This window comes from Trachemys scripta, chromosome 4 (assembly GCF_013100865.1).
Source record: "Trachemys scripta elegans isolate TJP31775 chromosome 4, CAS_Tse_1.0, whole genome shotgun sequence".
Lineage (NCBI taxonomy): Eukaryota > Metazoa > Chordata > Testudines > Emydidae > Trachemys > Trachemys scripta.
This window is the reverse complement of record NC_048301.1, coordinates 46839678-46911766: the sequence shown is the minus strand read 5'-3', so window position 1 is coordinate 46911766 and position 72089 is coordinate 46839678. Positions and strand designations below refer to the sequence as shown.

General features: G+C 43.4%; 1 long non-coding RNA gene across 3 annotated transcripts; it reads right to left on the bottom strand.

Moving 5' to 3' along the window:
* Nucleotides 1–27702: 27702 nt before the first annotated feature.
* On the bottom strand, nt 27703–43095 carry LOC117876683. Of its 3 annotated transcripts, XR_004645520.1 has the most exons (4): nt 42880–43095; nt 30783–30880; nt 29964–30086; nt 27703–29226 (listed from the first exon to the last, which is right to left on the bottom strand). It is a non-coding gene; the product is annotated as an uncharacterized LOC117876683 (long non-coding RNA). The 3 variants fall into 3 exon arrangements; XR_004645521.1 differs by lacking the exon at nt 29964–30086; XR_004645519.1 differs by lacking the exon at nt 42880–43095 and having other exon boundaries at nt 30783–31679.
* Nucleotides 43096–72089: the final 28994 nt, after the last annotated feature.

Sequence of the window (72089 nt, the reverse complement as noted above, 5' to 3'; positions counted from 1 at the left end):
TCCCCTACACTTTCCAAAAACTTCCTGGATTGTCTGTGCACCGCTGTATTGCTGTCCCAGCAGATATCAGGGTGATTAAAGTCTCCCATGAGAACCAGGGCCTGCAATCTAGCAACTTCTGCTAGTTGCCAGAAGAAAGCCTCGTCCACCTCATCCCCCTGGTCTGGTGGTCTATAGCAGACTCCAACCACGACATCACCCTTGTTGCTCACACTTCTCAACTTTATCCAGAGACTCTCAGGTTTTTCTGCAGTTTCATACCGGAGCTCTGAGCAGTCATACTCCTCTCTTACATACAACGCAACTCCCCCACCTTTTCTGCCCTGCCTGTCCTTCCTGAACAGTTTATATCCATCCATGACAGTACTCCAGTCATGTGAGTTATCCCACCAAGTCTCTGTTATTCCAATCGCATCATAGTTCCCTGACTGTGCCAGGACTTCCAGTTCTCCCTGCTTGTTTCCCAGGCTTCTTGCATTTGTGTATAGGCACTTAAGATAACTCATCGATCGTCCCTCTTTCTCAGCATGAGACAGGAGTCCTCCCCTCTTGCGCTCTCCTGCTTGTGCTTCCTCCCAGGATCCCATTTTCCCACTTACCTCAGGGATTTGGTCTCCTTCCCCCAGTGAACCTAGTTTAAAGCCCTCCTCACTAGGTTAGGCAGCCTGCTGGCGAAGATGCTCTTCCCTCTCTTCGTTAGGTGGAGCCCATCTCTGCCTAGCACTCCTCCTTCTTGGAACACCATCCCATGGTCAAAGAATCCAAAGCCTTCTCTCCAACACCACCTGCGTAGCCATTCGTTGACTTCCACGATTCAACGGTCTCTACCCAGGCCTTTTCCTTGCACAGGGAGGATGGATGAAAACACCACTTGCGCCTCAAACTCCTTTATCCTTCTTCCCAGAGCCACGTAGTCTGCAGTGATCCGCTCAAGGTCATTCTTGGCAGTATCATTGGTGCCCACGTGGAGAAGCAGGAAGGGGTAGCGATCCGAGGGCTTGATGAGCCTCGGCAGTCTCTCCGTCACATCGTGTATCCTAGCTCCTGGCAAGCAGCAGACCTCTCCGTTTTCCCAGTCGGGGCAGCAGATAGATGACTCAATCCCCCTGAGGAGGGAGTCCCTGACCACCAGCACCACCCTTCTCCTCCTCTTGGGAGTGGTGGTCGTGGAACCCCCATCCCTAGGACAGTGCATCTTTTGCCTTCCAATCGGTGGAGTCTCCTTCTGCTCCCTTCCCTCAGATGGGTCATCTAGTCCACTAGATGTGTACTAACACTGTATTGTAATATACACATTCTACAGCATGTGGTCAGCCTAGCAGGTGTTTATCTGTAGGAAATCTAATCCTATCATGTGTCTCACTACAGGAGAAAATGTCAACATGTTTACATTGGATTGGTGATTTTAAAAGCATGTTCTGCAAACAGTGCTCTTGCTAGAGTGCTGCAGTGTGTGTTAGGCAAGTTCTGAGGACAGCTGAGTATAGACATGTTCAGATTAGCTCCTGTGTTTGTCGCTATTTAATTGCACTAGACTTCCATATTAATAAACTAATTTCCTGGTGATGCAGCCTACTAACTGCAAAAAATGCTTATAATTAAACACTGGACGTAGATAGCATTCTTTTATTGGGACCAGAGTAATCTCTATCACCAGTCCATCACTAATTCATTAGATGTTGGAAGATCCATGCCTCTTATGTGCTTCCTGGCCATGTTCTCTAATGACATAAAGCCCTTTAATTGCAACTATTCAAGGATTGGTCTGCAGAGCTCTGAAAATGCAACATTTTGGATGCATGAGCTGTCTCCAGGATCAGCTATCAATGGAGAGGTAGTGGGAGAATTTTGCAGCTGGGTGGCGGTTTGTATTTGGGATGGGAAGGGATTACAGTTTAGGAGAGGGTGTGTGCTGGCCTGTTTGACATGGGTGGAATTCAGAGGATTTAGCAGATGGGATGGATGAGATCATTGCCAAGAAAAGGGTTTGACAAATGCAGAGAAAGGCATAGATGAGGAAACCAAGGTCTCTTCCAGGCCAACACAGTTTGCCACCCATGCTGACCTCAGTCCATCACTTGTACTCTGGGGTGGATCTTCAGACACTGGGAATCTTGTCGGCTGGCTGCTTTGTGACAGCCAGACCTCTGCTTCCCTGCCCAGATCACAGATCATTGATTGCATTGTAGGTCATACACTCAAGACTGAAAGCAATCAGTTAAAGCAAAGGCATGGAGAAGACACAATGATGTTCTGAATCAGTTTGCCCAGTTGAATCGCTGATATAGTCTTTAAAATTCCCAGTTTGAAATCTTATTCATTACTGAGAACATTACCAAGGCATGTGGTTGGGGCACAATAACTGCAGATAGTCTAGAATCGGCTGGATAAGATAGGGGCTGAGGCAGTTAGTACAATATAGCTGCAAAATGCATTTGATCAGACTGGATGATACGAGCACTGTATTCTGTCTCTGTTACAAATGAATCCATGAGCCCCCTGGCAGAGCTGACGCCTATGTCTGTCTTGTAGATTTTCAGCTCTGTCTATAGGGACACTATCAATCAACTGGATTTTCTGCTTCTGGACTCCATGCCAGGGAATTTTATATGAAATCAGATATTTGGATATGAAATAACCCTGACACTAAAATGTTTCAAACTTTTTTTTTGCCCCCTTGACTAATTTTGTATTTTAGATTATCCCTATCCATACTGTCTCCTATAGATGTGCCACACAGCTCTATCCTTTGCCTCCTGTCCTTCCTCCCTCTGCAAACTATCTCTAGGGGCTTGTCTACACTGCGACATTGTTGCCAAAACTTTTGTCCTTCGTGGGTACTTAAAGTAGCCCCCCCTCCCAAGACAATTTTTGCCAACGCAAGCGGCAGTGTGAATACTGCTTTGTCGCCAGGAGCACTCTCCTGCTGACAAAGCTTATGCTGCTCGTGGGGCTGGAAGTATTTTGTCGGCAAAAGTGCCGACAAAATACCGATAGAGCACGTTCACACATGCTGACTTTTAGTGACAAGGCTAAAAGCTGCATAGTCTAGGGTCTACATCTAGGTCTGCTCCTTAGCCGGTCTCTCCAATATCTCTTCATGGATGTCCGGTGGCAATTGAAAGTAAATGGATCCTTACATCCAGATTGTATCCAAATCCTGTTTTTTCCTTCTCAAATATCTCAAAGATTTTCTTTTTTTTTTTGTCTAGATTCCCATAGCTATTATCTTGACTGCTGTAATCTCCTCCTCTCTGGCCTGGACTACTGCAACATGGCCACACCCTGACAACTATTCAAGATGCTTGCTGCCAAAGTCATCTTCCTTGATCATTGCTTCAATTATCCCACCCTACCTCTGAGTCTCTCCTCTGGCTCTGCATTTTCCACCAGATTAAAGATAAACTTCTTGTTCTCATCTTTGAGGCACTTCGTGACTCAGTCTTATCCTACATACCAAATCTGTTATCTTATTCCATCACTGAGCACTGCCTTTGCTACACCTTGTTCCCAGCCTTCACTGTTTATCACTCCCACAGGCTCCTCTCTGCATTCTCCCATGCTAACCCTTATGCGTGTGTGGCACAAAAAGCTTCCTCAAGTGTGTAAAGCCACCAGCTTATCCTCCTTCAGATCCCTCCTCACTTTTGCCATGATGCCTGTGTCACATGCCAGCTGATGGCTGCTAGGTGGCTACCCTGCATACATAGCTAATCCACATGAAAACATGCTCAAAGGTTACTACATAGCCCCCCTCCACCTCCCAAACCCCATGTTGTTAGTTCCACCCATCTGTTGCATCTCTGTCATTACCCTTGATTGTATACTCTTTAGGGCAGGACCTTTAGCTTTATTACAAATTTGTACAACAGCTATGAGGCCCTGATCTGATGGAAACCTCTTGGTACTACTGTGAGGCTGACAACGGCTATCATATATTTCTCTCCCTCTTTTAATGTCCACATCTCTCAAATTACTCATTTCATACTATTCACCATTTCAGTTTGCTACAAGAACATGAGCCTACCTCACACTTTTTTAAGTTCTTCCTTGAGGTTAGAAGGCAACCACTTTAGTATAAAAAAACAAAAAACAAAAATTAAAAATGCTCCAAACAGTGGTCAGTCAAACTGATACTTAAGGGGAAGTATGGGAACAAAACAGTGGGGTAAGGGTCTTCCCAGTAGGTAGGATAGGGGATGTAGAGGACAACCCATAGACTGCAATCCCTGTTCCAGACCTACTCGCTTGTGAGGGGAGGATTCCATCTCTTTCAAATCCTACAGGATTGTCCTGCACAAAACCCATTTATCTGGGTTTTATTCAGGGTGAAAAGATTTAGCTTTAAGAATTTAGGGAGCTTAACTAGGCTTAATTCTAGTTATAGCTTTGCTTCTCGCCAGAAGAGCATGATAAATGTACCACCTCTCCTCTTACCAAAATGTTTTCTATTATGAATGATTAAAGACCTGGTCTTTACATTTACAAAGAAAAAATCCAGGGTGCTGACTGCTAAGAAAAAGAGTCAGGTCTGTTTTCTCAATCATGTACTAATATGACAGACTACTGTGAGCTGTCTTTTCATGAATGCAAGTGAGTTTCATGTTTCCACTGTGCATAATAAAAGTAGTTACCCTCTGGCCAGTTCCAATTGTTGTTTCCGATAATCGTTTTCTCTCTCTGGTTTTATTGTGCAATGTAATTATTTGAATTGCAGGAACACGGTCAAAACAAAAAGTGGGAAATAATGTGTGGTTGAAACCTACATTAGCCTCATTCAAATCACTGGGTTTCCTAGAAAGCCGGGGTGTGTAATGAAAGCTTTCCATCCTTTTATTGGCATGGCAAGCTGATAAAAGTGCAGATCTCACTAAAAGAGCTGGTATGTGCTGACAAGGGGTGTTTTAAGCATAGTAGTCCACCAGTTCTGTGAAACCTTGATGTTTAATCTGCAGATTAAGTGCATTTTTAAAACTATGACTTGTACAAGCAACAAGGGGAGGGATAGCTCAGTGGTTTGAGCATTGGCCTGCTAAACCCAGGGTTGTGGAGCTCAATCCTTGAGGGGGCCACTTAGGGATCTGGGGCAAAATCAGTACTTGGTCCTGCTAGAGAAGGCAGGGGACTGGACTTGATGATCTTTCAAGGTCCCTTCCCGTTCTAGGAGATGGAATATCTCCCTTAATTTATTTTATTTAAAATCTGTTTTTATACAACACTAGGTTCCTGTCCTATCAAGAGGATGATGGGGGAAGTGGGTGCGTGGGAAACAGCATTGTTTAGCCAATTTCTATCACTGCAACCACAGAGGGGATACTGGACTCTTTACTTGGCGGAAAAGTTAGTCTTATCACCTGCTTCTAGATAACACTGTCCACTGACCAAGAGAAAAAACTATATGCAGAGCACGCACTCCAGAGGATGAAAGTACCTGATTCAAATGATTAAGTGCCACCAATATCATCCTCTATGCTACGCAAAATGCAAAAATAAAGACAGGGCCTGCTCCAAAAGATTAAACAGACAGACCAAGAAGCCAGACGGCAATGGGAAATAAAGAGGAAATAGATTGCAATAATTGCATTATTTAGAAATCGGTGTTAAATTTATCACTAAAATTACTGCCATGGAGTCACATCTTGCAGTCTTTACTCATGCACAATTCCAGTGGAGATCAATAGGAGCTTTGACTGAATAAGGGCTGCAGGATTTGGTCATTAGGGTTTTTTTTTCACCTCTAGGGCTCAGCTATGGGACTGTGGGAGCCAGAAGAGTCCAGTTTCCTCTGCACTTTATACCCACTTACCAATCCTTTTCATACGTGCTATTCTTTGAGCCAAACAGGAGGACTAGACTATTTGCTCAGATTTTGTCAATACCGCCCTCTTACTGGCCAGCTCTTGAGCCAAAAATGATGAGTCTCCTCCAGCAAAGACATCTTAGTCTCCTGAAACTTCTGGCTCATAGAAAGGCAAATCAAAACAGAACCTGGAATTAAGAAGTCTTCAATAAGACCTTTTGATTCAATTTTATTCTTACCATTTCATAGGCTACCACCATAGCTTTTCAGTGAGTCATTTCCATTCATCCAGTTATTTTCCTACTGTTTTTATGCCTCCTTATTGAAGTGTGGACCTAATCTCTTCTGTAATTCAAATTTCCTTTGGCTTTTGTTACACTTTTTTCAAGTTCTCTATCTTTTCATTGCAGGGAACTTTTTAAAAAGTAGCATCCTGATCCTAGTCTTCTTGGCTGCATGGCAAACTAAAACCTTGATCCCCAGTAATAAAGGCAAATGTTTCCTAAGTAAGTTTTGTTAGAAAGTAAAAACAACAAAACAAATACTATTATAAGTTGTTCCCTTTTTTTTTTTTAAACCACTGGTTAAAAATAACCAGGGAAAATTTTTAAGAATCCCACTTTCTGTTCTGAAAAACATGCAATTTTTATAAGTATTTTAATAAAGTGTTTGAGGTGAAAAAATCCACTGTGTTTAGATTAAAAGAAAATACCTGTTGAACCATGTTCCTAACAGTAAAATTTGTTACTTTACAAATTGTACTATAATTCAACATCATATGCTCAGCATGTATAGAACAAGTGTTTCATATTAATGTTGCATTTGTAATGGTATATACAAGCTGCAGAAACAGCAATTGATTCAAACAGTGAAACAAAATAAACTCCCCAGTGGAGTGCATATTCTAAACACTAGTATTAAAAGTTGGGTGAACTTAGTTTCCATGATGCTTACTTTGCAAAATTATTATGCTGATTGCTCCTTGGGCCAGATCCACAGTTGATGTGAACCAGTGTATTGCCATGGACTTTAAGAATTACCAATTTACACCAGCAAAGGATTGAGTCTATTACTTACATTGTAATACCACACAAAGGCCCCAGGTCAGGATCTGGATCCCTTTATGCTTGGTGCTGTGAGATCACATAGATGGTTACTAAACCAAAGAACAATTTTTTTTTAAGACCAGGTGTAATTAATGAGTGTAACAAAGACTGGGAGGGATGAAGAGAGGGTTTCTTGAAGTGGCGAGAGATAGACTCAGAGAAATGTAAGATTGGAAGGGAGCTTGAGAGGTAATCTAATCCATCTTCCTGTGCTGAGGCAGAACCAAATATGTCTAGACCACATAGGCGCCAGCTTCCTCCGGGCCTGGGGGATGCTCAAACCCCAACTCTGGCCCTGGCCCTGGCCCAGGCCCCGCACCCACCCCCACCCAATCCCTTCCCCTAAGTCCCCACCCCGTCCCACCTCTTCCCAACCCTACTCTGCCCCAGGCTCTGCCCTCACCCCACCCCTCTCCCAAGCCCCTGCCCCTTTCTGCCCAGTTCTGCCCCCTGCCCCCCAGTGTGCCCCATCCCCACTCCTCCCTCTCCCTCCCAGAGCCTCCTGCATGCTGCGAAACAGCTGATTGTGGCAGGCTGTAGGCACTGGGAAGGAGGAGGAGGTGCTGATCGACAGGGCAACAGGTGGGTGGGAGGTTCTGAGGAGGGAGCGGGGAGCTGGCTGCCAGTGGGTGCTAAGCACCCACTAATTTTTTTTCTGTGGGTGCTCCAGGGCTGGAGCTCCCACAGAGTCAGAGCCTATGCTAGACCATACCAAACTGGTGTTTGTCTAACCTGTTCTTGAAAACCTCCCATGATGGGGATTCCAAAACCACCCTTGGAGGCCTTTTCCAGAGCTTAACTATCCTTATAATTAGGGAAAACTTTTAAGATCTAACAAATCTCTCTTGCTGCAGATTTTATAAGCATATTCTCCACTCCATTATCCAAGTCATTAATGAAAATGACTGACTGAAAATTCTTTCCTTAGAAGAATCATGAACTCTATCTATTGAAAAAAGAGGAGACTTTTTAGGAGTGGCATGAGATGGGAGGGTAGAGAGAGACCACCTGTGGGGATGGGTTGAAGTCAGTGGGAGGAATTAAACTGAATACGTGCAACCCTTTGAAAGAACTATCCTTAATATGGGTTGAGGAGCTTAGGTGCAATTTTGGCCTAAGAGTCGATGGTGGGGAAAACCACCAAGCTGGAAAACAGTTTGTCTCCTTTAAATATTAGAACTTTAGAAGGAGAAATTACAGAGTTCTCAGATCAAAATTGTGACACCCCAGAAGCTGCATTTTCCTAGAGATGCAGAAAAACCCTTCAACCATATTGAATGGCAATATCAATTTTATATGCTTCAATGATGCAGCTTCATTTCTCATTTTATCAAGCTGGTTTCCCCTTCTTTGCAAATACCCCTCTGTCCGAATCCTTAGAAATGGTATTTTAACACCTTTTCTCTCTTCTGAGATGCACACTAGATTTGCCCTTTTCTTCCCAGATATTCATTTTAGCTATTGAACCTTTAGCTAAAGCTATCCAAAGTCATTCAGGGAACAGCTTTCCACACAGCTGACTTTCACCATATACTTGTGTTCTATGTAAATGACTTACTTCTGTACTTAACCAATCTTCTCTCTTCTGTCAAAAAGATTTTTACTTTAATCCAGTCATTTTCACAGCTCACTGGGTAATCGGGCTAAAATGATTCTCTTGGAGGTATTCAGTCTTTCCTCTTGCTTTACCAGCTAATACCTCATAAGGAACAGGCTTCCAATATCTGGGTATTATATTCCTTACAAATCTTCTATGAACCATATTTATTAAAAATGCATCCATTACTCTATTCTCTGGTCACAAATTCTGCACTTGATATTTACTATATTATAAAAAGCTAACTAAAATGTAGCCAATTTCACCTCCTATTCAACATAAAGGAAAACAAACCCAAATGAACTCAGACCAGCCTGGTTTGTGCTAAGTAGTATTAATAATTCTATTGGACTTTATTTATACTTTTAGTAGGCTACCTACTCTTTTCCCTGGTATGCTATGTTTCATGACAGAATGATGTATTTCTTGTGTTCTAACACGCTCAGAATTAACCTGGATAAATGGGTTAAACACAAAGTGTACAGAAGAGTTGTTGATTTCTCAGATGTCCAACAATATATTACATATATAATGGACACAAGGGACTACATTCGCCTCTGGAAGAGATTAGCAACTACTGATTTATCTCAAGGAGTGGGACTCCACCAGCCAAATGGAAGGTTGTGGGTTTGAAATGAGTTCATAACTTACATTTTGCATTAGGGCTTGGAGCAGGCTAGTACAGTCCATATAGTGATCAGCCATGACCACAGAGAAGGCCTGGCCAAAAACCTTAAGAGATTACTAATTCAGCATAGCCAATATATGCTAATCTCTGCAATTCGCCTGTATGTGTGTTATAGAACTCTCACATGGCTGGAACAGAACACATGATCCATTAATCAATGCTGACTTTCACCCATAGCAACGGGGGAGAGAGTGGTGAACGGATACCCATTAAAAGCAACTCGTCTAGAGGAAACTCCTCAATTCTCAATACAGCTGGTAGAAACCAGTTCACGGACAATGGAGAAGGGGACCCAGAGATGAGTCACTTAGGATGACTTCAAAAATCTACCCCATGGACCCTCCTCCCCCCAAAAATACCTTTTTGAATCTGAGTGTCCTGGGGTCAGAACAGTCACATGTCAGCGGTTTTGGATAACGGCTGCCTAGTGGAAGATTCTTTTTACCAGACTGAATCTTAAGAGGCAAGGACTTTGTCTGCCTGGTAAAGGACCCTCACTGCCACAGCTGGGATAAGCCTCAGAAGCAAAACCTACATGACTGTCACTTTGAACAGAAGTTTTATAAGAAAATAACCTAAGTTTGTCTTTGTCTGTCAGTCTGTCTTTATTCTTAGCACTGTGCAACTATATCTTGCTTCATTTTTATTAACTTAATAAAGCCTAAATAAATGTATGATGGTATCAGACTGACCATTGCCTTCTTGGGTAAAGGAGGGAGACCTAAGGAGGAACTAATCTGTCATGTGTGTCTGGGCCTTCAGAAAGAGATGAACTTGGATTGTGTGTAAATATTACAGTCATATCACAGGGGTCTGCTTACTTGCTGTCAAGAGTGACTGAGGTTTCCAATGGGACTGCATAAATTCTGTATTAAGGTGGCAAAAGCCTATGGAGTCAATAAGCAACGTGTCTGGCTGGTGAGGTCTAAGGAGTTAGAATCACAGTTGGCATTGGGTTAACTGCCCTGTTATTGAACAGTCTTCTCTGAAGTGAGCCCGTGGTCTTGAGATACCAAGGGGCACGACAAATGGGGCAAATCACAAGTTCCTTCCTCCTCCTATTGATCAGAGACATCTATCCCTTATTCCTTCAACTTCCTCCACAAACACATACAACATTTCTGGATGCAAGATCTACTTCCTCTCCATAACCCACTTCCCCGTATGGTGTGATCCAAAGGCGGCTGAATACTGAATCTTGAACCTTGCAGCAAAAGCACCTGAATCAAATGGCTTTGCAAGCTCCCCAGATTTGCTTGAACTGGCCCTATTTTTCATGCCAAGCACAGACTGTACTCATTCTAAGGAACTACCATTAAAATGAAAGGAATTCAAATCCAAGTCACATTTGTTACCCTTCATGTCCAATCACATGGCTGTCCTCATACAGCACCAAAGTCGCACCACATATACAGTGTGTCATTTTAACAGGCAGGCAACGTGGCTAATGCATTGTCCTTTTACTGAACAGTGCTCTTCTCTCCCTTCCTTCTTCACTGCTTCAAAATTAAACTTGAAGATGATAAAAGTACATTGGTGAGTTGGTTGAGTTCAGGTTTTCTCTTCAGTCCTTAGCATTCAAGTCACTCTAGCTTGACAGAAATAACTTTTCTACTTCCTCCTATTGCAGTGCTAGGGTTTAGCCTTAGGCACAGGGTTTCTGTTAAGCACCTAAATTCCATTCCTTCTTTTGCTTTGGGGAGCTTTTTGGTGGAACAGTTACTATTTGGAGGTCAAATCTATTAACAGTCAAGGATGCCTTTTCTGGACTGAAGCAAGGGCACTTACAGCTTAACAGGGCTTAATAGCAGTTGTTAGGGGTGAGAGACATTTCTTGACCTTTGTTCTACCTTGGAGTCTGAATCGGTCTGATTTAATTAAGCAGAAATAGTATAAAAATGGATGCCAGTGCAGTGGTGCAGACGACTAAATCTGTAGTTTAAAAAGGGGGTAGGGAGGGAAGGAGGAAAGAGAGAACTGCCTCAAAAAGAATTTCCCAGTAACAGTGAGTAACCTCATTACCTCCCACACTTCCTTCCAGCAATTCACCTTACAAGAGACCAAGTGTGAATAAGAACCCCAAATTTTGGCTTCATGTATTTATTTTGAAAGTTTCATACAGGTCTCACAATATTGTTTATTGCTGCAATGCCAGATTCTCTCTGTGTTAAGATATTGTTTTCCTTTCAAGGAGATACCCTGACACTGGAAAGAGGAAGGGCAGATGAGTTCAAATCATGGAAATTCCCTGTTTAGCAGGAAACATTGGGGTCCCGAATGTGATGCATTTCAAACTCGGCTATGATCCTGAGAAAGAGAGACACTGACATCAGTGAGACCTGTTGTCCAAAGCTGATGATTTGTGTAACCTCACAAGAGCTGCTGAAAAACCAGAACAAAACAAGTCCTTTTCGCACTGGGCTCATTGTTCTTGATTGGAATGTCAAGTAGCTGGTTTACTCAAGAAAGTCAGGCTTAGCTTCCTCTGGAAACTGACGCACTCTAACATGACCTCACCCTTTATTATTTTCATTTAGAAGTGACCTGGCCTTCCTCCACTCTTTATTACTTTTCCTATTGTCTCATCTCAAAAATAAAAGGAGGCTGCCGTATAGTCCCTAGTTCAATCCCAAAAAGAAATGTATCAAAGAGAAATGCTGGGGCCTCAGACTGTTAAAGTCTGTGGTAAGAAAGTTATGCTATACCATAGACATGAGAAGAATATTCTAACAGGAGATGTAAACAGAACAGAACATTGTAACCTAATGTAAAGTAAATTGCATGGTAATCTATACTTCTCCTGGTATAAGATCTCTTAAACAAGACACTGTATAGCATTTTCAAGTATCAAAGTCAATGGTCTTGGCGGGAAATAAAAAAAAACAGAGAGGACCAATTTCTGCTATCTTTGCCAGCAACATCCTGGTAGTGATTGCATCACACAAGGCCGTAGGCTTGAATTTTCTAGCCTAATGACACACCAGTCTTTCAGTCCTAAGCACGTAGCTGTGATGATTTATAGCATGATTCATTGGGCAGAGAGTATTTCAGCAAACATGTGGGTGGGGATAGTTGCACGTAGAGGACTGTAGAGCTGGAATTGGTGTAATCAATAGTCATGGGAAAATAGATGCCAGCAGATCTCACTTGATAAAAAAAAAAAGTATCCAACACTTTGTAATGTTACTTTAAAATATCTTGGAAACATAAGCATGGTTAGACATTTATAGAAAAAAAATTGCTAAACAATGAGCCTGAAAAATATGATTTGTCACTACACCAAAGCTCTTTAATTTAGGGGGATGGAGAAGAGGTTAGTTATTTAGAAGAGGAACAGATAACAGCATGAAACTAAAGTTTGTACTCAAGGATGCAAACTTACAATTAATGCAGTATACTTCACAGAACATAGTGGATGAGAACTCCATTGCAATTGTGTCCTAAATGATACAGTCTACAACATGTTGGAAATGTCCAAAACAAACTAAAGAATTACATTTACCAACAGGGAAATAACCAGGCACAACAACAGTTCATTGGAACTGGAAATTCAGAATTAAGATATTGGCTAGTAGGGAAAATTTTTCTTATAATAAAGATCATATTTGCCTGCAAATTATAACTCCTTGCATGTGTAAAATGAACAGTCATCTTCTTGGCTCTCTGTTTCCGAGATTCTTTTTTATTTATTTTGCAGCTCTGTTTGGCTGGAATTAATGTAACTAGTGACAAAAGGGATAGACAAGGAATTTTGGATTTGATAATTTCACACCAATAAATCTCCTATGCTAGCTAGTGAGGTTTCTGAACCCCAATCATGTGTAGTCAAAAGTGGGTATTTCAATGTGAGTCACCACCATTGTGAATGCCTTGGGCTAAGAGACTGGACTTTCATATTGACTAGTAAACTGTGATGCACAGATTAAACAAACAGCATTAAAAGATAGCCTATTTATAGAAAACGATTATTGCCACAGAGAAGAGGACACACTTTCAGAGACAAAAAGCTAAAAGTCAAACTGCAAATTTCATGGCCAGCACAGGATGGGATGTTTACTTTGTTGCTTAAAGAGACAAATTGAGGAGTCTGACAACAAATTATGGATTAGAAATCTAAGAATGATAGGCTTTTGCATGATAAACTTCCAGTTTCAATGTTATCTTGTGCAATGACTTGGAATCAGAGTAAGTGAATTGATAGGAAGAGTGGGGCATTGTTTGCATTGATTTGTGCAAGACAAACAAATAGTGAAAATTCTTCTGATTCAAAAATTCCTGAACTCTTCTTATAGAGGCAAATACTGGCCCAATTATTTACTTCAATGGAATCAGAATTCTACCCATACGTTGTGGAAGTAGATTAAATAATGAAAGAGTCTCTGATGTCAGTCAACAGTAAAACCAATTTAGCTTCATGTATAAAGGTTCTGTGGTTACTGTACAGAACAGGTACAATATGTCTGTGTAAGGTAAACTTGGGTATAATAACCACAGAAGTCAAATGTAGAAAACATGAAAATGTTCAGACAAACAATCAGAAAAACAGAATCACTCTGGTCTCAGACTTGGGTTGCAGAAGTTAGACATTTAAGATAAATATTCAGGCATGTCAGTCTGAATCCTCCGCAGTCATTGAGGATCAGCAATATTGAATCCTCAAATGCTAGTTCTGAAGCTACATTTGAGGTCTGCAACTTCCTTAGCTGAATAAGAGCCTCAGCTTCCCCTGGATTCTGGAAAACAAATATTTGGCTTCTGCAGCTTAGTTTTGCCAACTACAACAAAGGAAATTTAAGTCCCAGTATCAGATCTGTGGTTTGCCAGAAGCAAAACCTTGATGTTTCTTTCAAGAACAAGCAAAATTTCCAAACTTAAAAACTGAAAACTTAAAATTTTTGGCTATTCGTAATGCTACATGATGCACAAGAGCAAAACAGAAGAGAAGCAGGACTTTTTCCCCCCACTCTGGGTCCTCTATAATGCAGTGAGGTTGGTTGGTTTTCACCTTTTGAAGCCACTTTAAGAATCAGAGGCATGGGAGATAAAAATCTCAGGTTCATCAAACAAAAACAAAAGGCATCTGTAGTCCATACTATGTTGTAGAAGGGGAACAGAGTATCATTTGAAAAGTGTATTGTGAGGCAAAATGGTCAGTCTCCAGTCTCCCCCAGTGGTCTTATATTGTCAAATATCTGTGGAAACAGCCTCTAAATTTCTGGATAGTCTGCATCATGGCTTAGCCACATAACCTTCCAGGATCTCTGAATGCACAAGCTAACTAGTCTGACAATTATGGAATGTTTTTCTAGCCACATAGATAGAAAAGGCCTCCACTCAAAGATTCTACCACTAGTCTTTTTGTTCAGGCTTGAGACCACCGCATGATTAAAGTAGTCCAAAGTGGTAGTGGAGGGGTAGGGGGATGAAATGAAAGTGAGATCATATCTGCCTGTCCTCCCACCCCCTATCAGTTCTGCCTCTTGCAGACATCCATCAATTCTATCCCTACACTCCTCTAATCAGTTCCGCCCCCATATCAGTCCTGTCCCCATCACATCAATTCTGTTCCTCCTACAGCTCAAGGGCTGCCCATGCCTTTCCCAGGCCTACGGGGCTACAGTGGGCTCCTCTATTCCCCTTCCCAGTCTGGGTGATGTAGGGTGGCAGAGAAGCCATTCTGTTATTCACAGAAAGGGATGAGGGAGGAAAGAGCAGAACTGCCCTGAGTTGCTGGACTCTTTCTGCTCCCTCCTTTGCCCTCTCTCCTCTGAGAATGGGGTCAGTCAGCTCTTGAGGGGATGCAGTAGAGCAGGGGTTGGCAACCTTTCAGAAGCGGTGAACCGAGTCTTCATTTATTCACTCTAATTTATGGTTTCGCGTGCCAGTAATACATTTTAACGGTTTTAGAAGGTCTCTTTCTATAAGTCTATAATACATAACTAAACTATTGTATGGTTAAGAAGCTTCATTTAAAATTAAATTAAAATGCAGAGCCCCCTGGAGCGGTGGCCAGGACTCAGGCAGTGTGAGTGCCACTGAAAGTCAACTCGCATGCTGCCTTCGGCACACGTGCCATAGGTTGCCTACCCCTGCAGTCGAGCATGCTGCCTGCCTGCTGCAGCAGCTCTGATTGGCTGCCCTTCTCCAGGAGGCAGAAAAGTGGGGTAAGCAGCCAATCACAGGGAATTCCCCCCCCCCCCAGCAGGGCTGAACTGTGGCCCCTCGGCCACTGGGATTGAGTTGTAGAGATTGTATTCACTGGGTTGCGACCCCTTTCGACCTGACACACTAAGCACCGAAACCACCAAAACATTATTGGACCTTATTAAGATGGGATTGTGGTAGTGCCTGGAGGCCCCAATACAAAGATATATTCTGCACCACTACAGGATTCCAAAACATTACAAGTTAGCTTTTGTGCTACTTAAAATCATTTCTGATTAGCTTATAGATGAGGTTTAACTCATGCCATCCTTTAGGCTCCTGCAGAATTTTGCCCATTTTATGGTATCCTATATACACTGTATTAGAGGAAGCCAGTAAGCACTGAAGATACAGGCAAGCTCCCTGTTTGTTTTAGTCTTGTATTAGGTATCATTAGGGGGTCTACCCAGTCATCACAGGCTTCTGAACGTCCCTGGATACAAAACATTTGGGCTACTCCATTTGATGCTACACTCCTTTTTTGAGTCTCTAAAGCTAGATGAATATTTACACCAACATTTTCCTCTCACAAAAATAAAGCTATCCAATGGACTTTGATCTATACCTAATCTGACTTCATTCTCACTCTTCCTGAGAAGCTCGACTGCCTCCTCCAAGCTGCACAAATAGTAATCATAGCATGAACTTACAACACACCCACAAATGCAGCACTGAAGGAATTAAATATGTTGAAACGCTTGGTCAATTTTAGTGACAACATAATCCTTAAGAAACTTCCTCCCTTCTCATGAGAAAAATAAACATCTGAAGGAAAACATATCAAGTCTGTTTCAGAGATGATCATAATCACTGCAAGTGATTTTGGATGAGAGAGGTTTGAATATCGGACTGTACCCAGTAGCTTTTGGCCTGGGTATAAAGAAACTGGTTTCATGTGTGCTCTTTCCTCTTCCCCCACCCCTCAATCCTGCTGTTGTCCGGACTTGCAGAACACCTTCTCTGTCTGCACTAATCTTGTCCTACATGTGCTACATAATACCCACCTGAGGATTTTAATAAACTTCCATTTCCAGCTGTTTTCCACCCCATCTCAATGTAGACAACACATGCCAGATTCTCATGTACACTAAGGGCTGGTCTACACTAGAAAATTAGACAGACCCAGCTACATCACTCAGGGATGTGAAAAATCCACACCCATGAGCAATGTAGCTAAGCAAACCTAAGTCCCCGTGTAGACAGTGCTAGGTTGACTGAAGACTTCTTCTGTTGAACTAGCTACTGCAACTCAGGGAGGTTGCTTACTTATGCTGATGGGAAAATCACTCCTGTCGACATAGGTAGTGTCTACACTGAAGCACTACAGCAGTGAGCTGCAGTTTTCCAAGTTGAGACAAGCCCTAGGGCTCCTTGACAGATCTCTGAAAGCATCAGAACAGTGGAAAGGGGACAAAGTGTAAATGGGAATTAGATCCTACAAGTTTCAATTGCCTATTGCCAAGCAATCAGTTCCCATAGCAAGAGTCAGTTTAATAATGGATATGGAGCCCTGATTGCTAGTATGGAGGTAGCCCTGGTGTGTTGCTTTCATCTGATGGATCTTTGTTGACCTATGTAAAACGTGTTGGTGTGTCTGAGGCCTTGTCTACACTGGCAAGTTTCTGCACAGTAAAGCAGCTTTCTGCGTTGCAACTCCTGAGATGTACACACTGCCGAGCCACTTAGTGCGCAGAAACTGCGCAGTTGCAGCACTGTAAAAGCACCCCGATGAGAGGTCTGGAGCTTTCTGAGCCAGGACTACAGTGCTATGGTGCCAGTGAAGACACCCTCGTCAATTACAGTGCTGTGATTGGCCTCTAGGAGGTGTCCCACAATGCCAGTTCTCACCTCTGGTCATCGGTTTGAACTCTACTGCCTTGCCCTCAGGTAACCAACCATGAGCCCCACACCTTAAATTCCTTGGGAAGTTTGAAAGTCCCTTTCCTGTTTGTTCCGTGACGCATGCAGTGGTCTCAGTGCAATTTTCCAGGTGACCATGCCTGATCCCCCGCTTGGAGCAATGCCGAACTGCTGGATCTCATCAGCATTTGGGGAGAGGAGGCTGTCCAGTCCCAGCTGCACTCCAGCCTAGGAATTATGACACCTACGGACAGATTTCACGATGCATGACAGAAAGGGGCCATGACCAGGACACACTGTAGTGCAGGGTCAAAGTGAAGGAGCTGCGGAACGCCTACCACAAAGCACGGGTGGCAAACCGCCGCTCCGGTGCTTCGCCCACGAGCTGCCGGTTCTACAAAGAGCTGGATGTAATACTCGGTGGTGACCCCACCTCCACTGCGAAGGCCACTGTGGATACTTCAGTGGCTTGTGTGCCAGTCGAGAGTGGACTGAGCCAGGAGGAGGAGGAAATCTTGGACGAGGATGTGGAGGGAGAGGGGGACCCAGAGGCAGAGGACGACTTGGAGATCAGAGATGCATGCAGCCAGGAGCTCTTCTCTACCCCAGAGAAGGCTAACCAGTCACAGCAGTCAGATCTTGGCAAAGCGCAAACAGGAGAGGAGGCCCCTGGTAAGTGTCTTTGATTTTGGGAATCGCTGAAGTGAGTTGTTGAGGGCAGGAGGGTTGCATAAAGCAGGCCTGTGTCTGTATGATGCGTGTACCACCACATGCCTTGTCTGAGCGGTAGAACAGGGTGTCTGTTGACTCCCTCACTTCACAGGAATCTGCCTCAGAGATCTCCATGAAACTCATGGAGATATTGGGCAATCCGCTGCCACAGATTCTTTGGCAGAGCTACTTTGTTTCTTTCCCCATTAAGGGTAAATTTCCCATGCCACTCTGCTGTCACGGTCTGGGGGGGAGGAGGCGAGGAAAAGACCATTGCTGTACACAGGTGAGTTGAATAAGGGCCAGGGCAGAAGCCAGTGTCTTGGAGAAGACCCTCCCTTGATTCCCTGCTCACCCTCAGCAGCGAGATATCTTCCATAATGATCACAGCCTGTGGAAAATGTGGGGACAGTAATGATTATAAGGACCCCCCCCCTCCTTTATGTGCTGGTTCTCCCCAAGAGCCACATGCCCAGTGTACAGCAGGGTCTGGAAAGAGTGATTTACCCTGCTCCTTCAGTTACTCATCATTTTGAGGGTCTTGTGGCTCACGTGTGCTTGCCTGGGGTCAGTCAGTTAGTGACAGGTATGTGAATAGCGACTGTTTTAAATCACTGAATCAGAGGTCTCTGTGTTGCAAACAATACTGCTTCTGTAAAATGTTGCATTTTGGCTTCACAGATATGACCTTGGGAGCCCAGCCTCCCTCTTTGTTGTCACTGGCTGAACGTCTGTGCAGATTTAGAAAGTGACCACGAAGAGCTAAAGAGGACTTTCTACGCGATGTCATGATGCACTCCACGGTCTCCCAGGATCACAATGGGCATTTCAACTTCCCCTACAGTGATCTTCTGGTCCAGGAAGAAAGTCCCTGCTTGCAGATTCCTGAACAGGCCAGTGTTCTGAAAGGTGCATGCGTCATGCACCTTTCCAGACCAGCCTGCATTAATTTCTGTGAAATACCCACAGTGATCCACAAGCGCCTGGAGAACCATAGCAAAATACCCCTTCTAATTAATGTACTTGGTGGCTAGGTGATCTGGTGCCTGAATTGGAATATGCAGGTCATCTATTGCTCCTCTGCAGTTAGGGAATCCCATTTGTGCAAAGCCATCCACAATGTCATGCACATTGCCCAGAGTCATGGGTCTTTCAGAGCAGGATGTGATTATTGCCCCTCGACTTGTATTGACGGAAGTGTGCAACGGTTGACTTTCCCACTCCGAACTGGTTAGTGACCGATTGGTAGCAGTCTGGAGTAGCCAGCTTCCACAATGCAATCACCATGCGCTTCTCCAACGGCAGGGCAGCTCTCGTTCTCATGTCCTTGCACCGCAGGGCTAGGGCAAGCTTATCACACAGTCCCACGAACGTGAACTTTTGGATGAGGAAAGCCAGCAGCCACTGCTCGTCATCCCAGATGTGCATGACGATGTGATCCCACCACTCAGTGCTTGTTTCCTGAGCCCAAAAGATGCGTTCCACTGTGGTCAGCACCTCTGTGAATGCTACAAGCAGTCTCATGTCATAGTTACTACATGTGGCAAGATCAATGTCGAACTGCTCTTGCCTTTGTAGTTTAAGGAATAACTCTACTGCCAGTCATGACGTGTTAGTGAGAGCAATCAGCTTACTGGTCAACAGTGTGGGATCCATTCCTGCAGACCGAAGAGGCAGAGCGCACAGTACACAAACCGTTGAAAGATGGCGCCAAATGCAGATGGAAACAATTGCTGGGATGCAAAGCAATGCATCACAGGGCATTGGGACAGGACTCAGGAGGCCCTGCAACCCCCTCTGCCTTCCCACAACTCTTAGCGGCAGAAGAGGAAGAGATGCTCTGTGGGACAGCTGCCCAGAGTGCACTGCTCTGAATACCAAAGCTACTGTGCAGGCAGCTGACAGTGCGAACACACAACAGCGGTTTCCCTTCTGCGCTCTGAGCGGCGCTGTAACTCTGCCAGTGTAGACATACCCTCAGTCCTCTTCATAGCAGACACCTAGTGGGCGCAGAAATCACTGTCACAGTTGGGAAATAGTATCATTCTCGATGGAAGTTTAATCAGAGAGGCAGTAGCTGGGTGGCTGCTTGCTGAGTACCCTCCTGGCCAGAGGTAACTCTACCTTTGTTTTGACCCCCACCCTTCTTTGGAGCCCTTTAAGAACTCACAGTTCAAAGATGTCCCATTTATTTAGTCTTCTGGTACATACTATCCCTCCAGGCCCTAAACTCAATTCAGTGTGTTTCTCCTAATTAATCCAAAACACTTCATCCCAGATCACATTTAGTGCCTCTCCCAGGCACCCCTGCCTGGAGAGTTTTCTTCCATACACTCCGCTTCTTCAGCTTTTTCCCTGCTGACTCAGGGCCCTGCAAACACCTTCTTGCTCCCTGCAGTATCTACAGACCTAGCTGCTGTCTCCTAAAATTCCTCTTTTTACCGCAACTTCCTTCTGTTTTTATTCTGGGATCAGCAATTCAACCCAGGTGCGGCTTATTTTGTAATCAGGACTGGCTTAGGGGTCAGAATTATTGTGTGGAAACTCCCAAGCTTTAATTGTCAGTGTGTGAAATTACTAAAGACACTATATTAAGAATCAGAATAGTCTAAATTAAGTAACCAAACTGGTAAGAGCTGAAAAGGTTTGAAAGTTCCCAGGTTCTGAGTGCACAATAAACACCGAATTACACAGCCCTGTGCTTCTGAAGCCTACCCTGACATGGCACATAAGCACATTGGCTAGCATGCTTTAGCCAATCAGGTTTCATCTTTCTATATCTTTTGTTGCTTAAACAGCATTTTCGTGGCTATTAGGAAAGGAGAATTTGTTGGCCTTTCTGGATCTTCCCACCAACCATGTTAAAAGGTGGCTTGATGTCTAAGCAAAGCAAATCCCATAAATAGATTAGCAAGACATAAAATGAGGAATCAAGGTACAATACAGTAACCTGATAGCGGGAGGAGGGGAAGACTCACATGCACAAATATAGATAAATTAGAAAAAGAAAAGTGTAGCTATATAAAAAAGTGACATGGGCAGAGATTAGCCATGTTATTGGCCAGGCTAAACAAGGCTATTTAAACATTGCTCTAGGCCTAGAGTAAAATTTTCAAAGTGCCTGAGTGATTTAGAAGCCTAAATCTCAATAAGGCTCATTCTTCTAAGTGCCTTCTTTTACCAGTTTTGTCACTTAGTATAGACTATTCTGATTCTTAAGATATCTTCAGTAATTCCACAGAGTGGCAATTAGAAATTAGAATTACTATGGGGAAACTCTGATTCCCAACCCAAACTCTTCTTATAAGCCCTTGTCTACACAAAATTTCTTTGCTTTAGCTATCCTGGCCTATTTAAAGTGGCAAAACACCTCTAGTGTAGATGCAATTACACTGGTTAAAAAAAATAAAAATAAAAATAAAGTGTTTATGCCAATATAATTTATTCTGATTTAGCAATGCAAGATAAGCTATACACATATGAAGCATTTGTACAGGTATGACGGTATTATGCGAAGGCTTTTACTGTCATAACTATAATATAATATGCTGGTGAAACATTTCAAGAGTAGACCCAGTCTAAGAGAAGAGATGGTCACAAAATTATGGACCATTTTTCAGTAGGAAAATACCAATTTGTCAAAATCAAAACATTCTATGAACATGTCAATTTTGTTTAGAAAAACAACAAGGGATTTTAATAAGATCAAGACATGCCATTTTGTTCTTATTGGCACAAAACATTTCAATTTTTCCTGTTGAAATGACTTTTCATTATAAAATTTAAATCCAAACAGCATTTTGACTGACCACAGATGCAATTTTTTTGCACATTTTATTTCATGGGAAATTTATACAATTTTCATTCTGATTCAGCACAGAAACAAATTTCAGAGTTCTGAAATTCCCCACAAATCAGAAATTCTGGTTCCTGCTCAGTTCTTTTGCTGGAATAGTTAAACCACCTCCTTGAATGACATAAGCTATACGGGCAAAGGAGTCCTGCCAGCATAACTGTGTAGACTAGGGCTAGTTCTGGGATAGCAAAGTTAATGGGCATAGATTCACCCCTCCCCCATCCAATGTACCTATGCTGACAAATGTGTAGTGTGGCTCAGATCAAAAAGGTATGATTAGGGGTCTACTTAAATTGCAAAGAAATCACATTTTTTGCAGGATGGTCACAGTATAAATAGCAAGTTTTGCAGATTTGTTCATACTGTATAATTGCATGGTATGGTATTGCCACCCTTCCTGTTGTGTCGCTACGAGCAGTGGCGCTGCCTTCAGAGCTGAGCACCCAGCCAGCATCTGCCATTCTCTGGCTGCCCAGTTCTGATGGCAGCACCACCACCAGCAGCAACACAGAAGGAAGGTGGCATACCATACCATGCCACCCTTCCTTCTATGAAAGCAGCAAAGAGTCCTGTGGCACCTTATAGACTAACAAACGTATAGGAGCAGGGGCTTTTGTGGGTGAATACGCACTTCTTCGGATGCACGTAGTGGAAATTTCCAGGGGCAGGTATAAATATGCAAGCAAGAGTGAGTAAGCCTAGAGATAACGAGGTTAGTTCAACCAGGGAGGATAAGGCCCTCTTCTAGCAGTTGAGATGTGAACACCAAGGGAGGAGAAACTGCTTTTGTAGTTGGCTAGCCATTCACAGTCTTTGTTTAATCCTGAACTGATGGTGTCAAATTTGCAGATGAACTGAAGCTCAGCAGTTTCTCTTTGAAGTCTGGTCCTGAAGTTTTTTGCTGCAGGATGGCTACCTTTAAATCTGCTATTGTGTGTCCAGGGAGGCTGAAGTGTTGTCTTCCTTCTATGCGGCTGCTGGCTGCAGTGCTGCCTTCAAAGCTGGGCACCTGGCCAGCAGCTGCCACTCCCTGGGAACCCAGCTCTGAAGGAAGAACAGAAGGGTGGCAATACTGCAGCCACCATACAAGAGCCAGATTTCATGAGGGAAAACCAGATTTCACGGTCCATGACTTGTTTTTCACAGCTGTGAATTCAGTAGGGTCCTAGATATGGTGAATGGATGTTANACTCCGCGGTACTCCTCTCGTCTAGCTGGAGTACCGCAGTCGACGGCGAGCACTTCCGGGTTCGACTTATCACGTCCAGACAAGACGCGATAAGTCGAACCCAGAACTTCGATTGCCAGCCGCCGAACTAGCGGCTGGGTGTAGACATACCCTAAGTACTGCAAAAATACATGTATTCATGCACTGATGGGCAGTATTTTTAAGCCATGCAGCAATGTCCGTGGGACTAGTTGAACATGCTAGAAGGACAGAACACCTCATGAACTCAATAGCTACTATGAATTATTTTTTTTCTTTGTTCTTTTGGTATCACTGAAGAAGACTTGTAAGGGAACCAGAAGTCGATTCCCATTTCAGTCTTTAAATTATGTAATTCTGTGACATCAGAATTATACATGTGCTAAAAGTAGTTTATAGACCAGTGGGAGGCAGATTTTCAACAGAGCTCAGTGCTCAATGTGCTTTTGAAATTCTGCCCCCAATTGCAGAATTTGAGAATCTGGCACTTAAAGTTCTGCATGTCGAGCTTGAAAGCTTTTTCAGTCACATGAAATTGGATGAGCACATACATGCAATTCAATGTGTCCTTTCAAATATATATATACACTATGCTATAGATCATAGCAAAATATTTGGATACTGCTTGCCTCTGAAGAGAAACAATTGCCGGGGCAGAGGTTGCTTTCTTTCAAGTTAGGAAATTTAAAAATCAATTTAAAAGACAGAACAAACAGAATCCAATTCATCAGATTTACTAATGGCAGTCTGACCTTTGCTGGGTCAATCTCAGGTTTAAGAAATGTGATAAAATAAACTGAACATTTCAGTTTAAATCATCTTTCAATCGGTCTGATTAAATCTCCAGAATTTGGGCATTAAAAAAAAAATCAGTTATCCAGTTACGGATCAGGATCCTATTGTGGTGGCACTGTACACACACAAGAGATCCTCCCTACCCCAAACAGTTCACAATTTAAATACGATTGTAATGAGAATAAGCTAGTAATAAGAGTCAAGTTTAAAGAAGCCACAATCTACAGCAGTTACCTTGACTCAAAGTAATAACAATAATAATAATCATAATAATAGAGGAAAAATACACTACTACACAGAGCTTGGAAAACCTGGGAGTGGGGGGGAAGAATCCACTCAACAAGCAAGCTCTGCTGCTTTTATAGCCTTCAAGGCCATTACAGAAAAGCTCAAATTATTGCTCTTCATTTACAATAATACTCCTGATGCAATTTCAATGCCACAAAAACAATTTTTCCATAGAAAAGTCCTAGAAATATCTCTCCTCTTTTGTCCATCCCCATCCCACATACACAGACTCAGGTAACAAATGAGTTTGAAAAACAGAGCGCCTGAATTTGCTCTCTCAAACTGCTGTAAAACTGGAACAGCAACTGAAGTCAATGGAGAATGGGTTTTGCACTAGTTGAAGTGAGATCAGATACAGACCCATGTATTCTAGTGCTCTCTTGTTCTCCTCCCTTTCCTGCAATTCTAATTTAGGGACAAGGGCATAATGCAAAACCTGGCAGTTGAGCTCCATTCCTTTCCCCTCATCCATCCAATATAAGGCATTAAAGCAGTTCTATATGAAATTTTAAGTGTTACTGCTTCTTTATTAACCTGCTTCTTTATTCAGTTACATAAGTCTAAATCTGTAGCACCAACCTGTTCTAATCAAAGGGCACAATGAACTCATTAAATATTTGAAAAATCAGTGAATGCCCATTGTTTTTCTTGTAATATATACCCACATTACATTCAGACAGAAAGTAGGATTTCTAATTAAACATTATACACATACAGTTAGTCCACTTAAAATCGAACCCTGGAAAGCTTGTTTCTCTATGGTAAGGAAAGCCTCTCTTTGAATTGGCGGGAATGAAGCCAACTGTGCTCCATAGTGCACAATACTCACCACACAAAGTGAACAGACCATGGAAGTTATGCACAGGTCAAAGGCATCCTAGGCATAAAGTTACATTAAGCTTTTACACTATAAAGCAGGCACAATGGACCAGCTCCGGCAGTGCAAAGGGGATAAGCAGGCCTGTTCCAGGGTACACGCACCGCTAGTGTACCTCCTCCTGACTGCTCTGAGAACTAGCTCCTTCCAGGTGTAATGCTCTCGTCTGTCACTCATTCACACACCCAGCAACCTCTCTCTACAACCAGGATACTTCTCTTCACGGCTTATCCCTCCAGCCAGGTCACTTTGTGTTTTCCCTGCTTCCAGGCTATCAAAGTCCCACAGAACAATCCATCCCAGGCAGTCTTCAAATCCACTGCCTGAGTAGTGGAACCCAGGCCCACTCTCAGCTCAGGGACTCTCTAATCCATGGTCAAGATCAGCAATGTCCCATCTCACTGCCATTTCCTACTCTGCCTCTCTCAGACTTCTGCTCCACCACTCTTCTGGGTAAATATTCCTCAGGGCCTGGATCCCCAGGATTTCTATTCTCCCCTCAACTTTCCATCTCTAATCCCCTGGGAGCAGTTGCAAGCTTCCCCTAGTGCTGCCAACTTCCTGGCTTTATATTAGCTCTGCCTGTTCCTTCTCAGCTGGGCTCATTAATCAGGGGGTTGCTTAGGCCACTTAATTCCCTTCAGTTCTGGGCTATCTGCTTCATTGGCCCTGTATCATCCTCATTAACCCTTTCCAGGCTAGTGTGGGGTGAGCACCCCACCACAGTGCCCTAGTCCTAATAGGAAATCAGAGAATTTCCTTTGCACAGACTAATATCTGAGTAGCATGAAGCCAATACAGCTAGCTCTACTCCATACATTTCTCGCCACTGGCTGGCTGGCTTTGTCTTCAAGGAGTGGCACGGGTGCAAGAAGACTTGTGGTTGGAACACAATGTTTTCCAGTGACACCGGGCAAGCAGCCAACTGGTGTAAGTTAAACCAGCCTTGAAGCTGCCTCGGAAGAGTGGCAAAGGGAAAGCTACCTAGGCTTCCTCCCTCTCGCGTGTTCCCACCGAAAGTTCTGGCCCAATGGCTTTAACAGGGTGTACTTGGAGAATCACATATCTTTTCATACTAAGTAATATAGTTGACATGGAGTATAGTCAGGAAAAAAATAAGATAAACATTGTGTGTGTATTTTCATTTTCCTTAGGCTACAGTCATTTCAAATAGTACCTGACCAAAATATAGACCTTGCATTTCTTCTTTTTCGCATAGAACCACCCAGCCTTCTCTCCAAAACTTAAATGTGCAGTTTTGCTTTTGATGATTGACCTCTAAGAAGCAATTTAAAGAGTTACATCATGTGTTTCTGTGCATCACTTCCAATCTCATGACAGCAGTCAGAATCAAGTGGGTTTTTTTTCCACCTAAAATGGTATAAAGAAATGCAGTATGCAATATGGCTTCAATGATTAAGGAAGTCTTTAGTTACAACTAAATTCCACTAATTTTTGTGGACAACATTTTGTAAATCTACATAATTTTATCTTTAGAGAAAGCTTGTAAATAAGATTCTTGTGCAACACAGTGTCTTCCAGGAATGTATATATTCAAATACCACTTCAAAAGACAAACACAAACAGTTGTTTCTGTTGGTAATGCAATACTTCATCCTCCTTCCACTTAAAAACTTCCCTCTTTGCACAACAAACAACATGCCCCTAGGCAGCAAAGTGAGAGAAGTTGGTGCAAAATGCTACCATTCTAAATTGCATGTTACACCCACTTTGTACTGGAAACATAAGTGACTACATAAGGTGTAGGCCAATGATGAATTACATCTCTAGTCTTTGAGGCTCTCTAACACCCCCATCTTTTGCTATATCTTTGCTTTTTTTTTCAGATTTAAAAATTTTATTAAAGCTAATGTTCAAAAAATATGTATAATACATAGGTTGAAAAGAGTGTCTGTACATCTGGGTATAGTGCTTAGATTACCCACAAATACAAAGGTTGTTTTTAAAGTCATAAGATACATATAGTGCATAATCAGGAATAACCCAAATTTAGGTGAATGAATTTAAGAATACAGTTTAGATATTTAGCATCCATGCATTCAGGTACATTACTCATGAAAAAAGTTATACAGAGAGTTGGTGGCAGAAAGCAAAATATATCAATGAGTGAAGATTGTCCCTCAGTAATTGAGAATTTAGGATAGGCTGTCCATTTAGAAAATACAATCCACAAGGAAAGTATTTCAGCTCATCCCCTCTGGTATTGCCAGTGTCCAGTGATGTGTTCTATGTAGATGTCCCTCAACCACCTAATAGCATCTAACACCATCAGCTACGATATCATGGACTTCTCCAATCAGTTGCAGTGCACACATACAAAATGGGAAATGACTGCCTAGGAAGGAGGACTGCAGAATGGGATCTGGGGGTCCTAGTGGATCACAAGTTAAATAGGAGTGAACAGTGTAACACTGTTGCAAAAAAAGCAAACATCATTCTGGGATGTATTATCAGGAGAGTTGTAAGCAAGACACAAGAAGTAATTTTTCTGCTCTACTTTGTGCTGATTAGGCCTCAGCTGGAGTATTGAGTCCAGTTCTGGGCACCACATTTCAGAAAAGATGTGGATAAATTGGAGCAAGTCCAGAGAAGAAGCAACAAGAATGATTAAAGGTCTAGAAAACATGACCTAGGAGGAAAGATTTTTTAAAAATTGGGTTTGTTTAAGTCTGGAGAAAAGAAGACTGAGAGGGGACACAATAACAGTTTTCAAGTACGTAAAAGATTGTTACAAGGAGAAGGGTATAATAGGCCAGGGAAGGCTAAGCCCCCGAGGGACACCTGGGTCATGGTGGCCCTGCCCCTTCCCGAGGTCTCCCCCACCCACTGCCTGCTGCTTCTGCCGCCTGCCTACCTGCACTCCACTCCCCCACAGGTCCCCGCTACTTGCTGCGTTGCTTCTCTTCAGGGGCGGGGGAGTGAGGAGGGATGCTGCAAGCAAGTTGCGGGTGCAGGGATCTGGTGGGGAAGTGAGGTGGCTCAGCTGGGCACTGGGGTCGCCAGCTTGGTCAGGGGGGAGTGGAGCGCCGGCTCTGCCCAGCACTTGGGCGGGAGGAAGCAGCTCGGTCCAGCATTTGGGCTGGGAGTGGGGGGGGGAGTGGCTGGGCCGGTGCTGGGGCTGGCATGGCACTCCGGGGGGGACGGCTCAACTCAGCCCAGTGCTGGGGCTGGCCCAGCCTGATGCTCAGGCGTGGGAGGGAGCAGGAGCAGCTTGGCTCAGCCTACACTGGGGCCAGCATGGCCTGGCGCAGGGGGAGCGGCCTGGCACAGCACTGTCTCCAGCCCTAGGGCTAGTGGGGCTGATCCAGGGAGGCTGGGGTGGGCAAGGCAGGGCTCCTCTGGTCACGGGGGGGAAGGAGGGGGCCTCAGGGCACCTCCTGTTATGGGGGGCAGGTTTCAGGGCTCCAGTGTGTGGGGGGTGGGGCCTCAGGCAGAAGGGGCGGGGCCAGCAGGCTAGCTTCCCTAAAGTGGGGATTCACTTCACCACCCATGGTTTTCCCTTTCTAGTGAGAATTCACAAAAATCATCAAACTAGTAAGCATCCTTCAGCAAAATGATTCTTCCTTTTTCCTTCCTTTCCAGGCTGCAAGATTCCATCCTAATCCTTGTTACTGCCCCAGTTCTCCAAACACATAAAATACAAAAATAAATAAAGAGAAATGCCAACATTTCTTTCTCGTAGTGCCAACCTTCCTGTATAAGGCACCCATAACTCCTTTACATATTACAGTATTAAGTGTCCTTTACATTCCACACATTGTACACCTGGTCTTGACCTGATCAGTTTCCACATTTTGAGAAACTATTTCTAATGACATATGTGTGGCTTTCAGACTTTACTCAGTATGAAGGTTGACTGAGGCCTTACATAATAAATAACTTTTTAAAAAGTATTATTGTTATTATTATTATCCCCTATAGGAAGCCAGCATAGGAGCTTAGATAACTTTGTTACTTCCAAAGGTGATTAATGAGGTGATTTTAATATCAACAGCTCAGCACCAACATTTTCAAACACTGTTTATGTTACAAAGCGACAAAGCCATTTGTAACTTCTGCAGCTGACAGCTCCAAGATGGGCTCCATCCAGGAGAGATGTTTCCTCCAATTAGGCCATTGTTTATCTTATCCATGACGAAAATAGGCCCCTTTGCTCAGAGCTGTATGCTGTATGTTTCCGACATAGAGTGTTTTATGTCTACTGGTTCCAGAGAGCCTAGAAAATAAACACAAAAATACTTTCCTATGGAGTTAAGATGCATTTCTGGGGAATTAACATCAGTATTTATAAAATGAGCTTCTACATGAAACATCTTTCCTGGAAATGCCCAGCACATTGGAGCATTCTCTTTCTAAACATGGAGAGATACTAAATGGCATAGCTACTGTATAAACAGGCTGTATACCAATGCAAGGAGAAGCTGATTACATTTAAATCAGCTTTTGACAGCTACCATCATAACAATTACGCCATGTTGCACAGAGTTCAGGTTCTCTTCACAGTTTTGTTCCTCTAATAGTTTAAATTTCTACTAGATGTAGAGTCAGACTGGTTTGGATAAAACAAGAACCCATCTGAAACGTCATTGCCCCAAACTCAAAACAAAAACAAATTTTGAGGTTTGACTTTTAAAAAAAAAAATCTACGTATTACTACTATTAATTTTAATGCACTTTTATACTTCCTGGTTCAAGCCAAGACCAGAAATAGAAGTGCTGAGATACCATGAGAAAAGCTGTTCTCATGAAATTTCCAGCTGGACTGGAAGCAGGAAGTACCAAAAATATTGTGAGAGTCTCTTCTTGAAAGTTAGTTTTCCAGACGTAAGAGGTTTGGACAGTTCAGATAATAAGTTCATCTGAATTTGGGGTGCTGATTTGCAAAGATTATTGGTGCTTATCCAAATCAAATATCTGAGCTTTATTAAGTTATATCGTTCATTTCCACTATACCTTTGTGGTGAGATGAGTTAGCTTGGGAGTTAGGTAGACAGCACTAGAACATAGTTATGTGTTGCTCCATAAGAGGTCAATCCTGCAAGTTGCTGAACACTACGGCTCTGCTCCTGTAGAGCACTTAAAGACATGCTTCACTTTAGGAATACAGTACAGTAAAAGCTGTGTTATCTGGCCCTGTACCAACCGGAAAGCTCTATAAACCGGCATTTCACGGTTAGGTGACTCCACCCACAAGTGGGATCCAGCGCTTGGGGCGGGGTGGGAGCAGCGCGCAGAGCTGCCTGGCCGTGCCTCCGCCTAGGAACAGCAGGGACAGGTCGCCACTTGCTGGGAGCCACCCGAGGTGAGCGCCCCCCAAATCTGGCATCCTGAAACCCCTCCTGTGCCCCAATCCACTGCCCTGAGCCACCTCCTGCATCCAAACTCTCTCCCAGAGCCTGTGCTCCACACCCCCTCCTGTTCCCCAACCCCCAGTCCTGCACCCCCTCTCACACCCAAACTCCCTCCTTCTTAGTTAACTAGAATTTTTTTAAAAAAAGCTTTTACTGTATTTACAATATCTGAGTGTCTTATAGTCTCTTAACGTATTTATCCTCACAACTGCCCTGTGAGGTAGGGAAGTACTACTATTCTCATTCTACAAATGAAGAACTCAGAGGAGCTAACTAATTTACTCAAATCTATGGCGGAGCAGGAACTGAATCCCTGTCTCCCAAGTCCCAGGTTAACCCCCTAACCACTGGACCATCTTACCTCTCAGCCATGCCAAGGAGTTCACACTACTCATGTGTGTAAAGTTAAGCACATACTTACATGCTTTGTTGGGTTGGAGCCAGAGTGCTCAGCATCTTGCAAGAGCAGGGCCTTAATGTCAATACTTGAAGTAATATCCTGTTGATTGTTAGAGGTTACTGGAATAAAAGGACTCTTAGTTGTCACTCTGCCAAAATATTATATACTGTAATTAGGACAATGAGAATGGCAACTTTCCCACTTACTCCACCCTTTACATTTCTGCCTTACCTTGCTGAACATGTGCTGCTTTGATAAACAGGTTTTGTAGGTTTGAAAGTTATATTATTGCTGCTAATGGGAATGGACTCTAATATTCCAGGAAGAAAGATTTACTAAAACACTCTCTGGACACTGAAAGTCAGTGCATATTTCATATATTTCCTCTCTTTGATTACCAGGGATGATACTGCAGTACTAGCTTTAAGGGGGAGGGGAGGGTAATGGACTCTGTCATGCACAAAATGGAAGTGTCAATAGTCAGGCAGACATTTTGCCAATGTACTCAGAAGTGGGTGGGAGCTTTCTCTGTGCCAGTACAGAGATAGGGCTAAGGAGAGGACTCAAAACTAGTTAATGAAAAATTGCCCCTTGATCGAGAACTTTACCTGAACAAACACTTCAGAAATTTTCATAAATATTTGCTCAAATGAAAAGCTACCTGTGTTCATGATCCTTTCTGAATACTTCATCAAAGAAGTTTAGTGGCAAGTTTAGACAACTAATAGAGAATATTCATGGAAGGAGCTAGCGAACAGGAGCAGCTAACAGGGGAGTTTTGTGAGGGACTTCTCCAGGTGAAGGAGAAGCGATTACGTGACTCTAAGTTTGTTGTCTGTTGTGTGTGTGTTTGTGTTTGTTGTGGTGTGGTGTCCTTGCTACTGGACTGAAATATAGCGTGTGGTCTGTTTGTTTGGGGGACAGTGTGCTGCCTGTGTGGGCAGGGCCAGCTCCAGGCACCAGTGCAGCAAGCAGGTGCTTGGGACAGCCAAGGGAAAGTGGTGGCCCGTCCAGTTGTTCGGTGGCAATTCAGCGGCGGGTCCCTCAGTCCCTCTCGGAAGGAAGGACCTGCTGCCGAATTGCCGCCGAAGGATGAAGCGGCGGCGGTAGAGCTCCCGCCGAAGTGCTGCTGATTGTGGCTTCACCCCCGCGCTGCCGCCCCCCCCCCTGCCCCCGCTGGAGCCAGCCCTGTGCGTGGATGCTGAACCTAACTGAACCCTCTGATACTCTGACAAATGAAGTGTAAAAATATAATTAGGAAGGCCAAAAAAGAATTTGAAGAACAGCTAGCCAAAGACTCAAAAAGTAATAGCAAAACAAATGTTTAAGTACATCAGAAACAGGAAGCCTGCTAAACAACCAGTGGGGCCACTGGACAATCAAGATGATAAAGGAGCACTCAAGGATGATAAGGCCATTGCGGAGAAACTAAATGAATTCTCTGCATTGGTCTTCATAGAATCATAGAATATCAGGGTTGGAAGGGACCTCAGGAGGTCATCTAATCCAATCCCCTACTCAAAGCGGGACCAATCCCCAGACAGATTTTTGCCCCAGATCCCTAAATGGCCCCCTCAAGGATTGAACTCACAACCCTGGGTTTAGCAGGCCAATGCTCAAACCTCTGAGCTATCCTCCCCAGTCTTAATGGTTGAGGAGGTGAGGGAGATTCCCAAACCTGAGCCATTTCTTTTAGGTGACAAATCTGAGGAACTGTTCCAAACTGAGGTGTCATTAGAGGAGGGTTTGGAACAAACTGATAAGTTAAACAGTAATAAGTCACCAGGACCAGATGGTATTCACCCAAGGGTTCTGAAGGTACTCAATGTGAAATTTCAGGACTACTAACTGTCGTTTGTAAACTATCATTTAAACCACCTTCTATACCAAATGACTAAAGGGTAGCTAATATGATGCCAACTTTTTAAAAGGGCTCCAGAAGAGATCCTGGCAATTACAGTCCAGTAAGCCTGACTTCAATACCAGGCAAACTGGTCGAAGCTATAGTAGAGAACAAAATTGTCAGATACATAGATTAATATAATTTGTTGGGGAATAGTCAATATGTTTTTTTGTAAAGGGAAATCATATCTCACCAATCTACTAGAATTCTTTGAGGGGAGTCAACAAGCATGTGGACCAAGGGGATACAGTGGATATAGTGTATTTAGATTTCCAGAAAGCCTTTGACAAGGTCTCTCACCAAAGGCTCTTAAGCAAAGTAAGCAGTCATGGGATAAGAGTGAAGGTTCTCTCATGGGTTAGTAGCTGGTTAAAAGATAGGAAACAAAGGGTAGGAATAAATGGTCAGTTTTCAGAATGGAGAGAGGTAAATAGTGGTGTCCCCAGGAGTCTGTGCTGGGCCCAGTCCTATTTAACATATTCATAAACGATCCTGGAAAAAGGGGTAAACAGTGAGGAGGCAAAATTTGCAGATGATACAAAACTACTCAAGATAGTTAAGTCCCAGGCAGACTGCAAAAAGCTACAAAAATGGCAGATGAAATTCAATGTTGATAAGTGCAAAGTAATGCACACTGGAAAATATAATCCCAACTATACACCTAAAATGATGGGGTCTAAATTAGCCGTTACCACTCAAGAAAGAGATCTTGGAGTCATTGTGGATAGTTCTCTGAAAACATCCGCTCAATGTGCAGCGGCAGTCAAAAAGGCAAACAGAATGCTGGGAATAAGTAAGAAAGGGACAGATAATAAAACAGAAAGTATCATATTGCCTCTATATAAATCTATGGTACGCCCACATCTTGAATACTGTATACAGATGTGGTCGCCCCATCTCAAAAAAGATATATTGGACTTGGAAAAGGTTCAGAAAAGGGCAACAAAAATGATTAGGGGTATGGAATGACTACCGTATGAGGAGAGATTAATAAGATTGGGACTTTTCAGGTTGGAAAAGAGACAACTAAGGGGGGATATGATAGAGGTCTATAAAATCATGACTGGTGTGGAGAAAGTAAATAAGGAAGTGTTATTTACTCCTTCGCATAACACAAGAACTAGAGGCCACCAAATGAAATTAATAGGCAGCAGGTTTAAAACAAACAAAAGGAAGTATTTTTTCACAGAATGCATAGTCAACCTATGGAACTCCTTGCCAGGGGATGTTGTGAAGGCCAAGATTATAACAGGGCACAAAAAAGAACTAGATAAATTTATGGAGGATAAGTCCATCAATAGCTACTAGCCAGGATGGGCAGGGATGGTGTCCCTAGCCTCTGTTTGCCAGAAGCTGGGAATGAGCGACAGGGGATGTATCACTTGATGATTACCTGTTCTGTTCATTCCCTCTGGAGCACCTGGCATTGACTACTGTTGGAAGACAGGATACTGGGCTAGATGGACCTTTGGTCTGACCTAGTATGGCCGTTCTTATGTTAAGGCAAATGTTTGACTTATAAATATGAGCATTTGCAATAAAAACTATTTAAAAGATGTACACTCATCCATCAGGGCATAGAAACAAGAACATGTGAGTTATATGTCCAGTCAAACGGCTTGTGAACAAGCTACAAAACAATTATTTGCAGGACTTATTCAATAGATAATTTCAAAAAATACATTTGCAAAACATCAAAACCTTACAGTTTGCCAACGAAAAACAAGCTAAATTCATTCAAAAAAAATTTCCTCTCAATTATTTGCTTAGTCTTATGCAGAAGTGTACAGAGAGCTATAGCTATTATTCGCCAAGTCTAACCATATTAGCCTAGTCTACCATAGCAAGGTTAAATTATTTCAAGGCCTACATACCATATCCTAGAAGTTAATACATTAACAGTGGCAGATAAGATGGTGGCAAACAGAGTACATTATGACCTTTCATTTCAGATGTGGACCTTGCCCACAAAAGAAGTGAGGTTCTTACCCACGAAAGCTTATGCTCCCAATACTTCTGTTAGTCTTAAAGGTGTCACAGGACCCTCTGTTGCTTTTTACAGATTCAGACTAACACGGCTACCCCTCTGATACTTGACCTTGCCACAGTTACTCATGCCTGATTACTTCCAAAGGGATTAGTGCAATGCTCTCTCCTGAAGACCACTTGGAAACATCAGCTAATGCAGAATGTAACTGTCAAATTACTCAGCTTGATCTCTGGCATGGAACACGTTGCATCCATGCTCCATAACCTGTCTTGGCTTCCCTCTGCAAGTTTAGCTGACTCTGACATTGTCCCTTTTTGCCGTTTGACAGATGTGTTTCAATTAAAAAGTGAGCAATTTACAGGTAGCTCAGTTGGATAGATTGGGAGTGGGATCCTATAGAAGAATGATTCTCAAGCCACACACTCCCTCGTGGCTGGGTGTGGTGTAGTAAGCTCTCTTTCTCTGGCGTCCTCCGCTGACAGTTTGTCTGGCCCTATGGCAGTCTGCTTTTTCTTGTGACTTGGACCTCCAGCCCTTTCCAAGGGCCTAGCATTAGGACTAGCCCTTCACCTTCAGTGTCCCCATGGTTTCTTTCCCAGAGTGAGGGAACTCTAACCCTCTTCCTTCTAGGCCTGGGTTGCCAACATTATATTTCAAAAATAGGAACAGATCTCAGTTGTCCTCAGTCTTCAACTAAGCCTCTGGGGACAAGTCTCCTCTCCTCACCCATCCTTCCTGGGGGTTCTCTCTCTGCAGATCTGGGCGCTGCTTGCCAGACAGAGAGCTGGGTCGGCCAAATTTGAGTGATGTTGGCAACTTGACCTGGTGGGTGGGGTCACAATGTCACTCACATTTGGCCCAACTTCTGTCATACGAAATGGAGGGGTGGCCAGGACTGATGAGAGTGTCATTGCGACCCCCATCCACCAGAACAAGCTGCCAACCAGTAGCACTTTGCAAAGGAAAGTGCTGGAGCATCACTCCATCCTGGATTTCAGGTGCCGGAGCAACACTTCAGACTACTTCAGACCCAGCAGAACTGAAATATGGGATAAAAGGCATCCTGTACTGATTTATTATGGAACCGGCAATTTGTTATTTAAATAAGGGACATCCCTTATAACATGGGGCTGTTGGTGACCTGGGTCCCTCTCCTGGACCTCCACTGTAGCTTTTACTTCCTTTCTGAAGAAGGCCCCACTCCTCCCAAGCTGAGTTTGATAACAAATCAAGCTTTACATACACCCCAGGTGCAACAGGGTGGACTAACTGAGCTCTCAGACTACCTTTAACCCTCACCTGTGTGGCATTTATACCCCATCACAGACCCACTGGAACAGGAGCAGAGTAGAGCTAAGGGGGAGTAGGTTTCAGATGGCTGCATTTGAAGAAGGTGGGGGGATGGGGCAACATGTCTCCCATTTACAGTGGTTAGAGTTTATAGTCATAGGAAGGCAGGACCATGATGCCCAGTAGGGGACAGCTGTCACTTGCCATCTATAGCTTCCACGTTCCACCTTGTAACAAGAACTTACGGCCAGACAGAAAATGTGCACTGAGAAAAGTAAAACAAAATTCCATATCTTAAGTAGCTTGCTGCTTTCTGCCTCTTGACTTTTTTCCATGCATGGTTCCTGGCCAGAAGTGTATTTAGGGCAAGGAAAGCTAAGAAGAAGGAATCGACCTAGAATGGAAGTCAAATACCTCTATTTAATTTTACAGTTGTTGACACAACTTGTTACATGTGTTTCCTACCAGAATAAATGAGATCACAGTCATCTGATTTTCAAATTACCATATCTATTGTTTCAGAAATACAGGGTGTAAATAATTGCAGTGCAATCTCCTATGTCTGGACCTCTCTCATCCGGAACCGTTATCAGGATTAGCATAAATTATGGTGCCATCTAATAATGAAATCACTGAACACTGATTGTGCCAACTATTTAAACCTGTAATTACTGCTCATTAGAAACGTGGTTCATGTTATTTCCCTTTACAGACCCAAAGTTGTTGTCAAAAGCCAGCCTGCAAAAATTCAGCAGAGAAGCAGCATGGAAAAAGTAACTTCTTCTGCCTGCAGGACAAAACATACCAATATCTGATCAGCTGAAGGGAATAGAAACATGGTGCCAGAAATTTCTTACCTATACATAATAAATACAGATTCCCACAGAAAGCTGTGAACATGAATACACTCTAGCAATAAGCTTCAGATGGTGCTTGTGAAAGTACAGACACTGTCTCCTATGAAAGGGGTAAGCCTCTCTGTATGTAATAACCCTATATTAGCAATATTGAAGAGAGAGATGTTTATCTCTAGGCTAATGGTTATTGTGTGCGTGGTTATATTTGACCAGGAAATTCTTGGAAGAAAACAATGGGACTTCAAGGTGAATCAGGATCATGTTTAAAATTTCAAACAACAACATGAATTTCAGCTGTAAAGTTTTGGTCCATGTGGCAGAAGTGTGCTCTCATACAAGGCAGTTTCTGGACACAGTGTTACAGTCCCACCAAAATTAGTACCTGCTATAAGAGCAAGAGGTTTCTACTGGTGGGGAAGGGAAGTCTTTTTACCATAACTCTGATTTGCATTAATTTACCCAATACCACTGCATTTGCACCCTAAGAAAGCACACAGAGTAAGAGATGCTTTGGAAGCCACAAGGAGCAAAAGTCTGCCATCAGACCCATTCTAGTCCATTTAAAACACAGCCACTAAGATGATCTTACTTCACTTAGAACAGGTTATCCTCCCTCCAACCCCTCCACTCACTCCCTGCCTTTAACAAACTCATGCTCCTGGTCTTCATCTTTAAGGTCTTCCACAACCTTGTGTCTTCTTATCTTTCCATTTGTGACTGTTATATCACTCCTCTGCCCTTTAAGTTAGCTTTGCCTTCCCATTTGTTCCCTTCTCCAACACTATTTTCATGATTTCTTCCAAGCCACCCCTTATGCACAAAACACTCTCCCTGAACTGAGTAATGTGCAATGCCTTCTCCTTCAAATCCCTACTCAAGACCCACTTCTATTATGAAACCTATAAGAAGTTAGCCACCTAGCAATGACTAGAGACTGGGGCATTTGGGGGATAGCTAGTATTTATTTTTAAAACATTTTAATTATACATTTTATACTTTTCCTGCTCTTTTTTGTACACCGCTCGTCTTCTTAGATTGTTAGGTGTACAGGACACAGCCCACAAGCTAATGGCTGGACAGCATCTAGCACTTTGTGGGCATTACTGTAATACAATTAATAATCATTTGGATGACAGACTTCTAAATTAAATAAGTTTAGCACATCTCCTCCTGACTTGGCTAGAGGGAGACATGTTGGCATATCTTCTCAGGGCTAGTTTTAGGGACAGGGGGATAGGCAGTCACTTTGGGCACCGCATTAAAGGTGGCACAGGACAGAAGCAAAGAGGAAAGGACTAGCATAGTAAGCTGTTATCTTCGCAGATCCCTTTGTAAATAGCTTGCAGAGGGTAGTTGCAGGGCCGGCTCTAACTTTTTTGCTGCCCCAGGCAAAAAAAGAGAGCGCCCCCCCCCCGTGCCACGCCGCCAACCCTCCCCCCCAACGCCGCGCCAGGCCGCCTAACCTCCCAGCCCTGAGCGCCGGGTCGCCCAAAACTGAATCGGCCCGGGCACCGCGCCAGGCCGCCCAAACCCCCACCCCCACCCGAGCGCCGCGCCGGGCCGCCCAAACCCCCGGAACGCTGCACCGCTCCACCCAAACCGCCGGGCCGTGCTGGCCAAACCCCTACCACCTCCCCCAAGCACCGCGCCACTGAAGCCCCCGCCCCCCTAGTGCCGCACCACCGAAACAAAAAATAACTCTCGAGCGCCGCCCCGCGAACAAAAACAAAAACACCGCAAGCACCCCCCGCCACCCCAACATTGGCCACCCCTTATATGGTGCCGCCCCAAGCTCATGCTTGGTTGGCTGGTGCCTGGAGCTGGCCCTGGGTACTTGATTAGGATTAGTCTGTTTCCCTGCAGATCAAACACTTTACAAGATGAGGGGGCTGCAAAGTGCTCTTCAATCCTAATACATTTCATGTCTATGGCTTGACTGTAGAGAGACAGAGAATGACATGACAAAAGACAGGGAAAGGAGCAAACAGACAGAACAGAGGAACAAAAGGGAGAGAGAGAGAAGAATTAAGAGCTGTCCAAACACAGAAACAAAGCTAGGGACTGGGGACGACACAGAAAAAGATGCACCCAAGAATATCTAGAGGCAGCTATCCCAACACCTCCTATGAAGCACCATTACAGCTAGTGCAAAGGATTCATTGGCATATTTGGGAGCAACTGAGATGAGAAATACCAAATCCCAACTAGACCTATAGTGCCAGTTCATCCTGCTCCTGAGACTGTGGCAGATCTATTCATAATTTAAGGCTACTATTGATCATCTTGTTAGATTTCCTGCATAACACAGGAGGCCATACAGTTTATGCAGTAATTCCTTCTGGAAGAGCCAGAGCATCTCTTTTAGAAAGCCATCCAATCTTGATTTAAAGATGGCAAGCGACAGAGAATCCACCTCCTCCCTCTGGGAGTTCTTCCACTGGTTAGTTAGCGGCTTGGTTTAAATCTTGCTTTCAGTAACTACGTGCACATAGCAGCTTGGATTCTCAACTGCACCTCCCGTGTGCTGTAGTTTAGGAGCAGCAGCCTGGGCAGTGTGAGGAGTAAAGCCACCTTTGTGCTCTTCATATCTTGAGCCTGGATGGGGACATGCCCAGCCCCCAGCATAAATTAGAGATGCCTTGGAGGGTGCGGGGGGGGATGTAGGGTTGCCTATTCCCTCTGAAGCTCAAGTGAAGATCTCTGTACAAAAATTTGCTCAGGTTCCAGCCCTTAATGCCACCAGAGCAGCATAAAGGGGCCGGAATGTAGCCATGATTCAGGGCTAGAAAATCTAATCACCGGATGGGGGATTTAACTAATTGGTTCTATTATGTACCAGTGTCTCACTAACAGCTGAGAGGCACAAGAAACACTACTCTGAGATTGTCATTTGATAGAAATTAGCTGGACTAATAGAACTGCTGACCCTGTGTTTTGAGGGGGGGGGGGGCAAACAATGTGTTCATCCATAATGTGAATGTTCCTCTTCCTTTTACATCCCACTGGGTTCATCATTCCGGAGAAAGGATCTGCAAAATTTCTGTTTCTAAAATAAAAAGCTCTTTTTTGGGTAGGTTGGCCAAACCCAGCAAAAGCTATTTGGTTGATTAACATTTATATGTAAAATAAACAAAAAAAGGAAAAACCAAATTAAGACACACCCCCGCCCTGTGTAAAAACCCCAAAACAATAATCTCTACTGACAACTTTAACCCTCTGAAGCACAACATATAATGGAAATAGCTACTTAACTTGGACTTAAGAGGTGTGAGGTTCTGCCATAATACACTGCTAGCACAAGTAGGCATAGCCAATGATTTAGTGCAAATGTGTTTTCAGAACTGCTAGCAAAACAAAAGCAGAGCGAACATGTCCATACAACAGATTTATAGAGATGGACAAACCAATAAAGAGTCTAGACAGCACTGAACTGTGCGTTTGGCTCTTCTTCTGCCCTCTGTCTGTGAATGATGTTGAGCCAAGGAAGTGGATTAAACCCTGGCAATCAATCAGTGACATGCATTATTTACATATTTTCTTTCTTATTATCTAATAATCTGCTCCAATTGTTTATATATAGCTAAGCCAGATCCTGTAACTTGGCTCTTCCTTCCAACTTTCTGACCACACCAGAATTTTAAGCCTTATTGTTTGCATTAGTGGAGGGTGGGGGGAATGTCAGTGGTATTGTTAGTTTTTAAAACTATCCCTTTCATTATTTGTCAAAATATTCTGCTGTTTGGCCTGTCCTTGTTCGTGACTGAACAGAATGATGGATATGTCAAATGAAAAAAAATCCTACTATTCTTTTCACAAAGATTCTTAAACTTTGTTACAACTTTTGACATCTTTAAATGTCTCCCAGTTTATGAAAGCAATTGGTTTCCTTTAAACCCTAACAAGATAAACTGAAATTCTGTTCAAGTCATTTTTATGCCTTTCCTCCCTGACAGAAGAAACTAGGATTTTTCCTTCCAGTTGACTGCAAGATTATATTTAGTGTTTTTACTCTGTTTTGTACAAATAGAAGTGGTGACGTGTTGTGACAAGAAGACAGACCTCATATTACCATATATTTATAATCGGCAGAAGAAAGGGTAGTATGTGAATAGGTTTATTAAAGCAGACTATTAATGCATATGAAAGGAAAAGGCATCAACTAGTTCTACAATTATCTACTCACTACCCATTTGCTTACTCCACTGAACGGGTAGAGAACTAATCAATCAGAGATGGGAGCTCAGGGGGAAAGGGAGAGTTTAGAATAGCAGCAGACTGTAAAATCATCCATTGGAGGACTAAAAGATTTATACAAGCTGGAAGAGCTATAAGAGCTCTGAAGTGACCGAGTCATTTCCATATGGATTAATTGTTGAACTCGGGTCTCTTTAAAAGGTTTTGTTAAATCTTTGATTGAGAATCATCTTAGCAACTAGAAAAAGAGTTCTGCTAATACCACCGGCACAGAATCAGACTGATGGTAAGTCAAGCAGAACTACACTAATACTAAGGACTGGAATTATATTTTTGGTGTGTTTTTGCGCGCGCGCGCGCACGCACATACACACACACTAATCATGCTAATATCTCAGGCAAATTAATAGACAAAGTTCTAACTCAAACTTAGACAAATCCTTCTCCATTCCCTAATTAGAAAGTCAGCTATCTTGGTCTCTTCCAAGACTAGAAGCAAATGGTAGCCCATTGCATTGCCCTGCAGTGTTGAGACAGATCATAAACCTGTCACTTGTCCAGGACTGAGTATTACCCATCTTGGACCGCAGACCAATGTACTTTTTGTATGGCGGTAGATCCCCATTTTGGGGGAAAAGGAAACATTTTTGTTGCAAGCTAAGGTTTTTGTTTTGTTTTGGGCTATTTGATTATAGCTGTTTGCAGATTCACAGAGGTTTGAAATAGAATAAATCTCAAGGGAGACATTAGTGGGCAGAGTAAAGATGAGGTAATCAAAGCTACATGCTAAGCACAGTTTATCACACCTAAATTACAGATATCATACCTATCTCATAGAACTGGAAGGGACCCTGAAGGGTCATTGAGTCCAGCCCTCTGCCTTCATTAGCAGGACCAAGTACTGATTTTTGCCCCAGATCCCTAAGTGGCCCCCAAGGATTGAACTCACAACTCTGGGTTTAGCAGGCCAATGCTCAAAAGCATGTGATGTATGTGTATTCATAGATATATACATATACCTAGATCTGTATATTATATATTTGATATTATATCACAATATGAGTGTTGTGTTTAAATATGATATGATGTAATGGTGTAAAAATAGGAGTCTAAATCCTGTTGCAGTTACGTTTTCATAAAAGCCAACCTATAATCCCCAAACAACAATACCCCTGGTAACCGATGGCCTGTTTCCAAAAAGTTAACCCAGTAATATGGTCCTATCCTAAAGAAAAAAAACTGGAAAACTTACACTATGCAGACTGGTTTTATAAATGAAACAGATTTTATAAATGAAACAGGTAAGATTCTGAGAAGTCATTTCTCACCACAGCAAGAGGGTAAGATCTTTGTGGTATTTCCACATGTAATTTTTGAGTCTTAGCCTCACTGGGAGAGATAAATGTGGTATCAGACTCTAAAGCATTACATATTCTCTCTGTCTCTGTCCCTTTCTCTCTGTATATATTAATTTTATAGATCTATTTATTCTCTGAACTCTACTGGTTGCGTGAGAAGCAGAACAATAGGCCAAGTGCTTCCATTTCACACATGCCACTTCTATAATTCAACAAAGAATAGTAAAAAAGATCTATAAACTTGTTATAAATCAGTGCCCTAAACTAAATTAACCATTGAAATAGATTATCATAAAAATAATGTCATAAAAATATTCTTCACCTCTGTGTCTCAGGTTTGGGTGTGCACACGTGTGCCAGCTCCAATGGCAATGCTAATGATGTGGAATGCTGGGCTTGTGCGTCTACTGCTGTGGGGGAGAGAGGGAGGCAGGCAGGGCGGTGGGAAGGAGCTTTAATATCTCTACATCTGGGAAAGTAACTCATAAACAGATCCACTAAAATATAATTACTCTACATAACTCACCTTTAGTAGCAATGAGTCATCTTCTCTTTCTTATTAGCAGTCAAGCACTAGTCTTTTGGGCTGTATCTCTGTGCCACTTGAAGAAATTAACGATTAAACAGATTGGGCTGCTCTAATGGACGCTACGGTTTAAGCAATACACAGCTTGTGCAAGGTGTCTGGGTTCTACCCTGCATTGCTTATCCACTGAAGAGAAAGCTCCTTGTTTGCACATTTTAAAATAAGTTCCTAGAAATAAGCAAATATAAATATTATAAGAAGATATATAGAAAATGTATCATACAGAACAATCCTGGATTGGGGGTGTGTGTGGGCTAAAGGCCTAATAGACCCTTTCCATCTAATATCTTCCATTATTTCTAGAGGAGCAGGGAAGCAGCGGGACACTTAAAATACAGGGCAGCTTCAGGGCTGCTCTAATTTACATTCTGACTGCAAGTATCAGGGGGTAGCCGTGTTAGTCTGTATCTACAAAAACAACAAGGAGTCTGGTGGCACCTTAAAGACTAACAGATTTATTTGGGCATAAGCTTTCGTGAGTAAAAACCTCACTTCTTCGGATGCATCCGAAGAAGTGAGGTTTTTACTCACGAAAGCTTATGCCCAAATAATTCTGACTGCAATGGCCCCCTAGTGGCTGTCTACCAGCCAAGAATAGCTGAACTACCACATCCTCAGGCCACTCCCTCTCCTCTCTCCAGCATGCCCTCTACACATCAAGCCAGTACTATTAGAATCTAAACTTCATTTTAAGGCACGTATTTTGACAAGGAAATTCATTCAGCATAGGCGCGCTGTGAAATCTTCCAGAAACGAAACTCAGCTGCTGAACTGTCAGGCCTGGGTGTCAGCCATATGGCAAGAATAGAACCTTCTAATCGCTTTTTGCCTTTGGTAAAAAATGGAAATATAGAGGACTACCATGCATTGGCAGCCTGATTTGCATAAGATGGACTAAAAAAACTTAACAATGATGTGGAATGCTGGCTTATGCTGTTGCTGGTGGAGTGGAGGGAGCAATGTGAAAAACAGCCACCTCCGTAGGAATGAAAAAAGAAATCCAGGAGGAAAGCCACACATAAGGAGCTAGCTGGAAGGGAGGTGGCTGTCAGCTGTAACAATCAGAGACAAAAATAGCTATTTGAGGCCACAACTGGTTGTGTTTCCCAGATTTAAAGGGCTAGCTTTGGAGGGTATTCTAGGAGAAAAACACTCAGGATAAATCAAACTAAGGAGTTTAGTGCTGGCTAGGAAGTCAGAAAGTAAGGAGCATGCAGGGATAGGGGTCTGAATTCCTTACTTATAGGAGGTGAGGACTCTACGTGCATTACAACCTCACATTTCCAGAATTGGAGCCTGGAATACTATGTCTTTCTTTTGTTTTCATTTAGAACATTGTGATGCTATAAGAAATATACAAATCCCTGTTGAATAAAGAGTCCTTTGTTTGTGGTTAACCACATCTTCACAAAATAGTGGGCATAACTCATTGTTAATGGGGCTGGGGATGTATTAAACTGGGGTGGCGGGAAGCTATAGCAGTTCTACAGAGGTTGTAACATGCCTGGTGATACTATCAATAATAGAATTAATCAGGCAGTTTAAACTATACAGCAGTAATCTTTTGCATATATTGAAGAGCATTAAGACTCCAAGCATCCTCACTACAGAGAAGGGGGACTGTATATTTTGTTTTTAAGTGTCTCAATCCAGTATATAAGATAAACTCACCTTTCAGGATAGATTAGTTGTTATGCCATTTCAAATAAGCATTGTTAACAGATACACTGACTTGTTAAGCTAGGTAATAATGACACCACATTTTATTTATATGGCTTCCATCTGCTGAAGCCTTCGAGGCAGCTCACAAAGGGCTTGATTTTCAGCCAGGCCTTAACATAGCTGCTTTTTATGCCAATGCAAATAACAGTCGTTGGAGGCTGTGAGCACAGGTCTAAATGCTAATCCCTGCACTCACAATGCATTATTTTATTTGCTCCTGCAACAAAGGCTCTCTCAAAAAGTCAGGCTCACAAAATACATAAGGGATGAAACAGTGAAGACTCTCCATTACGGTCGTTTAACATTATCAAATGACATTACACCCTTCCCCGAAGCTTGCCATGCAGGGGGCGGAATGGTCATTTTCAACTCCTCCATCTCAATCTCATACCCCTGTCTCACTGTTTTTTCTCCACAACATACTGAAAATTCAACCCATCTTCTCTGTCCCAATAGCTGTCACTGTGCCCTCATCCTCTCCCATCTTGATTACTACAACCAGCTTCCCCATCAATCTATTTAGCTTAACAAAGAGAAGGTTAAGGGGTAACCTGACTACAGTCCATAAGTACCTACATGGGGAACACATATTTGATAATGGGTGTGACGGGTTGGATCACAGAAACCCCCTTGGGAGCTGCCACCCGATGTGCAAAGACTACCCCTGCTTCTGTTTTCCCTGCCAGCTCAGGACTCCAGCACCCTGTCTTGCTGAGCCAGACACTCCCGTTTGGCTCCAGACACAGATCCAGGGTCAGAATCTCCTGTCCCAAAGCTGCAAGTTTACCTGAAAACAGCTCGCAGTAGTGTGCTTGTCTTTAGCACTCAGATGCCCAACTCCCAATGGGGTCTAAACCCAGATAAATCCGTTTTACCCTGCATAAAGCTTATGCAGGGCAAACTCATAAATTGTTCGCCCTCTATAACACTGATAGAGAGATATGCACAGTTGTTTGCTCCCCCAGGTATTAATACATACTCTGAGTGAATTACTAAATAGAAAGTGATTTTATTAAATACAGACAGTAGGATTTAAGTGGTTCAAAGTAGTAACAGACAGAACAAAGCAAGTCACCAAGCAAAACAAAATAAAATGCGCAAATCTATGCCTAATCAAACTAAATACAGATAATCTCACCCTCAGAGATGTTTCAGTAAGTTTTTCTCAGACTGGACACCTTCCAGGCCTGGGCACAATTCTTTCCCCTGGTACAGCTCTTGTTGCAGCTCAGGTGGTAGCTAGGGGATTCTTCATGATGGCTTCTCCACCTCTCTGTTCTCTTCCCCCCTTATATATCTTTTGCATAAGGCGGGAACTCTTTGTCTCTCTGGGTTTCCACCCCCCCCTCACTGGAAAAGCACCAGATTAAAGATGGATTCCAGTTCAGGTGACATGATCACATGTCACTGCAAGACTTCATTACTCACTTGCCAGCACACACATATACGGGAAGACTCACAGGTAAATACAGCCATCTGCAGACAATGGGAGTCATCAAGATTCCAAACCATCATTAATGGTCCACACTTTACACAATTACAATAGGCCCTCAGAGTTACATTTTATATTTCTAGTTTTAGATACAAGAGTGGTACATTTATGCAAATCAGATGATCACACTCAGTAGATTATAAGCTTTGTAATGATACCTTACAAGAGACCTTTTGCATGAGGCATATCCCAGTTACTTACATTCACTTATTACCGTATTTTCTCTAAAACTATCTCAGTTACATTATATTGACTTATTATCAAGTTTTTATAAAACCATATAGACTGCACAACGTCACAATGGGCTCTTTAATCTATCAGAAAAAAGAGCTAACACAATCCAATGGCTGGAAGTTGAAGCTAGACAAATTCAGACTAGATAAAAGGCATCAATTTTTAACAGAGGGTAATTAACCATTGCAACAAATTACCAAGGATCATAGTGGATTCATCATCACTGGGAATTTTTAAATCCAGACTGGGTGTTTTTCTATAAGATATGTTTTAGTTCAAGCAGGAATTATTTTGGGAATGTTCTATGGCCTCTGTTATGCAGGAAGTTAGACTATTTGATCACAGTGGCCCTTCTGGCCTTAGAATTTGTGTGTCACGCAGCTACGGAACACTTAGCTCTAGTCCATCCTAATTGCAGCTTCAAACTTACCTTCTTTGCCTGGTGCTCCAGCTAGGACAGCTCCCCCTACTTGCATCATTCTATTCACTCCTCTTCCAGCTCTATTTCAGATGTAAGGCTATGGCTATACTACAAGGCTTTTAGCGACACGGCTGTGCCGCTACAGCCATGCTGCTAAAAGGTGCGCAGTGTAGCTGCTGTTTGTCGGCAGGAGAGAGCTCTTCTGCTGACAAAAAACTTCCACCCCCCACAAGCGGCAGCGGCTTTGTCAGCAGAAGAGCATGCCTGCCGACAAAGCGCTGTTCACACCCGCCCTTTTTGTCAGTAAAACTTTTATCGCTGGGGGGGGGGGGGGGGTTAACATTCCTGAATGACAAAAGTTTTGCCGACAAAATGCCAGTGTAGACAATGCCTAAATATCTTGCTCTCACTTACAAGCTTCTACACAATTCTGCTCTACCATTGCTGGCAATTCCTCTCTACACCTCCTCCCACAGCCCCAGGCGTCATTTGTATCCTTTTCCTATTCCCATCTTCATGCCTTCATCTCTGCTGCCTCCCACTCATGCACGTTCATTAACCAATCTACATGAAGCGCCATGCCTGCTCACCACCTCCCTACCTTCTACAAGTCTCACTTCTATTTCATTGCCCACAAGCAGTAAGTTATTAGCTTAATCCAATTCCGTCCTCCACACACATCTTGACGGCACACACACAGAAATTAGATAAAAATGTAAATACTCTTGCTTGAATGTGGCAACATAACACTGCTTCATTTCTTAGAATTCAGAATAATCACACACAAGAACCCTAAAACAGAGAGACACATGAAGCAGGTTGCTCCCTAAAACAGAGAGGACCAACTCATCCCACCTCCCATCCTATATCTGGTTTGCAGGGCTGAACCTTTATATAATGTTTATATTTATAGTCTATGCATTGATTATTTATATTCTGTGCATTGATTATGCACTGATAGGTTCCATGCTAGTAAACAAACAACCACTCTCAATGAAACAATGCTAAACTAGGATCATTGTGGTCTTTAAAAGGTTTCTTTGTACTTTTATGCAGATTGTTTTTTTGCTGGCTGAAGCACAGCCAGAATAAAGAGTCTGCAAATCCTTAGAAGAAATGTTTTGTGGCTCTTCAGAATTTTCAATATCTCGCTGAGAAGTAGAGCAGGAGGCGAGATGACTAAGCTGGGGGAGAGGGAGACTCTGCACCAATGAGTTGGGACATACAGTCCAACAGCTCTGGCAGAAACCTACTGCTGAGCTCCCTGGCTTTCTCAAAAAGGCAGTGGGAGCAGGCAGAGGAGCCTGGCCCTGCCCTCTGGCTGCTGAGAGCCCTAAAGTGCTATTCTGTACTTACAGGAATTTTAATTCACTCTGATCATACAAAGCCTCTGGCTGTTTTCCTAAATCCTATGAGAGCTGTTTTCCAAAAAGCCTTACTTCGGTGGCTCAAATTTGGGGACAGCAGTTTTTGTCTCTACTTCTGAAACCGTAAGGCTCAATCCCACATGGGGGAGTAAAGGAGCTTAATGGGTCCCTTTACTCCTCTGGATGGGCCATCTGAGTCCAAAATCCCACACATTGTGACCTGGCGAGCAACTGCTGCCAGACCACTACCCTCCCTCCCTCACAGGTGGGGAATAGACGGACTCATGACTACGCCCCTCCTGCCTTTGCAGCACACTGGCCTGGACAGCTGAGCCCGTTTGGAAGTAAGCTGCACTAAGAAATGGGCTGACATGGCTTACTTCCCCGACGGAGCAAGGGAGAAGCAGGATTGAACTGTGACTCCTAGTCACAATTGGGGTCCCTACTTTTCCTGCTGGGGCAGTGCATCCAGGTGCTGGCCCTTACTCGGGGTGGATTGCAAGATGCCACCCTCGCCCTTAGTGATATCTCTGGTTTTATGAAGATTCTTTTTTAGGTTAATAGAGGAATGGGTGAGAGTGAGAATGATCTGTCATTTCATAAATGGGGCAGCTATCTTGCGTGCCATTTCTTGTTCACTTGGGGCCGGATCCTACCCCCCTGATGATAAAGCAGGCCCTTGCCATTCTGTGGGCCCCACACTCACAGATTTAACAGGGTTTGCTGTAGAGACAGGACAAAATGGAAAATCTGAGATCCAGATAATCACCCTGCAGTTTTGGGTGTTTGGATTCAGTCTTTTCATCGTTATAAACTCTAGATCTGGATTTGCATTTCTTACCCTCCTCCCATCTCAAAACTAAGAGTATTCAACTCAATTTCTATTGGTCTTTTAAGAGCTAAAGCCTATGTAATCTATCAGTCTCAGCTTGGTTATATCCAGCTTCACCACATTCATTTGAACATCAGTGATCTAACTCAACAGTACAAAACGCAACAATCTTAATTTAGATTTTTGTTTCTTTATTTTCACATCTGCTTTCCAAAATAAACCAGTCAGTTTTTTACTGGTCGGTACATGAACTAAAATATATCTTGCTTGAGTACGGAAGTGGCTTAGATTAATGAGTTACATTTATTTAGGTTCTTCATTTTTACTGTAGTGTAAAAATAGATTTTTATGTTTCTAAACTACTAGTTATTACTGGCCTGATTTTTAGACTGCTGAGCAGTTGTAGCTCCAAGTTAACTCAGTGGATACTCAAAACTCTAAAAATCAGGCCATGAGAGACTTACTCATTGAAATGTATAAACTGTATTCTTGGTTAGAACCCACTAAAATACGCATATTAGGAAACGTTTGTGTTATTTGAATACAAAACAACTACATTTTGATTGAGATACAGAATAAAATTAATGAAGATGACTCATCTAATAACTTTGCATTTAAATGGCAAGTTTCAGAATGAATGATCCCCAGGCATTTAGCAGAAGGGAAGAATAAACAAGTCATTGAATTTTTAGGCAGAATGTAATTACCTAAGTTGGATTCTGGCCAGGACACAGGGCTACCCACTCCTATTCTCGCAAAAAGTTCTACTACTAAAGAAACGGCAGCTGTTGTAGCAAAAGAACCTACCAATTGCTCATGCAACCTACATCTGTTTAATTCTGAATGGGTTTGACTGCTACCAAATATATAAAGACAAACCACTGAAGTGGAAGTTACCAGCTAATGACCTAGAAACAGAAACCCACCTGCTAATCTTCCACATCTTTGGGGGAGTTCCTCGTACAGCCCAGAAAACTACCAGTTTCCCCTTGAATACATTCTTCCCAGTTTCCTGGGAAGGGTAAGATCAGAGCTCCCTCCCATTGAGTGCAATGGCCAGAAATCAGCAGCTCTTAGGACACATGCAGAGGAAAGGAGCCCCCTCAGAGGAGACAGCGAACCAGGGAAGCTCTTAAGAACCATGCTGCCACACTCCCTCCATACTACCTGCCAGGAGCTGCCCCAGAATCCCTCTTCAGAGCAGTGCTGTGTTTACAATGGCTCCAGTAGCTCCATGGAGCCGGGCCCGTGCTGAGAAGGGGCCCCGGCCTGCTCCACTTGCATTGTGCCCCAAGACGCCGCTGGCTCTCCCCGCCCACCACTTGCTTCTCTCGGCCTGCCTGCCAGCTGGCCAAGGGCTCCTCTCTGCTCCCTGGCCCCACCCCCTGCTCCTCTCAGGCCCCTGGCCGGACCCCAGTGCACCTCCGGCTCTGGGTCATCTCTGCTTCCCACCACCTGTGGAGCCCCACCTGTCTCCCCGGAACTGAGCCGCCTGGGACTGGTGCAGAAGCCTGGACAGTCTCAGCCAGGTGTGTGGTTCGGGGGAGAAAAAAAGGACAGTGCGGAGAGCTTGGCTGGGCCCCTCCAGGCAAATGCATCTTGAGGGAGCCCAGCCAGGGCAGGCCCTGGCCTGGTTGATTGCACCACTCCTGAGGGACCAGAGCGATTCCCGGCCCTGGGACTGGCCCTGGCTGCACTGCCGGCTCAGCCCAGCAGACACAGTCACCTCCTAGCAAGGCCGGTGAGTGCAGCCAGGAGGCAGGGCTTGGGGGAGTGGGTCTGTGGGGAGTATGCAGGGCATGCTGGGCTGTGAAGGGGCGGGGAGGATCTGTGTGTATTGGGGCACTAGGGAGTGGTGCTGGGTAGTTGTGGTGGGACTGTGGGCAGGGATGGTGTTGTGCAGGGCACTGTGCATTTGTGGGTGGGTCTGGGGGGGCTCTGGCCATAGGGTGTTGGGCAGTGGGGGAGCATGTGGTGTGGCATGGCATGGACAGGCCACTGTGCGTCTGGCAACTGCTGGTCTATAAATAGTGCCCTCTCATTGGGCAGAGCAGGACCACCCCTGCCATGCCATGCTCCATTGCCCCTGGCTGGTCCCTTGCTCTGGGGACTGACTTCCACATGCCATGCTCTATTGCCTCCATGGGGACCCACAAATATGTTTGGCACCAGGCCCACAAAAGGTTAATCCAGCCTGGAGGACTTTGCAATTACAAATGAAAAGGTTCTGCTGGGCATTATATTACTCCTGGAACCCCACTGGGGAGTAGGGGAATATTTCCTGCTCCCAGCTATAGAACCTAGTCCCTGTAGGTAGCTACCCATGGTGATAGGGGAGAGCATATGCACAGCCAGCATTCCTCTCAACACTGATACTGCTTTTAGATCCCTTTTTCTTTAAAAATCTCTGCATTTTCTATAACTTGTGTGGGATTCAGGAACCATCTGAAAAAAGGACAACCCCTGAGAACATTCTAGTACTTACTAAGGCCCTCAGTAGAGCATTTAAGTATGTGCTAAAAATCAATGAAATTTAGGAATATGCTCAAATGCTTTGCTCAATAGGGACAGGATTACTCATGTACTTAAAGTTAAGCACACATTTACGTGCTTTGCTGAATTGGGCCTAAGACTCAAAAAAGGGCTGCTCCCTAGCAAGGAACTCTGCCCAGAGTCCACTGTTTCTTGCCCCTCTCCCCTAAATCTCTATAGAACCGTTACCAGACCAAGGCTGTTCTAGAACTTAAAAGGCAAATTTATTCAATAAGCACTAGATCAGGTGGCAGCTGCTAGACAATCTGCCACCAATCAGCAGTTTATGAAAGAGTAAAGAATCCAATAATAACTCACAGTTGGGGAGGGAGAGACAGCCTGCAGTTACGGTGGGAAGGTCATAGTTAGACTATTCTTTTGGTGAAATCGTTTCTTATCAAATCTATTTTTAGCTGGTAAATTTGCCAGTCCTGCTGGACTCTGCTAGCAGGATACCCACAGCTGAGCCCTCTGCAATATATACTATAGGTCAGAGGTGTGGGACTTTTCAATGGAAGGGGGAAATTTGAAGATAAAGTAGAGGAGAGAAAGATATATCATTTTGTCCCATTTCCCCTTTTACCTCCCTGCTTTTCAAGGTGGAGAGAGAGAGATCCTTATGCAACGACAATGACACTGACTTCTGATGACACTCAGTCCATTCCCAGGCAATAAAACCTGATAAAAATATTCATCATCCTCTCTCCCAGTCACAGTATGATTTGTGGGTGGTTAGGAAGGGTTCAGGTTATGCAACACATCTGGAAGGTGTTTTTGTAGTTCCCCCACATGCAACTGGCAGCCCTCTGTTTTCTATACCCATCCATCTCAAATGAAAAGATTTGTCTATGTCATTTTCACTTACAGCTCAGAAATCCCTATACAAAAATTGAACAAAACCAATCTGAGGTCTACTTTCCTAAAGAAGCATGAAAAACTCTGGCAGGTCTCAGTGTAAACCAAGTTTTTCCAGTTGGATTACAGCACCACCTTCAGGCCTTTCCGTAGTGCAAGCTTGTTCAGTTTATTCTCTTTTCTGTACATACATATTCTTTGATTCCAGCAGGATATTTAATGATTTCAACAATGACAAACTATATCTTTTACACTGCCTCGTTTAGAAGAAACTGAGCAAAATTCCTTTGGATATGGGTGGTAAATTTGTTGGCTACACACTATATATATATGTATACTTACAGTACAGTTCTGTTTGTGATAGTTGAAAACAGAACTGTGAGATAATAGTAAGATACAGTATGTGTGAAATGCCTTAGTTAAGAACTGAAAACTGAACAACAGATTCTTGCTACAGTACCACAAGCTTAAAATGCTGCTTGCATTGGTCCATATATACTGCTATGTAGCAGCAGTAGCTGTGATTGGTCCATTAGCTCTCATTACACTTTTCTCGGGCAGACAGATAAATATAGATATCATGTATTCAGAATTTTCGATGACACAAATCGCTAGGTCAGCTTTGTCCATGGAGTCTCTTGTTTGATAAATGACTTATCAGAACAAAAGAAAATAAAGTGTTCTGATACATTTAAAAGACCCTGGGATATAGGCTGGTTGAGTGTGCAATTTAACAATTAGACTTGTATTAAAATAACATCCATCTGTGCAGAAATTATCTGCTGTAACAGTACAAATGGATTTTTAAAAACACCCACCACTTTTCACCTTGAAGAACCTAAGGAATTTACAGGGCTGGATTCCATTCCAAAGGGTTCAATGTACACCATTTCATCACTTGAGAAATCCATTAGTGTTTGTGGGTGTGCATTGCTGCCCTAGGCCAGTCGCACAGATTTTGGAGATATGCAGCCACCTGAATCTTAAGGACAGGGCTTTACAGAACATGCTTTAGGGCACAGACATGGATTCTATGCAGGCTCCCTTCCCCTGCTCAGTGCCAGGTGAGATCACTTAACAAGATTTTGTGCCTTCATCTGGACATCAAACTGCGCCAGATCTTCAGTTCTTGCTGTAAATTACCAGGCAAACTAGTCTGACACATGACTAGTCTCACCAACCCCAAGTATTCAAAAAATCATGTTGGCCCCCCATATCAATCAGGAGAGATTTGTTTTAAACTCATAAGCATAAAAATAATTTTTGTTCTTTATTTGCTTTCTGATGTTTCAGATCTTTGGAAGGGCTGTCACACTTTTAAGCTTCTCTCTGCCACCAGGAGGTACAAAAACATTTTTTAACTGAAAACTGAGATTCAGATGTAATCACATTACTCCAAGAGCTTGGACTTTAAGCAAAACATCAAATATCATGAACCTCACGATAATATCATGAGAGTTGGCAACACTGCACATCAGCATGTAAAACCTTTTGAAAGGCCTTTTTTTGTTTGTTTGTTAAATCTCTGCTGTGATGATAATTTGAACTAAAATAATGTCCTAAATGCAGCCAAAGATGATTGAAGTCCATGTAAATGCCCTTTAAAACAAGGATACCCTATCATTCCAAAAGGCATGTGTGACCTATGTACCTATGTAGGGCATTTGTTGTTTTAAATCCTATATATGTTATGGCGTTACAAGCCATGAAGTTGCTGCATAACTGATGAGAAGCAGCATATGCCACACACACACTCACTGCTTCAGAGTAATTGCACATATAAAAGTAGATTTCTTTTTTTAAAAGTCTTGCGTGCAGAGAAGAATCATTAATTTCACTTGAAGTGATTCCCAAACAGGATATGGAGCCTCTAACAGCTCTTTGGGTTGTGCCAATTGTATTGTGCAGGTGTTTAATCCAAGTGCTCAACTGCACGTAGGGAACACTCATTCCGCAAGTGCCGGGTGGAGTGAGAGCTGCATGCTAGTGTCACATAGCTGCAAGGGGTTGATTCCTCAAAATCAGCAGAAACCTTGGGAAGCTGCTAATTTTTGTAAACAAGAGCCTGGGTTTTATGGAGCAAAACTGAGCAGAAAACACTGAAGTACACGAGAACCAAATCCCTTCTGCCAAAGCCTCTTATTACAGCAGTGAAGCACTAAAACCTGCCATAAACAAGCTGATTGCTCATTTCAGCCTCGCTCTGTGTCTGCAGTCAGGAAAAGCAGCAGCAGCTTCAACCTAAGTGGAGCTGTTGGGATAGGAAACATCTCTTGAAGGTCATTACCAATCTTATTTTTAGGCTTTCTTAGAACTTCCTCATTCACGTAGAACAGAAAACAATATATATTTGCTTAGGATGAAAGCTGAGATAGGGTCACTGGAATTGTTGGTGTACACAATACAACTACACATGCTTGCTCTGCTTTTTAAGGCAGTGACTGATATGAGGCTGTGGGAAGATTAGATGTTCTTAGGTGAAGTAAGGATAAAAGTCCCAATGTGGCTGCTAATGGACTTTTGATCTCAGTACAAACCACTAGAAAGAGTTTGACAAAAGGACAGTCTCCTCTAAAAGCTGACATGGAACCAGGGAGAAGACTAAGGTTATGACTGTCTCCCACTTCCAGGAGGCTGTATTTGTGTGTGGTGGGGAGAGGTTATGCCTGCAGTGTTACTCAAGGACCAGGAGGAAGGAAGTATAGCAGAGAGGCAGCATGGACTGGCCCTACACAATGGAAGTGTGGTTAGTGAGGGGGCAATTGTGGATGATCCTTATGAAGCGGTATTAGCAGAGATTGAGCCAGAACCATTGATATCATTGGCTTTATGGTTCCAATCCCTCTACACACAAGACCTACTCCTAATTGCAGTCTCTACACTCGGTAATTGAAGTTTAAATTATGTGCTTCATTGAACTGGGTCCTGCGGGCCTGACTGAAAATCCACTGAAGCACAGGCACAGATTTTGTGATTTCCCGGGGGCAGATGATTGACCTCCACTCTGCCCCTGGCCCCTCCCCCTCTCTGTCCCCTCCCTGCCTCTTCCTGCCCCATTCTGCCTCCTCACCCTCCCACCCAGCACCTCCTTCACACTGCTGAACAGCTGATCACGGGTGGATGGGAGGTGCTGGGATGGAGGGGGACAAGCTGATCAGCAGGACTGCCGGTGGGTGCTGAGCACCCACTTTTTTTTTTTCCGTGGGTGCTCTAGCCCTGGAGCATCCATGGAGTCCACACTTATGCACTGAAGTCAATGGGAGTCTATTGACTTCTATGGGTTTTGAATCAGGGACTGAGAAAGAACTTGCAAGGTAAGGCCCAAAGTAAAAATTTATCTTGAAATTGATGTATCAGTTCTTTGGTGCTGTAAACAACAAGGCTGACCAGAGCACAACCAAGAGGAAAGTTGGGAGGGAACACAAGCTTCTCTGTCCCGGTAGGGATAAGGTTTCAAGAGAATCTCTGAATTCCCATCTGCCTTTATGAGAGGTAGCAGTAGCCTTTACTAGAAACTTATTTAAAATCTATAACATTAAACATTAATAAGCCAAAAAAAGGTCAACTCCTAAAGGTAGCTGAAATATATAAACAAAGAGCATGGCTACACTTGCAGATGTAGAGTGCTGGGAGTTAAACCAGCCTTCAGAGACCACAGCAGGGAAAACATTGCTGTGTATTTACACACTCAGCTGGAAGCGCACTGACGTGGCCACATTAGCAACTCTTGCAATGCCACAAAGAGCAGTGCATTGTGGTAGCTTTCCCAGCATGCAAATGGCTGCAACGTGCTTTTCAAATGCGGGGGGTAGGGTGGAGTGTGACAGAGAGTGTGTTGTGTGTATATGGGGGGGAGAGTTGGTTTTTGGGGTGCTGAGAGTGTGTCAGCATGCTGTCTTGTAAGTTCAGACAGCAGCAGACCTCCCTCCCCCCCCCGCCTCTCTCTCACTCACTCACAACAGCAGCATTCCACACTAATGGCGTGCTTTGTCCCGGAGCACATAAGCATGCTGGCTGTCAGAAACGGAGCTTTGAAAGGGGATATCCGCATTCCTACAGCCGAGTTCAAAAGAATGACAAGAGTGGCCACTTGATTTAAGGGGATTATGGGACATTCCCGGAGGCTGATCACAGCGCAGTAATGCAACACCTCATTCACCCTGATGCCCGGGCGTTTCAGCCGCAGTACAGCAAAGATTATGCTTCTCGTGGAGGTGAATTACCAGGAGTGCTCCAGTTGCAGAGTTCAGGCACTCTATGGCTGTGGCTACACTCAAAACTTCAAAGCTCTGCCGTGGGAGCACTCCCGCAGCACCGCTTTTAAGTGAGAGTGGGGTTGCGCGCCAGCGCTGGGAGGTACGCCACCTCCACGAGGGGATTATCTTACAGCGCTGGGAGCACTGCTCCCAGCACTGGGGCACTGTTTACACTGGCGCTTGACAGCGCTGTAACTTGCTGCGCTCAGGGGGGTGTTTTTTCACACCCCTCAGCGAGAAAGTTGCAGCGCTGTAAAGCGCCAGTGTAGCCAAGCCCTAAGTGCCTTGCCAGTGTGGACAAGTTGGGAGTTAGGTCACCTGGGGCTGCTTTAATGCGCTCTAACTTGCAAGTGTAGCCATGCCCAAAAACATTTAGTTTATATGATTCAGAGTACCCAGAATGCCATGGGACAACTATGCAAATACAAAACCAGCCAGAGTTTTAAACATTCATAGAAATGTAGGGCTGAAAGGGACCGCAAGAATCTAGTCCAGCCCCCTGTGCTGAGGCAGGGCCAAGTAAGCCTAGATCATCCCTGACATATGTTTGTCTAACCTGTTTTTTAAAACCTCCACTTCCACTTGAAATGCTAAACTAGACAGTAACTATTATATCTACATAAGGCCCAGGAAGTTGTAAGGACCCCTATAGTGACAGAATTGGTGTCAAATTGTTGCACTTGGCCACTGGTTCACACAGAGGACTGGTACGTGGCCTTAGGAGGGATTGTACATCTCTCTCTCAACTGGCTGGTGCACAGAGCAAGCACACAGGCTCCACGCTGAAGAGGAGCAGTTTGTTGTATCTCTATGGAGAATCACCTAAGAGTTAGTTTATCCTTCTAGACTTATTCTGTGGGTGCCAGTTTCTCCAGAAATTGTTCTACCAAAAGTAATGAGAGAGGCCAAAGAAAGATTATTATTTGAGTGCTGTACAGTCCACAAAGGAAGATATAGAGCCTGGCCAGAGGAGAAGTGTTAAAGGTTTTATAAAAATAAATAAATAAAACTCCCATTTAACAGAACAAGCAGACTTGTGCATAAGTGTTTTACCCAACTCCCACCTTCCCAGCCAACCCTCTCCCTTCCAAACTCACAACTACAATTATTGAAAAGGCATGAAATGATTTTAAATTAGCTATATATCTTCACTGAACTGAAAAGAAACCTGCATGGGGTCAACATATTGAAAATAAACACCTTGTCTCATTCCTAGTCTGTTACTTTCAGTGGAACTAGCTATCCACTCCATGGAGTAATTTGATTGAATCTTTCTTTTACAACGTATGAATTGTAGAATAATTACTTGCACTGAAGGAAAGGTTAGCACTGCAGGCAGGGGGGAGGGAGCTGGAAAGGAGCACGCAATCTCAGTCTGGGGTTTACCCATGACTGTAGCTGGCATAAAACAAACACATTTACCAATGAATTATTCTAAGATAATTAACAGACTGAGGGAGAAACTTGCAACAGTTTAATGCCTACTGTCAATGGAAATGACTACCAAGCTCAGCTTTCCCTACCCAACTCACAAAGGCCAACAAGGCAGAGAGAGTGGGGAGGGGAAACAAATCAAGGAAGAAAACACAGCATTTGTGAGTTGTTAATTATAAGGTGCTCACATTGGAGTAAGAGGATGTTACCAGAGCTTATTAGGAGATGGAACAATAGTCTATGGAAGCAAGTAGCTTTGTAAGAGAGCTAGAACTCACTGGGCCAGATACTGTAAATAGACGGAGCTACAGTGAAGTCAACATGGATTTGGTCCGCTGGGCATCTTTCATTTTTGTTCTAGACACATCATAGTTGGTGAAATGGCAGTTTTTTGGTTAATCTGCAAAGTTGCATATATCATGGTCAATGGCTGCAGAGCCCGGTCCTTTAAAAAGATGCATGTTTCAAACCAATAAAATGTGTTTGCAGAGTTTTACACTTACAACTTGGAGTGCAAAACAAAACAGCAGAGTGGTTGCTGATGTAGAGAATCATAGTCCCATTCACATAAAGAGTGGCAGCTAACATACACAGCCTTCTATAGGGAAGATATCCATGTGAGATTTGTAGCTTATCCACGTACAACAGGAATAAATAAATGGTGAAGAATCTGATACCAATCTTACTCTGCCTTTTTTTTTTTTTTAACTTGCTCAAGGGAACATAATTCAAATGCTTCTGTGCAGAGTCATTATGTACAGAGCCAAGTTGATCTTCCACTTATTAAGGAATATTTAGCACCCTTACTCAGAAGCTCTTAGATCAATGGAGTCCACCAGTCTTGATCTCAGATTGCTCTTGCTAACAGTGTGGTTACGGTAATGCTAGCCCTGATCTTCAAAGGAAAAAGGATATTAGAGTGGAAGCCTATGGTAATAAAATCTGATGCAATGAAACTGTTTACTGTGAAATGTTCATATGTCGCCACCAAATCTGAGCCTGCACTTTCAAAAAGAAACTCTAATTATTCAACAGTCACAAAGTGGCAGGAAGGTTGTTTAAAGATTATTTTTACAACACAACACACTGTGACTTTGCAACCATAAAGGAAGTGTGAGGGATATAAATATTACACAAAATACTCAGAGCAATTACAAATCACACATTCTGAACATTTTAATAGCAGCTTCTAAATAAATAAAAAGATATGCTTTTCTTTTAAATTAAGGAAATTATATACAGCAAAAGAAAAGGCTTTATACCTGTACACATATAAGTGCCAGAAGAGGTCTGATCAATGAATGGTAGAAGAGGGAGAAAGAGCAGGACTAATAGAGAAAGAGTGAAAAATCTAAGCAAGTGTAACAAGGAGGTATGTATGTGCATGAAATTGGTGCCCACATCAATCACGATGTTTGAATGAACCTGGCAATTTGTGACAGAGCAAGAAAACTATCTTGCCCTTAAACTTATAAGATATATCAAAGCAAAATGCAAGTCTTATAACTCCCAAGCCAGTGCCCTGGCCAGTACTACACACTGCCTACTGTTCAGTTTGAGGTCTTTTGTCATTTCTTAAGCAATTACCATCAAATGCTGGAAAAGATGAAAGCTAAAACCAAAACCCCTTTAAAAAGCGTCAAAATAGTTAAAATATCTCTGCTGCAAGGCTGAGAGGAATAGGCTACTAAGTCCGCAGCCCCAAGAACCCCCAGCAGAGGGACACAAGCATTCCGCCACAACCAAAGAGTCATTTTGTTTCTGAAGCCTTCACACACACCACACATGTAAGTACAATTCTAGCTACCAGCCATTATTTGTGAACAAAAATATACTGAACACTCTTGTTGTTATATCTAGTTCCTATCTACTGTAGGCTTTTCTAAGGCACCTATCAGCATGGTATCTAAGTGCCATTATACAGTTACCGGTATATACCCTAGATTTTTTTCCTGTGTTCATGTACCTGGGAATCAATAGACAGGAGACAAGCTGGCTGTTAATTAGATAGGAGATTTGAATAATAGGAACCCTCCTATATTTAACCCTGTGCTGTATTTACTATATTTTTCTTTATAATGTAGAAATTCGTAACAATCTATTATATTGACATAAGGATCTCATACAAAATGATCATATGTCCCAGTTCTAGTGGAGCAGTCCCTGTTTGTCACGTGATGTCCCAGGAGCTCAATTTGAAACACTTATAGCATCGAAGTTTTTCATTTCATCAGTCAAAACATTTGTTTTTATAACTAAAATATGTTTGTTCAAGGTGTATTGCTGTAGCCCATAGAATGTGCTCTGTGTTTAGCAGGAACATAGCCCAGTGGAACGAGTGTTCTGTGTAATCAACAGTATTTGGAGTGAAGATGAATGAGTGAAGATGCTATTACAGCTGTTCTTTTGCTCCATAAAAGCTAGTGACACATTCTCAGTGTTGCATGTTAAACTCACTCGGAACACTAAGCACTGGGGAAAATCCTCCACTTTGAGAAATATACACATGTTGCTGTAAGTTAGAGACTAGTAGTAGTGATATCAGCTCACGTTATTTAAAAATACACTTTTGTAACAGTATTTTTGACCCTAAAAATGTGGCTACAAAAACAAGTCAGTTTTTCCTTTTGAAAATATGTCCACCTTACTTATATAGCATTTTTCATCTGTAGATTGCACCTTGGATTCAATCAATTATAGAAAAAAAGTCCTTAAATTTAAAGCACATCTGGTTTCACTTGTGGTAGCTGACCTATGTTTTACTACTTTCACTAAAGGTAACAATAAGATTCTCAGATAAGTCTCAAACTATGGAAAGCTATTTTTAATAGCCTTTAATAATAATAAAAATGCTTTAAGATTTGTACATAGTAATGAACTGAGACCCAAGAAATCCTTTTCCTACTCAGAGCTAATTTTCATACTGGGTCATGCAACAGATCCCAGCCTGTAGTCAAAAGACTAACAGACTGTAAGAACTACTAGGAAATGGATAGAAAATGAGACAGAAAATATCATAAGGCCACTATATAAACCCATGGTGTACCCACACCTTGAATACTGTATCCATTTCTGGTTGCCCCATCTCAAAAAGGATATAGTGGAACTCGAAAAGGTTCATAGAAGGGTAACAGATCAAGGGTATGGAATGACTTCCATATGAGGAGAGAGTACAAAAATTAGGGCAGTTCAGCTTAGAAAAGAGATGACAAGGGGGGATGTGATAGAGATCTATGAAACCATGAATGGTGTGGAGAAAGTGTTATTTACCCTTTCCCACAATACAAAAACCAGAGGTCACTTGATGAAATTGATAGGCAGCAGGTTTAGTACAAACAAGAGGAAGTACTGTTTCACACAATGCACAATTAACTTATGGAACTCATTGCCATGAGATGTTGTGATTAACGTTAAGATTGTGTCATGGTTATTTTTAGTAAAAGTCATGCACAGGTCATGGGCAATAAACCAAAATTCACAGGAGCCCATGACCTGTCTGTGACTTTACTAAAAATAACCGGGAAGCAGGGCTAGGTGGGGGAGATGAATGACAGCTGGAGTCACATGGTGGGGGGACTGACAGGCCTTCCCCCACCCTGCCATGATGGGGGCAGAGCCCCGGCTCCAGCAGCCGCAGCCACAGCAGGGGCATGCAGCCATGGGAGGAGGAAGGGAGCGGGAGATGCAGTCACAGTGGGGGAGGTGCAGTCATGGGGTGTGTGTGCAGCCCCCACTCTGGAGCTGGCTGCAGCTGTGGGACAGGGGCACACAGTCCCGGCTCCAACGCCAGCCACAGGCACACAGCTCTGGCCGCAGCCGGGGGGAGGGGAGGGCGCACAACCCTGGGAAGCCACCAAGGGGCGCACAGCCCCTGCTGCAGCCCCCAGTGGAAGCTGTGGGGCAGAGGCACACAGCCCCAGCTGCAGTCCCCATCGCAAGGCATGGGGCAGGGCCGCACGCTCCTGGTTCGAGCGCCAGCTGCGGGGCAGGAGAGAATAGCCCCAGCTTCAGCTGTGTCAGAGGTCTAGTAAAGTCATGAAATCCATGAGTACCATGACCTCTGTGACTAAATCATAGCCTTAGTTATGGCCAAAAATATAACTGGGTTCAAAAAAGAATTAGATAAATTCATGAAGATAGGTCCATCAGTGGCTATTAGCCAAGATGGTCAGTGATGCAACCCCATTATTAGGGTGACCCTAAACTTCTGACAGCCAGAAACCAGAAGGAGAAGAAGGGAGGTGGATTGCTCCAACTGCCCTGTTCTGTACATACACCCTGAAGCTCTGATACTGGCAGTAGGAGACAGGATAATGGACTAGATCAATGGACCATTGTTCTGACCCAGTATGGCCGTTCTTATTGCAATCACTACATTAGTACACTGAATAGATAAGTAAACATAAGAATGGCCATACAGGGTCAGACCAAAAGTCCATCTAAGCCCAGTATCCTATCTTCTGACCGTAGCCAATGCCAGGTGCCCCAGAGAGAATGAACAGAACAGGTAATCATCAAGTACCTTGAAACTGTCTACTTTAACTACTTCAATAAACTTTTCCCATTAGATTACAATTTTCATTACGGGAGAACATATGTATTTGATACAGACATGAACACCATGGGCCGATTTACAGAAGGTTCTGAGCACCTGTATCTCCCATTAACTTCAAACAGCACTCTAAGCACTCAGCACTTCTTTAAAATGAAGACTCCAACAGATCAGGCTGCTAGGAACTTTCAGGTAACAAAAATGAGAGAAAAAACAGAAATGGATAAAGAAAGGGAAGAATTTGTATGAGTATGTGAGAGTGTGGGTGCATTCATAATATTATTGGAATTCAGAATAATGAAAATGGCATTTAGCCTGACACAGACAGTCCATATTACTCAGTGTTTTTCCCTATGTTGGCAGCTAAGCCAAGCACTTATATTCTGGTGTTTTTTCAGATATTTGTGTGTTGGACATTACCCCACGGCTACCAGAAATAGCACTACAAAGAGGGAGCAGTATATATCATTTGATTTGTTTGTAGAATCCCATAATAGTAGCCCTGTGACCATTAACTTTCTCTTTGTGATCATCTTTTTTTTACATTACGGCTGAGACTACACTTTATTTCTCTTTTGTGGTTTAGTGGGGGAGATAATATTTCAGAGTGCACTTTGTCTCTCTCTATCTCATACACACACTTTTAAAATGTCATCACTGTTTTGGCAAAATACAACTGAGTGAAATGAAATTCATGTCCAGTGTGGGTACAGGCAACCAAGGTGGTGGTATGGTTCCATCAGGTGAAGTGTCACAAGAAAGTCAGAAAAGCTCAACATACTAGATTGATATGACTACATTCGTGCATCAGTCTTTTAGAATACACCCCACCCTCCGTGTATCAAGTTTTAGTTTGCGTTGTTTTGAATGATTTTCTTCCCATTGACACTAGAGACAGTCTTGTCAGTCGCAAAGCAAAATGGCTGCCAATTCTGTCAAGAAGTCAGAGATTCAGGCGTACCCTACACCTAAAACTTAGATCAGCCTAGCTACGTCACTCTGGGCTGTGAAAAATTTCATGCCCTGAGCACCAAAGTTAAGTCAACCTACCCCTCATTTAGACAAGGCAAGGATGATGGAAGGATTCTTCCTTTGACCTAACTACTGCCTCTTGAAGAGGTGGATTAACTACATCAATAGAAAATACACTTCTGTCAATGTAGGAAGCATCTGCACTACAGCGTCACAGTTGCAGCAGCATCGCTGTGCAGCTGTAGCATAAATATACCCTCAGTAACAAAAGGTGGTAACTTCTGAGGCTGAGGAAAGTCTTTCTTAAAACAAAAAAGCTCTCCCTTTTGATACCTCCTGTCTCCTCTCAGCCCCCTCACCCAAGATCCCCCGCTGCTGGCTCCTCTCCAGCCAACCCCAGGACCCTGCCAAACAGCTGATCGGTGGCCAGCCCTGGAGCCGAACAGTTGTGGCTGCTGAGTGCTGAGCACCCCCTATTTTTTAAGGTGGGCTTGAGTTCCGGAGCATCCAAGGAGTTGGTGCCTATTTTGGTGCCACTTGTGTTGGATGCAGCCAGGGCCGGTGCTACCATTTAGGCCAACTAGGCGGTTGCCTAGGGTGCCAAGATTTGGGGGCACCAAAAAGCGGCTCCCCCAATTTATTTATCTATTTACAGCTGCCACTGCGCTGGGAGGGAGAGGGAGTCTGAGCCGCCGGCAGGCAGCCCTGGTTCAGAGCTGCCACACGGATCCCCGGGCTGGGGAGCTGCCATGGGGGGGTGCCTCAGGGCGGGGGTCAGCTGCCGCACGGCTCCCCGGGCTGGGGGGGAGCTGCTGCGGGGGGGAGGGGGCGCCTCAGGGTGGAGGGGGGCCTGGGAGCTGCGGCAGGGCTGGGGCGGGGGTGCAAGGTGGAAGTTTCGCCTAGGGCGCAAAACTTGCACCGGCCCTGGATGCAGCTAGTGTTGGTAGCCATTAGTATTCTCAGGGATGGAGTCAGGGGTGAAAGTAACTTAAAGGACTTACCAGTACGCTGGAGTCCTGAGCGGGGGGGGGGGGTGGCCTCAACCGGAATAGGTGTGGCCTCAACTGGAAGACACGGGGACTTTCAAGATTTAAAGGCCCTGGGGTTCCAGCTGTCGCTGGGAGCCCCAGGGCCTTTAAATCACCCCGGAGCTACCAGCTGCAGAGGCGGCTGGGAGCCCTGCGGCTCAGGGGTGAATTAAAGGGCCCAGGGCTGGCCACTGCGGAGCTCCGGGCCCTTTAAATCACCGCGGGAGCCCGGTTGCCAGAGCTCTGGTGGGGATTTAAAGGGCCCGGGGCTCCCCGCAGAGGCCGGAGCACCGGGCCCTTTAAATCCCCACCCAAGCCTGGCTGCCAGAGCTCTGGCAGCGCTTTAAAGCCCTGGGCCCTTTAAATCATCACCGCGGAAGCCGGTCCAGTCCGGCACAGTATACTGGCTCATGCCGGTACACGGTACCAGACCATACCGGCTTACTTTCACCTCTGGATGGAGTGGTAATTTTAGAAGTGACTGTAGTGTGCTAGATGCATAACATTTAGGAGAACTGGAAAGCTACAGTTCACTGGAATCACTTTTGAAGTACAAATTATTTTGGGAAACTACTCTGAGTTTTGTGAAGAGATGGTCTACATTTTTTGGCCAAACTCGCTTCAGTGTTAAAAAAATGCAGATTCGGCAACACAGAAAAGTTTTGCAAATCTGTGTCAGTTTTGCTGAATTGCTTTGGCTGAAAAAATATGAAAAAACAAAATATTTCATTTCAATATTTTTTAAATGAAACATTGATTTGTTGTAGTTCAAAATTACTTTTCATTTTGATTTTTTTTATTTTCTTTATAAAATATCAAAAACATTTTAAAATGATTGACAATGAAATGGTTCAGTTTTGTCAAAATGAAATGTTTCATTAAAAAAAAAAAAAGATTTCCCCCCCCCTCCACTTTTCAATTCTCAAAAATATTTCAAAACATTTCATCCTTGACTTTTTTTTAAATGTTTGGAATTGGAAAAAAAATCTGCTATTTGCACAACTGTAGTGTTGTGTCCTAAACTTTGCTTGCGTTCAGTGGACTATTTATGATGTAACACACAGAAGGAACTTTAGCAAAAGATTCAAGGGGCATGGACAGGGAGAGGAAGTAAGAACAGAAAACTTCTGAGTTGGTAGAAGGTTGATTCCTTCCTTCTAGAGTAGAAACAGAAAATAAAGTTTTTGAATTTGAGGCAACTACCTCGGGTGCCGAGTGAAGCAAAGACAGTTACAGGGAACTAGAATTTATGCCGTTTAGAATGTCTTTGTTCCCTTTCACCCATCATATGCCAGTATTTACAATCTCTCAAAAGTAGACATGTTTCATAAAGCCATATCATGGTGGGGATATGTCTTTCCTATTCAATATCTGTCTACTGTTGTTCTCTTTGTTGAAGTTGTAGTTGCTTCTGCTGTTTTTCACAATCTCATCCTGTTTGTATATAAAAAGTTGGTATAAAATTCTCTTTCCCCTGCAGTTTCCCTAAGTTAATAGTGCAGGTTCCCTGCTACTTGAGATTTATCATTAGTTCTAAGAGTCTATCTATCATTGGCAGGATTTTCAAAAGCACTCAACATGACCTAACTGTATTCCCCCATTGAACCAATGGTAAAACTCCCACTGACTTCAATGGGGGCAGAGTTAGGCCAACCCTGAGTACTTCTGAACATCCCAACCTTAATGCACCATCCATCTAATGATCATCCTTATTCCTTACACTTTCCCTGATACTTTCTCACCCATTTTTATTTTTATATTTGTCTACTCTCATATAAGCAGTGCCTTCTACTTCAACATTCAACATTGCTATTGACATAGCCATCCCTTGGGTATGGCGAATCGGGGCGACTGCCCCGGGCCCCGCACTTCCAGGGGCCCCACCCTTCAATAAAATCATAAGGAGGCAGGCGGGCAGATGAGGTGGGAGAGCAGGGTGAGGAGGCGAATGGGGAGGTGAGCGGCAGGTGGCCAGGGGCCAAGGAGGAGCCCCTCTACCAGAACCTCCCCCACCCTGCAGCACCTCCTGCCCCCAGCATCTCCCCCTCCCTCTCAGCACCTACCAACTGCTGCAGATCCCATGTTTCGCGGCGTCAGGAGGCACTGGGGAAGAAGGGGAGAGGAGTGAGGGCACAGCGCACTTGGGGGATTGGGCAGAACTGGGTGGGGAAGAGGTAGGGTAGGATGGGGCCCTGGGGGAAGGGGTGGAGTGGGGGTGGGTCTGGGCAGAGGAGCAACCCCCGGCAAATTAGAAACTCAACGCCTATGTCCCAGGCCCCACACACCTCTAGGGACGGCCCAGCATATTGGTCTAAATGCATGGTCTCTCTGATCAGACTCCTGAAATCCAAGTGGCTTGTGTCCGTTTCCCATTCCTTCCCAGTCTGTTCTGTGAATGAGCCCCACAAAGTAACTTCACTTGCTTTGTCATATAAGATGTCCTATCTGTGAAAAGACATTACTTTTTATCAATTTATACTTTTCCATATATTTTGCCATCTCATCTCCATACATCTCTGGGATCTTGCCTGCCATTGGAGTCAGATATACTACCCTATAATTTCCTATTACTGTAGTGTCTCCTTCAAAGATGGAGGTAATATTTCCTTCCTTCATGTTCATTGACACCATTCCCTCTCTCTACAGGATTATCAAATTATGTTATTGACCACTATTCCCTTTGGAGTCTCTCTGTATTTGGGATCAAGACCGAAAAAGATTCCTACTTCTTTCCACTTGTCAAACAAGCCACAAATCCTGCAAACAAACATATATTATACAATCCATAGATTATAAAGACAGAAGGGACTAATATGATCAATTAATCTGACCCTCTACAAAATACATGCCATACGTCTTCTCTGAATTAATTTAGGAACTAGACACTAGAGCATATCTTTTAGAAAAAACATCCAATCTTGATTTTCAAATATCCAGTGATGGAGAATCCACCACAAAGGTTGGTAAATTGTTCCATGGGTTAATTACCCTCACTGTTAAAAAATGTGCATCTTATTTTGAGTCTGGGGACTGATTGGCTAAGCAGCAGTTCTGCAGAAAAGGACCTGGTGATTACAGTGGATGAGCATCTGGATATGAGTCAACTGTGTGCCCTTGTAGTCAAGAAGGCTAACAGCATATTGCACTGCATTAGTAGGAGCATTACCAGCAGATCGAGGAAAGTGATTATTCCCCTCTATTCGGCACTGGTGAGACCATATCTGGAATAATGTGTCCAGTTTTGGGCCCCCCACTACAGAAAGGATGTGGACAAATTGAAGAGAGTTCAGCGGAGTGCAACAAAAATGATTAGGGGGCTGGGGCACATGACTTATGAGGAGAGGCTGAGGGAACTGGAATTATTTAGTCTGTAGAAGGGAAGAGTGAGGGGGGATTTGATAGCAGCCTTCAACTACCTGCAGGGGGTTCCAAAGAGGATGGAGCTAGGCTGTTCTCAGTGGTGGCAGATGACAGAACAAGGAGCAATGGTCTCAAGTTGCAATGGGGGAGGTTTAGGTTGGATATTAGGAAACACTATTTCACTAGGAAGGTGGTGAAGCACTGGAATGGGTTACCTAGGGAGGTGGTGAAATCTCCTTCCTTAGAGGTTTTTAAGGCCAGCTTGACAAAGCCCTGGCTGGGATGATTTAGTTTGAGGTTGGTCTTGTTTTGACCAGGGGGTTGGACTAGATGACCTCCTGAGGTCTCTTCCAACCCTAATTTTCTATGATTCTATGAATTTATCTAGCTTCAAATTCTAGCAATTGGATCATGTTATACCTTTGTCTGCCAGATTAAAGAGACCTCCATTATCAAATTTCTGTTTGTAGTTACTTACAGACTATGACGAAGTCACCCCTCAATTTTTCTTTGATAAGTTACATGGACTGAGCTCCTCGAATCTTTCACTATAAGTAGGGCCCAACCAAATTTATGGTCCTTTTTGGTCAATGTCATGGTCATAGGATTTTAAAAATTTCAGATATTTAAATCTGAAATTTCACAGTGTTGTAATTGTAAGTGGCCTGACCCAAAAGGAGTTGTGTGGGGGTCACAACGTTATTGTAGGGAAGGTTGCAGTACTGCTACCCTTACTTCTGCACTGCTGCTGGCAGTGGAACTGCTTCCAGAGCTGTGCAGCTAGAGAGCAGTGGCTGCTGGCCAGGAGCCCAGCTCTGACAGCAGAGTCGCCACCAGCAGCAACGCAGAAGGAAGGATTGCATGGCATGGTATTGCCACTCTTACTTCTGTGCTGCTGCCTGCAGAACTTGACCCTCAGTCAGCAGCCGCTACTCTCTGGCCACCTTTCTGGATTTTTCCTTTAATTTGTCACTCTTTTGACTGAGAGCCCAGCCTTGCCCAGCCCTCGTTCACCACCAGGAAGCAACTACTTTCTCCCAAAAGAGAGCTCAAGCATCTCTTGGCACAATGTACATTCATTAATTTAGAATATCTTTAAGTCCCTGATCCCGCACCACTAAAGTCAATGGCAGTTTTTACCATTGACTTAAATGGGTAAAGGACCAAACCCTAGCTCAGCATCATAAAACACCCATTTATGCATTAGATAACACCCAGGTTTAAAACTAGTGATAAGCAAACTTCCAAAGGTTGGGGTTTGAGAAAGACAAGCACCCAAACCCTTGGATTCTTAACCAAAGCTTATCCAAACATCTTAAGCCTGCAAATAGAAGAGGGGGTGGAAAAGAGAGTCTGGTTTAAGTTACGGTGTGTCAGGATCCTGGGCAAAGGTATGCAGGACTAGTGGCAGGAGTTTAGGGTTCTAGAACTGAAGCCAGGGGTCAGAGCCAGCATCAGGTTCAAGAGCCAAGCTGAGGGCCAAGTCAAAATCAGCACCAGGAGTTAATTGAGGGCATAGCCAATGACAGGAATCAGGCCAAGGGTCAATATCAGGATCAATATTGGGATTCCAGGGGTCAACCAGGAGTCACAATCCAAGTCAGAAGCAAGGTCAATACCAGGAGCTCAGGAATGGCAAGGCACTTATAGCACCTACCTAGAAAGTCACATTGTTGCCTGGACACTCCCTGGGATATGCCCAATGGGACAAGGAGCCAATCAAGGATTGCTAAAACTACTGTCAGAACACTCGAGGTGGAACTTCCTAGGGTATTCAACCTCTGTGGATTGTTGGTCACAGGACAGCACCAGCTTAGAGGAGGTAGCATTGCAGGGCTGTTGGTTGCTTGGTAGCCCTGCAGGCCCTGGTGGTCCATACAGGGTGAAGATTTGGTGGAAAAGGGGAGGGATTATTTTATTTTATCCAAACCAGTTTTCCCATCCCAGATACTATGTAGATACTCAGCTAGTACAATAATGAGCATGGTACACATTCTCACACACTCTTATCTACCTACCTTTTTAAATACATTTCTAGCATTCATGACAGGAAGACTCAACACTTAATGTATAACAGATTCTGCTCCCAAGATAGGGAACTATTTTGCTCATCATAAGAGTGTTGAAGCTTGGCTATATCTGCTTTGCCAACAAAAAGTTACACCGAAGTAAAGCCCAAAGAAATAATAATCTGAATAGGAGGCAGTTTACAAATTCTGACTTTAAAATATAAAATTTTTGGAGGGTAGGGGAAGTGCAAAGTCGACACTTGTACCTAACCTGTCTTCTCCTATTCTATATAGTCAGCACTAGGAAATGAATCACACTCTTTGGAAAGCACGAAGGCTGATGCAGCCAGTAATAGGAGGCATCCTCTGGCTGTCCTATCCGTGACTTCAGCCATGCTATCATAACTCAGTCCTTTGCCTTTTCTACATAGATTCCATTGCCAGTCCTTCCAAGGTGTATCTAATGGCAATTATCAAGTGCAATTTTTCTGCAGTGGCAAATACTGTTTACTAAAGACTCAGACACCAAGCTTGGTGAGGATTTAAATTGGTTTAATCCATAAATAGGGCCAAACTGGAACACTGGAAAGCCAGCCCCGATCAAGATTTGAACTTTCAGACTTGGGTCCATCTTATGTTTCAGCAGGGGACAAAAAGCAAAGACATCATGCATTAAACCAGAGAAAATTCCTTTGTCCCCCAGGTTTTATTTCTAGGATAGTAAATCTAGCTTATATTATCCAAATCCAAAATTGCATTAAAAGTATTAAAATTAACCATTAACTCCTGTTCATTACAAACCCTGTGTTGAACTTCAGGACTTTATGCGAAGAGTGGGTTGTTTGTGTATGGGTTTTTTTGTGCATGCTCTTTTTTTTTTTTTAATTAAAGGTTGTTTTTACTGAGTTGCTTGCCTAATAGGAAGCCGGGCTTTCACCTATCTTTTTCCTAAAACTCAACCAATTGTAACAGGTCTCACACAATCAACTGCAATGGATCTGATTCTTAAAAATAACATTTGAGAAAGCAGGTGTCTTCCGGAGAGACTAGCGTTCCACAGATGGGCGAAACGATTAAGTATAACAGGAAGTGCTATCTTGCACTACAACAAAATGTAGTGACAGATTGATAATTGTACTATTCTCATGAGAAAAGCAAGGTCATTATTAAATTTATGGAAACAGTTGCTCATAAAAGACATTTGTATAAACCTAAACACTTTTTTACTGCTATGTTAAATTTACCACAAAACAAAGAACTGTCAGTTAAGACGTTGATCACTCTTTACGCCCCAACACTTCACCATGCACTGTAGAACATACATGTTAGACATGGATTCATAGATTCAAATTTTTACATTTGTGCAGTCATCAAAACATTCCTCACACTCAAATTCCCTACTAAACTCCCCTCATTTCAATGAAATTCATTACACAAAATTCCTGCATGCAGGCAGACATTTGCAGACATGGAACTAAATACTAAACCTCACCAAAAGCATCCTCAGTTACCCATCCATGGAAAATCCTTTGGAGCATTACAGAGGAAATTCCTTGCTACAGAGAAGAGAAAAACAGCAATCACTTTTCCATGCAGTTTCCAATGTTCTTTGTTCCCTGGTTTTGGGAAGGAGGGGAAGAGGCAAAATCCTTCCTGTTCAAATCATAACATATTGGCTTTCTCCAGTATGTTCCCTATAGGTCAGTTACATCTTCTGAGCTTTGTCTAGGTTAATAGACTATACTGTCACTCAACACCACCATGCTACATAGCCTGGGTAAGTTGGTTATTTACTATAGAGGGAGACTGGAGCAATCCCTATATTTAGGTTGCTTAACAATTTCCATTATAAAGGATTTGTGTGAACTTTTCATTGAGAAGTTCTCACATAACCATTGTTTACAGCAGACCTCTGATATGTGGTTTGAGGAACAACCTCAGGTTAGAGAAGTGCCTATTTTTGTCTCAAAATTCTGTTCAGGTTATGCTAAGAGATAAACCGTTAAGAGTAGCCTTCTCTCTTCTCTGGCTTGCATTCCTTTTGGCAATGCGGTAAAATAAGTAAATAAACGCACAGGCCAGTC